This window comes from Lithobates pipiens, unplaced genomic scaffold (assembly GCF_037356315.1).
Source record: "Lithobates pipiens isolate NorthernLeopardFrog02 unplaced genomic scaffold, aLitPip1_a1.2 Scaffold_28, whole genome shotgun sequence".
NCBI lineage: Eukaryota > Metazoa > Chordata > Amphibia > Anura > Ranidae > Lithobates > Lithobates pipiens.
In genome coordinates, this window is record NW_027507789.1 from 192,355,668 (window position 1) to 192,415,428 (window position 59,761).

At 44.7% G+C, this 59,761-nt stretch overlaps 1 protein-coding gene across 1 annotated transcript; it reads left to right on the forward strand.

Moving 5' to 3' along the window:
- The first annotated feature begins 234 nt into the window (after positions 1 to 234).
- On the forward strand, positions 235 to 26,558 carry DDX42 (DEAD-box helicase 42). The gene is made up of 18 exons (XM_077460200.1): positions 235 to 368; positions 7,297 to 7,506; positions 9,085 to 9,235; positions 11,660 to 11,721; positions 13,332 to 13,368; positions 15,048 to 15,200; positions 15,289 to 15,393; positions 15,479 to 15,598; positions 17,071 to 17,247; positions 18,326 to 18,454; positions 19,417 to 19,516; positions 19,698 to 19,745; positions 21,385 to 21,482; positions 21,593 to 21,869; positions 24,468 to 24,694; positions 24,904 to 25,014; positions 25,210 to 25,311; positions 25,401 to 26,558. Exons 2-18 carry the CDS (start codon positions 7,298 to 7,300, stop codon positions 26,127 to 26,129), a joined length of 2,835 nt encoding a protein of 944 aa, XP_077316326.1. The 5' UTR covers positions 235 to 368; position 7,297; the 3' UTR covers positions 26,130 to 26,558.
- Positions 26,559 to 59,761: the final 33,203 nt, after the last annotated feature.

Genomic DNA, 59,761 nt, shown 5'->3' on the forward strand with positions numbered 1-59,761 from the left:
AAGCCTGACAGGGGTTCTAATCACTCTGCACTCTATTAAACACTAAAAACAAAGATTTCACTTTTAGTTATACTTTAACACTTAACCCGTTCTATATAAGAAGTCTTCTATATCCACATAGATGAATATCATTATGTAACAAAGGCATAGCTAGACGGGTGCAGTAAACACGCCTCGGCAGGCTCCATTTTGCCGGAGCCACGTCCCATTGAATCTGCACGGGGTCCACAACAACATGGCTCCTGCAGCGCGGACACATCTAGCGCCCAGATCCGCTGTTGAGCGGAAGTGACGTTTTAGGAGGCGGCTGTCGCGGCGTGGTGACGTCTGCAGGCGGCTGCGAGCTCCGGTGTGAGAACGGCGGAAAGGTGATGGTGGTAGACGGGGTGGAGGGGGGTTGTTGGGTTTTATATGACTGTGTAAGCGGACTGGGGTGATGTTTGTAGTCGGGGGAGAGCCCGGGGGGGCCTTCATGACAATGTATATAGAGGGGGAGGATAACACGGACATTGGTTGCTCTTCTCCTCCTGCAGTCTCCTCTCTGACCTGTAATAAGCATGCAGCCAGTGAAGTCAGTCTGGGGACTCCCCGATCATCACAACAAGCAGGCCTCTGGGGGGGGGGATTCTGGAAATGCTGGTTGCCTGGCTGTTATGGTGATCCTCTGGGATCACGGAGGACTGTGGGAGTGCAGCCAGGAACCTTTGTTGTTCCTGATTGGTGACCTGGAGAATGTATTGAAGCCAGGGGATGAGGATGACCACTTATGGTGGGCCCTGTACGGCTCTTACCGGTGTCCCTGCATTTTAGGAATGGCCAACCATATCTTTACACAGTGCCAGACACCCCTACAATGCCCCCGGATGTGTGCTTCCGATCACAGCCAAACGAGGGCCCGCTAGCTGTGGCAGGACTACAAGTCCCATGAGGCATTGCAGGACCCTTGACAGCCACAAGCATGACTTGCAGAGGCATGATGGGATTTGTAGTTCAGGGACAGCCGTGGGGCCACCCTGGAGGAACGCCTCATCAGGGATGAGCCTAGGCCTGAGTTCTCCCACTGCTCACAGCCAATCTTTATAAGCGGAATTTCTGCAGAGTGCACAGCCAGTGGATCCTGGAGGAAAAGCACATTGCTTAGTGCTGCCACGGCCGGCAGGTTCCACCTTTTTAACCACTTCAATACCAGAACTTTTTCTGACAATAGTTGCTAAGAAGATAAAAATCTGTATTTTTTGCTAGAAAATTACTTGGAACCCCCAAACATATATAATTATTATAAATATGTATTTGGGGGTTCCAAGTAATCTTCTAGCAAAAAATACAGATTTTTATCTTCTTAGCAACAAATGTCAGAAAAAGGCCTGGTCGTTGCAACATTTTGTGTTACACTGTATTTGCGCAGCGGTCTTTTTGAAACAGTTAAAAAAAACAACAAAAAACAACACTTTAACCACTTGAGGTTCGCGCTATAGGCGAATGCTGGCCACATAGCGGACCTGAATCTCTGGGAGGCCGTCATAGGACATCCTCCCCTTTGCACGTTCTCCCCGCTGTGATCACCAAGTCACCGTCAGGTGATCACCGATCCAAGTAAGGGGCCGATCCTGACCCCCTTACCACGCGATCAGCTGTCAGCCAATGACAGCTGATCACGTGTGTAAACAAAAGCTCGGTAATCGCCTTTTTTTTTTAAAAGCCGATCACCGGTTTATGCTCAAGGGACATCGGTCTCAAAGAGGAAGGAGGCATCTTCCGCCTCCTCTGTGCCTGCAAGTGCCACCTATCAATGCCCACCAGTGGTGTCAATCAGTGCCTCATCATTGCCACCTAGCAGTGCTGCCTTTCAGTTTAACCCATCAGTGCCCATCGCTGCCAGCTATCAGTGCCACTTCAAAGTGCCCTATTGTGCCCACCAGTGCAGCCCTATCGGTGCCCACCAGTGCAGTCTCATCAGCGTACATCAGTGAAGGAGAAAAATTACTGCAGAGGTGATCAAATGCCACCAAAAGAAAGCTCTATTTGTGGGAAAAAAAATGCTAAAAATGTCATTTGGGTACAGTGTTGTATGCCCGCGCAATTGTCATTCAAAGTGTATCAGTGCTGGAAGCTGAAAATTGGTCTGGACAGGAGGGGGGTTTAAGTTCCCAGTAAGCAAGTGGTTAATGAGTTAAAAAAACACAACGGTAAAGTTAGCCCAATTTTTTTGTGTAATGATGTTAGGCCGAGTAAATAGATACCCAACATGTCACACTTTTAAAATTGCGCACACTCATGGAATGCCGACAAACTACGATACTTAAAAATAGATGACACTTTTTAAAAACTTTTACAGGTTACCTGTTTAGAGTAATGCCCCGTCTGAAAAATCTTCAATGTTTTTTTCCAATGGAATTCCGCTCAAGCTTGGCTTGCATACACATGGTGACACAAAAGTTCTCTGAGCTTTCGACCGTCAAGAACACGGTGATGTACAACACTACGACGAGCCGAAAAAATTAAGTTCAATGCTTCCGAGCATGCGTAGGAATTTTGCGTGTCGGAATTTGTACAGACGATCGGAACTTTTTACAACCAAAAAATATAGAACCTGCTCTCAATCTTTTGCTGGCTGGAATTCTGCCCTCAAAAGTCCGATGGAGCGTACACATGGTCGGAATTTCTGACCAAAAGCTTACATCCGACTTTTGCTGGCAGAATTTCTGATCGCGTGTACGGGGCTTTACAGAGCAGGCCTTTGCACTTGAAAGCATTCTAAATGCCAAGATCTGTGTTTTTGAACACTTGATTTTTGAAGTGAAACCGAGTAAATCAGAAGTGATGTCATGACTTCACTTCCAGGATACCATAGCTGAGACTGGAATCGGCTTTGATCGGGTCTCTGGCCAGCCGGTGGATGTGCCGGTTGGTCGCTTGAGTCTTGGGTCAAGCCTGCTGCTTGTAATAATGAGCGGCTGCTTAGCCACATTGGTTGTCCTTACAAGAGAGCTGAACGTTGGCTCTAAAACATTGGTACTGGGTGATGCCTGCAACTGTAGGCATCATCCAGTATAACCACTTGAAGTCAATGACGTACAGGTAAGTTATTTGGCGGCAAGTGGTTAAATCAGATTCTGGAGTCTCCTTCTCATGCAGGAAGCAGAAGGGTCCCAGCGGAAGCCCTGACCCCTTTTTCCTGCACTCCAGGGCCCCTTGTATGTATACAGCTGCGGAACGGGGAATGCCTCCGACTAGAGGTGCACTGAATGGAAGTTTTGATGTGGAAAACCAAAAATTCAGGATACTTAGCCAAAACTGATTAAAGAGGAAAAACTTCCCTCCAACCACTTTGCATATTATTTTATATATACTGTGATTCTATACTTACCACTTATGCTGCAGAAATCTCCCTCCACTGAGTCTGGCTGCATTCATTTTAACTGTGGGCAGCTGAAGCTGCTGCCTGTTCACTTCCTGGATTTACACACCTCCAGCTCTGCAGCTCATTGGCCCTCTTATGACTCAACGGCCCCTCTTTTCCTGGCAAACTCTCTCACAAGAGTGAGAGCTGTGCATGTCGTCATAAGCCTAGGCTTTTTACCAGACAAAAAACAGGAAAAAATTGGAACTACCGCTATTTTATACTCTGGGGTAGTGGTTCTCAACCTTGTCCTCAGGGCCCACTAACAGGCCAGGTTTGCAGGATAACTGAAATATATCACAGGTTATATAATTTGCTGCTCAGTGATTGCAGTATTCTAGTCTGCATCTCCCCCAAGGTAATACATAAAACCTGGCCTGTTAGTGGGCCCTGAGGACAGGGTTGATGACCACTGGTATAAGGCATTTACTGGCAGTAAATGTTTTACTATCCAAAGTTAAAACAACAAGGGCAGATAATTTTATAGATCGAAAGATGAAAAAAATGACTGAAGGGCCGTTGTGAATGAATATGAATGTCAGCCATTATCGGCACGTTTAGTGTAAGAAAATCTCAAAAAATGCATCCCTTCAAATTCTATGTATGTCACACTGGTCTGTTGCGCTTTCATTGTGGTGTTGAAAATCTTACTTGCTGATTTTTTTTTTTTCTTTTTTTTGGTCTGTTCAAAAATTACAGCAAAAACGCACCTCCATGTCGAAATGCATTGAAATGCAGCAAGAATGCATCAATAACACACCAATGTTAAGTTTTTAATGCAGTTTTTAAGTCACATGACCCATGAAAATCACACCAGAAATGCAGTAAAATCACTGCAAAATAAAGTGTGTCTTTGACACCATTATCAGCACCCTTTCTCTATAAAATACCGAAAACAGTTTTCACCCGATATGTTTCAGCTGCTGAAATTTTGGTGCATCTCTACCTCTGCCATTTCTGGTTGGCTGTCCGCAGGGATGGTGCAGGCGGGCTTGGAGCTCCTCCCTAATTTCTATCAGAGACAGGTATCGGGTTTAAATGAAAAGAGGACCAGTCAAGGGAGCAATAGAAGCAAAATAAAGGACCCTCTAAGGGTGAGACTATGTAGGCACTAAACAGACGTCAAATACATAAAAAATGTCATTTATTGGGACAAAAGAATAAAATCTAGAAAGACATACAGAGCATCGTGCAAATATTTATGAAGAGGTAAAAAATTATATATATATTTGCATGATGCTCTGTATGTCTTGCTAGATTTTATGCTTTTGTACCAATTATTATTTTTTTTTTTTTATGTAATTTGACATCTGTTTAGTGCTTACATAGAACCCTTTAAGGGTGTAAGCACTAAACAGATGTCAAATACATAAAAAATATATATATTGGTATAAAATCTAGCAATGGATACAGAGCATCATGCAAATATATATAATCATGTGTCAAAACCTTTTTTATGATTATCTTGTACCTATTCATATATATTTGCATGATGCTCTGTATATCTTACTAGACTTTATTCTTTTGTACCAATAAATACATTTTTTTAATTGACATCTGTTTAGTGCCTTAGAGGGTTCTTTCGTTTTTTTTTTTTTTAAATACACACACAAGGAATGATGGCACCTCACCCACTATAACCAAAGCTACCCTTTAGGGAACAATAGAACAACTGAAGCTGCGGACTACGGGGTTATTCCCGGAACAGTCAACATTCCATAACCATTGTAAGGCAAAATGTTTTAACCCATCCTGCGCATGAGTGTGGTGGACTAGGGATGACTTTATAGTGAGGGGGTGATAACGGGCCAACGACTGGGGTAGTCTGAAAAGCAACTGCGAGAGAGGAAAAAAAACAGGACCGGTCAAGTGCATTGTCCCATAGATACCACAATATAAAATATACTCGCAGACTATGGAAGTTAACATCACGTCAAGGGACTAGCTCTTGGCACAGTGGTAGGATTGACCCAGAGCAATCCAGTGCCAAAGGGACGCGGTCTATGATCAAAAAATGTCTAACGCATTTCGAGGGTAAACACAACCTAAAATCGGAATGCTGTGAGACCACAGTTTAATAGAAAACCAGTCTCGCTGCATTGATATTTTTTTTTTTTTTTTGTGTGTGTTTTTTAGCAAGAGGACAGGGAGTTTGCTGCTCTACACTCTAGAAATGGGCGTCCGGGGGTCACTAAGACACGATCACATGATCTTGATCCTACTTCCCACCCCCCTCTGTGCAAGGAGGAGCCTGTAGTCTTCATGTCTTGGTCAGTAGAAGTATATTAAGTGTAATGGATGGATCCTACTCATAGGGCTGGGGAAAAAAATTTATTTGAATCTTGAATTGAGTTGAGCTTCAAATTTTCAGCAAATTTTTTTATTTTTTTTTCACCAGGACCGGCTGGCAGGGTTTTTTAGGTGAAGCCGCAGCCTCTCCTAAAAACTCCTGCCTGCAGCTCCTCAGGACCGGCGCGGTGACCATTAAAAAAAAAAAAAAAAAAAACACAGATTCGAATTGTGAATCGAGTTTGTTTTTGAGAAAATCGCCCAGCTTTACCTACTCATTTGGCTCTGATGAAGAGGGTTTACCCTCGAAACAGATTAGCCATCGATTGATCCTGGACGGCGTCTCTTTGGGGAACACTCTGGGTCAATCCTACCACTGTGCCACAAGCTATTGCCTTGATGTGATTTCTTCAAGTACATGAAATGATTGTTCTATATATGGCCATTCTATTGTCCATGTACCATGAGCCCTGCAGGAAATGTATGTTTGGGGGGGGATTTTACTATGCAGCTGTGCATAGTAACCAATCGGCTTTGAACTTCAGCTTGTTTAGTTAGGATGGGTTCCCCATATCCAATTTGCTTAACATGTGAAATGTGACCAGCTGTCAATGCAGCCAGTTCACATGCGGGACGGCCACGGTCCGCATTCAAAAAGAGTCCTGTGCGTGTTTGGGTCCGATTCAGGTGTGAATTCAGGCCTGATTCGCAATTGAACAAGTGAACAGACATACACCAGACCCCATACACAAACCCGTGGCCGCACATAGGTGAACCCACTCTTAATGCAGAACTAAAGTCTGCAGTACTGTGCTTCATTGGTCCGGCACCTTCTCTATGGCTTTTTCCCAATGCTGGTCTTCGGTCATCTTGGTTAGCTGGCGCAGGCATGATGTCACTTCCGTGCATGCCTAGGAACAGTCATCCCAACACACAGGCACTGATCCGGGAATGTAAACTGAGCTGTGCATGCATAAGTGTCAGTGTTCATGCTAGAACTTTTACAAGAAAGTTTTTTTTATTTTTTTTTTTATTGAAGGAGAACAGAGTGCAGCCTTCTATGTGCCACTGAATAAGGGTTAGGGATGTGCCAAGAAACCTGTGAAAATTCTCCCAAAAACGATACTTTCCGGTGCGATTTGCCCCCATATAAAATGAATGGGCTCAAACTGCACTGCTAAGAATTGCATGCAATTTGAACAGGAATGCGGTGCGATTCCTGCCCGAATCGAATGCCATTTCCGCACCACTCTTGTGTGAACCCAGGCTGAAGTCACAATGATAAAGGGGGGTTCACATAGGAGTGGTGGGGAAGCGGCATTGGATTAGGACCATATTCCTGTTCAAATAGCATGCGATTCTTTGCAGTGTGAGTCGCACTCATTTATTTTATATGGATGCAAAAGGGAGTTGACTGAAAGCATCGGTACTCAAACTTGCCGATAATGGTATCAGTGCATCCCTAATATAGATACATGATGGGGCTTGTGGTTACACAAGGCATTCTGGGTAATCTAGTTCCACGACACTTGGGAATGCGCTGTTCAGGACAGACAGAAGTACGTTTTTGGCACCAATAAATAATTGACATTGTTCCCTCTATGCAGGATGTCCATGAACTGGAACAAAGGGGGGCCGAGCGGGAAGCGTGGCTTTGGATTCGGAGGCTTCGCTATCTCTACGGGGAAGAAGGAGGAGCCGAAACTGCCGCAGACGGCTCACAGCGCTTTCCATGGACCACCTACCGGCAACAGTTCCCAGCTGCCCTCCTTCTACAAGATTGGATCCAAGAGGGCCAACTTTGACGAGGAGAATGCGTAAGTGACCGGACGGGTGATAACTAAAGTGCAGCTCCAGGCAAAACCTTTTTTATCCCCATTTAGTTTTCTGCCTGTATCTCTAACATTCAGATTCACAGCACTTCTTGTCCTAAAAAAGAGACAGCGGAGAGTGAAAAATCTCTTGACAATTCATGTAAATCCACTCTAGTTACATGGATAGTTCTAAAATGTTGGATTTCTGTCACTCTCTGTCCTGGGGACTATAGCCATCATCACCCCATCAGAGGAAATCTTACAACAATAAAATCTCTTAAAGAGCTTGCAAAGTCGCGTAACAATTATTTATATCATCTGTTTTTGCAAGATATAACGTGCAGAGTGTGTGTATTCTAAATTATTATCCTAAATACCTTTTTGCACAGCGTCTCTGTGCAGTAACATGATCCCCCCCCCCCCCCCTGCTCTCTATCCTTCACTCTAAGAACAGCGGGAGATTCCCCAGTGAGGGGGTACCATGTGACCACACAGAGGCGCTGTGCAGAGTTTTGGATTATCATAAAAACAAAAAAAGAATGTACTGAATATTTTGTTTAAACAGAGAGGATGCAAGTACTTGTGTTATGTAATACTTTTTAAAGAGAGGGGAGGGACAGGGAGGAGATCAACCCTGCAAGAAGGGTGGGGGAGTGGGAGAGACACTCTGAACACAGCGAGATGATGAAGGCATGTAAAATGTCCACGGTAATCATGGATCAGCAGCCATGGTCAGCACACATGGGGACACAGGAACAGGTAGGATCAGCCAGGTATTTTAGATAAAAAAAAAAAAAAAAAAAAAAAAAAAGGGCAAGTTGCACTGCAATAGCATTATGCTACTGAACAGGAACAGGAGCATTGTATTTATTAGAGTTACAACCACTTTAAGTTTAAACCCAACCCCCGTCACCCGTCAACTTGCCTGGAGTTCAACTTTAACTACTTGCGGACCACCCACACAGGCAAAGCCTGTACTTGTACATCGCTTTGTGTGTCTGGGCCACCAATTCACAGTACACAGCGGATGCCTGCCTGCAAGTCCCAACCAATGATGCATGGCCAGGACCTGCTGATCAACTGTGTGCATTCATGGCTCAGATCTCTGGGTTGATCATCAACACAGGGCTTTGTACAGAGGGAACAATCTCTGTTTCTCATCCCTGCTTTGCAGATCTATTACTAAAAGCGGCACACGTTACAAATAGTTAAGCACACATTTAACCCCTTGATCGCCCTAGATGTTAATTCCTTCCTCTTCCTTCCCAGTGTCATTAGTATTGTGACTGATGTCAGTGGCAGTTGGTCAGCCCCCAACCCCCCCCCCCCCCTCCCCCCAGCTTCAGTTAGTGTCAGACTGCTTGCCGCACTATCACAGTCCCATTATTAATCGCTGATCTCCACCATTAGTAGTAAAAAAATATAGATATAGATAGATAGATATATATTATGATATGAGAGAGAGAGAGTGATACTGCCTAGCCAGCCCACACTGTAGCAGTACATCTACACTGGGCAAGTGGCTAATAAAACATGATCTACAGTTGATCAGTGTGTGATCTGTTACATCTCATCCCACAGATACTTTGATGATGAGGAGGAAGATTCCTCTAATATGGACCTGCCATACATTCCAGCAGAGAACTCTCCAACCAGACAGCAGATGTTGGCGAAGAAGGAAGAATCTGACAGTGAGGAGGACCCTCTTGAGGCCTTTATGGCAGAAGTGGAGGTGAGCTCTCTTTCTATGAGCGGTGCTTATAGCTGTATTGGGCCCTGTTTACATTTGTGCCATTTCTAGCTGTACATCATACCTCTCTAGCATACATGGATTTCATTTCACTAAGTGCTATCCGTTCATAGAGCTGTCGTTCATGCTGCACCCTAGTGCCGCGTACACAGGATTGGACTTTCCGACAACAGAATCCTGGATTTATTTCCGACGGATGTTGTCTCAAACATTTCTTATATACACATGGTCGCACAAATGTTGTCGGAGATTCTGATCGGCAAGAACGTGCTGACGTAAAACGTGTATGACGACACTAGAAAAGGGAAGTTCAATAGCCAGTATTCCACCATTTGGGCTCCTTCTGCTAATCTCCTGTTAGTAGAAGTTTGGTGACAGACAACAAAGTGGTTCACAAAAAAATTTTTTTTTACCAGACCGAGCGCTTCCGTCTCATACTTGATTCGGAGCATGTGTGGAATTTTGGGCGTCGGAATTGTGTGCACACGCTCGGCGTTTACGACGACGGATTTTGTTGTCGGAAAATTTGAGATCCAGCTCTCAAATTTTTGTTGTCGGAAATTCCGCCAAAACGGCCGATGGAGCCTACACACGGTCGGAATTTCCGACAACAAGCTCACGTCAAGCATTTTGTTGTCGGAAATTCTATTCGTGTGTATGCAGCATTACAGAGGGGTGTTCAAAAAAGAATGCTTCATGTCTTTGGGTCAATGCAATGCAAAAAGAAATGTATCTACAGGGGTTTGCCTGTAGTTTGACAGCAAACTCTGTACAGCTTCTAATAAAAGCAGTAAACAGGTTACAATTTAAGGAGGCAAGCAGCATTCGTTCTTCAATGTGCATAATAAGATGTCCAGCTGACAACCAGTCGTGTGTAACAGACACCAAAAGGTAAACGTACAGTGGAATAGGTCAGAGCGCTTTACTGCATGTATATTGAAGAAGCAAGCTCAGTTCTGCCAGCCTGTGATGTGAAAAATAGTAATGTATATAACCACCGGCCACTTTATTAGGTACACCTGTTCAATTGCTTGGTAGCACAAATTGCTAATCAGCCAATCACACGGCAGGAGCTTAATGCATTTAGGCCTCTAGACGTGGTGAAGATGACTTGCTGAAGTTCAAACTGAGCATCAGAATGGGGGAATAAAGGGGATTTAGTTGGCTTTGAATGTGGCAGGGTTGTTGGTGCCAGATGGGCTGGTTTGAGGATTTCAAAAACTGCTGATCTACCGGGATTTTGGCACACAGTCATCTCTCGGGCTTACAGAGAATGGTGGGAAAAAAGAGACCATATCCAGCGAGCAGCAGTTGGAGGAAAATGCCTTGTTGATGTCAGAGGAGAACAGGCAGACTGGTTCCAGATGATAGAAAGGCAGCAGTAACTCAAATAGCCACTTGTTACAACCAAGGTATGCAGAATACCATCTCTGAACGCACAACAAAGCGAACCTTGAAGCAGATGGGCTACAACAGCAGAATACCACACCGAGTCCCACTCCTGTCAGCTAAGAACAGGAAACTTAGGCTACAATTTGCACAGGCTCACCAAAATTGGACAATAGAAGATTGGAAAAAAGTTGCCCGAGTCTCGATTTCAAGCGCTAGGGTCAGAATTTGGTGTGAACATGAAAGCATGGATCCATCCTGCCTTGTAATAACGGTTCAGGCTTGTGGTGTAATGGTGTGGGGGATATTTTCTTGGCACACTTTGGGCCCCTTAGTACCAATTGAGCATCGTTTAAACCCCACGGCCTACCGAGTATTGTTGCTGAACATGTCCATCCCTTTATGACTACAGTGTACCCATCTTCTGATGGATTCTTCCAGCAGTATAATGCACCATGTCACGAAGCTCCAATCATCTCACCACTGATTTCTTGAACATCACAATGAGGTCACTATATTCCAATAGCCTCCAGTTACCAGATCCCAATCCAATAGAGCAGTGGTCATCAACTCCTGTCCTCAGGACCCACTAACAGGCCAGGTTTGCAAAATAACTGAAATACATCACAGGTCATTTGCTGCTCAGTGATTGCAGTATTCTAGTCTGCATCTCCCCAAGGTAATACATAAAACCTGGCCTGTTAGCGAGTCTTGAGGACAGGGTTGATGACCACTGCGATAGAGTACCTTTTGGGATGTGGTGGAACAGGAGTTTTTCTTCATGGATGTGCAGCCCACAAATCTGCAGCAACTGTGTGATGATCATGTCACTATGGACCAGAATCTCAGAAGAATGTTTCCAACACCTTGCTGAATCTATGCTACGAAGAATGAAGCAGTTTTGAAGGCAAAAGAGGGTTCAACCCGGTACTCGCAAGGTGTACCTAATAAAGTGGCCGATAAGTGTATATTGTGGCTTTGTATATTGTATAAGCGTTTTTATTTATTTTATTTTAGGATCAGGCTGCCCGAGACTTGAGGAGGCTGGAGGAACGGGACAAGGAGAAGAAAAACGCCAGGTATGGAGGAGCGGTGGTATAACTGCCAATCCTGAATACACAAACAGGCCAGGCCATCATTATTGTAGACGTGTCACTCAAATGCAGCATGACTGGTGTGGTAGCCCTGATGCTGTTTTTATTCCACCAACCTTATGCTGATATTTTAGGGTTAGGCCCTGCGGCACTTTAATCATCTAAGGGCTTCAGGGATTCCTGTAGAAAAAGGTAGTGATATTTTACTACAGGAGCTCTTTAGTGATTAAAAGAAGCAAGCTTTACATGGGGACTGTGGACCTGATTGCATACAGTCTGCTTTTTTGGGGCTTTGAGCTCCATCATGGCATTCCTGTCTAATTCTTGCTGCTGTTTGAAATGTGAACTAAAACGTGTACCTGTGCTATTAAGTACCTTATCCTGCCTGTCATCGCAGTCGGCCACGTGCATCGGCACCCCCTCAGTGCAGCTCCTGTTATCCCGATTCCATGAGCTGACGTATAGCTACCATAGCTCGCGGGATCATGCCGACCTGCCGACGTAAAACGGCTGGTCGGTAAGGGGTTGAAGAGAACTGCACAAAGCATTGTTGGCTTCCATACCAGCACACAGATCCAGTGCAGTGTGAACAGAAAAGGCCAACTGGTGGACTGGGTCCACGCAAAGCATGGCTGGCCATCGCTCCTAGTGATGTTGTAGAAGGGGAAACCGCAGATAAACTGTTTGGATTATCTAAGGCAGGACATAGACGGTGCCAATTGCTTTCCTGCAACCATGGGTTGCAGGAAAGCAATTAGCACGATTCCCCCATCAACACAGACAGTGTTGACAGAGAAATCGCTTCTGCTGAAGAATTGGTTGGGGGGGGGGGGGGGGAGCTGTGATTATTGCTAGCAGCTATAGCAGCCGCTAGCAATAATCACAAGTGAAGCTGGTTATACCAAAGTTGTTTGATCAACTAAGTACATTCAGCCCACCCGCACACGAATCTTGGCGGGTTCAGCAGGATTTTAACTGTCAATGGGCGGCTTAAGTGTAGAAGCTTTGGGAAGTCATTTCTTTTTAGAGATCGAAGTAGCGCTGCCATTTTGAAAGATTTCTGTAAGTGATGGAGCAGTGGGGCGGAGCCAGGAACTAATAGAAACAAATTGCCTTTAACACGTATGTGGGCAACTGGATGGATGAATCAACTTATCAGCAGAAACATCAGTTTAGGTGAAAGTGGACAATCGGAGATTATACTCTGGTTGCTGGAAGGGGAAGCACACGTGTTTTACACACTAATTTATTTAGAACGCAATTTGTGTGTTTTCTTGTCACAGCAAAACCATGACTCTTCCTCCTATTCGGCTCAGGCTACCACCTCCAAGCATGCATGTGCATAACTGTTTTCAGTGCTTGGCATATGTACTATGAATGCAGACACTGGAGAGCCGCAGACAGCTGCATGCATGGTTCTGGCTCAGACTATTTGGGATTTACCCCCAGCCCCCCTTTCCTGGTGCACTCACTTCTGCCATACACATTACATTATATACTACTATACAGACACTGCATTAAACACTTAGGCTGTTACAAGACTGAGTATGTGGACTGAGTGCAGGGAAGTTTGTTTCTCCTCTTGTTTCTTGCAGGGGTATCAGGGACGACATTGAGGAAGAAGATGACCAGGTAAGTTTTTATAGTTTTTGTTTCATCCAAAGTAGATATTTGGCCTCTGATTGTAACAGAGAAAGATGCACAGCTTGTCTGTGTCAGCAATATACGTGTGAGCTCTTAGATCAACCTATAAATGTGATCAGCTTGATGTAAACAATGCTATAGATCTGTTAATATTTTTTCTTTGTATACATACAAGGCAGAAGCCATATTTGGTCACTATATGTACATGATGCACTACCTACCTGATTCTTTGCTCCTCCCTGCTGGTAGATGAGGCCTCCACAGTGTCTTCTCCCCCATGCTAGGGTGGTCTAGGATTCTGACGTCCTCAAGAACAAAGTCGGATCCTTAACCCTGCATTGGACTTGATTATGCTGTGGGAGGAGTCATCTGCTGGTGGAGCAAAGGATCAAATAAGTAAAATTGTTTCTCCTCTCCCTCAGACAAACTGAACACAGCCCCACAGCAAAGGTTCATTTTTAATTTTAGATTGGCTTTAAACCTTGCTGCCGGGTCTGTACTTTGTAAGGACCTGACAGCAGTGGGGGAGTTCACACACAATTGTGTTTTAAAAAACTGACAGGCGGACTCCTGCCTGTCAGTTGGATGCATTCGTACAGCTACACTGATGCCTGATTGCCTCCGCACGCCCCTTACATGGTGGGTGGAGGGGAGGGGGGAAGAGCAGACACGTGTCTACTCTCCTCCCCTTCTTGAGTAACTTGTATGACGTCACTTCCGGGTCAGCCTCTTAGTGACCTTGCATGTCTCATTAAAGAGTTAAAAAGTTAAGCAAAAAAAAAAAAAGTTACACACAAGCACATAATACCCCCCCCCCCCCCCCAATATATATAATTTTATTTTTTATGGCCCCTCACATATACAAATGTAATTGGGGGGCACCTACATGTGCAAACATTGATTGCTATACACATGTTACATATCGACACGTGTGCCGGAGTGAGAACAATAACTATAGAAAGAGACCTCCTCCGTAACACTAAACTGATGACCTATAGGGGGCTTTGGAAGCGTCGCCTATAGATAATATAGGGTACTGAAGTTTGTCGCCATTTTACAGGCATACACAAATTTTAAGGTTTGACGTGTTGGGTATCTATTTACTTGGTGCAAACTCCGCTTTTATATTTTACCAAAAATGTGGGTAGTTTGTGTTTGTTTGCCCTAAAATTCACTTTAGTGTGTATTTTGCATTTCCCAGACCCTTGTGGTAATATCAAGTGACAAAAAATTGAACTACCACTATTTTATACTCTGGGGCAATAGTTCTCAACTCCCGTCCTCAGGACCCGCTAACAGGCCAGGTTTGCAAGATAACTGAAATACATCACAGGTGATATCATTTGCTGCTCAGTGATTGCAGTATTCTAGTCTGCATCTCCCCCAAGGTAATACATAAAATCTGGCCTGTTAGTGGGTCCTGAGGACAGGAGTTGAGAACCACTGCTCTAGGGTGTCTCTAGGTTTTATGTAATCTTCATGGCTAAAATTATTTTTAAATGTGCACAAAATGGCTCTGGCAGCAAAAGGGTTATAGAACGTAGTATGGTTATGGTAGGTGTTTAGTATCCAGCAAGTATAATATTTAATATTTGTCTGCTCCCCTATTTTATTCATGCGTGTTTTTTCTTTTTCTTTTTTTTTTTATATTCTTTCTTAACTTTTAGGAAGCGTACTTCCGGTACATGGCTGAGAACCCAACCGCCGGGCTTATCCCCGAGGAAGAGGAGGACAACCTTGAGTATGATAGTGATGGAAACCCCATGGCTGGCACCACCAAGCGTGTCATTGATCCTCTTCCTCCTATGGATCATTCCGAGGTAAGACTACGATGCCCATGCTTGCCCTCCTGTCCAGTGTTCATATCTTCAATTATTTGACCTGTGAATGTTGGTCTTGTCTTTGCAGATAGAGTATTCACCTTTTGAGAAGAATTTCTATGAAGAACATGAGGAGATCACGGCTCTGACCCCCCAGCAGGTTGTAGAGCTGAGGCACAAGTTGAACTTGCGGGTGAGGATAAAAGATGTGGAGAATGTGTATTTTTCATAAAAACGGAAAACTCAGTATCGTAAACATTTCCTCTTGGTGAACGCAGGTCTCTGGAGCCGCTCCGCCACGTCCAGCCAGCAGCTTTGCTCACTTTGGATTTGATGAACAGCTCATGCACCAGATAAGGAAGTCTGAGTACACCCAACCCACTCCCATCCAGTGCCAGGTGAGTCTAGCAGAATATTTTGCCAATACAGACAGATGAGAACATTTGAAAACAAGCATGCAATACAAAATTCAACTTTTGTTTCTCATTTCAGATATTTTTAGCAGTTTATTGTTTGTTTATTATTATTATTCAGGATTTATATAATGAGCAGGGCTCAGATTCCCCTTGTACCCAGTTGTGTTAAAACGAGTGTCTTAATTTTGTACAGCGCTGCACAAACTGTTGGCGCTATATGAATCCTGTATATAAATAATAGAGTGCCAACAGTTTGTGCACCGTTTTACAACATGAGGGCAGACAGTACAGTTAGAATATTAGGAATTGGGGCGGGGGGGCAGTGCAGACACGTGGAGCATCTCCTTTTGGGTGGAGCTTTGCTTTAAGATAATTCAGCATGCTATCTAGTGAAGTTGAAATTGAAGTTGGAACTTAAGGGCCAGTTCACATTAGTGCAATGCCAGACATCGCATGCGATGTCTGCAATGCAAATTTGGCCATACACACTGTCTAAAATCACATTCAGACCAAACTCGTGCAGGACCCTTTTTTGTCCACACCGGAATCAGATTGCATGGTGTTCACCGATATTTTGCAAACTGATTGCGGGGTGTCTTTAACTTGGCATATACTCCAAAATCAGTTCGCATGAACAGGTTGTGATTTTGCGTGCCAATTTTCAGGAATTCACACTTAATCTAGTGTCAACCGGCTCTAAACATTGAATATAATAGTTGGGGGTGATCAGGATCATTTACAAGCCCCACACATTGTCAGATTTTGCCAATTGGATTTTCAGAGAGCTGTACATTCTGCCATTGTTTTAGAGCTGAGCTCCGAGCAGGCGCTTTTCCAGCTTTAAAGTAAACTTGTTCCAACTGATGCTCCATCCCTACAATAGTTCAGTATGGCACCATCATAGGCTGTAGAGGATTTTAACAAGGCCTCTTTGGCATACATTCCTTGAAATGAAAGGGAGTCATGACTGGATGGCAGGCTTAGTACACTATGCTGCTATACCCATATGGGACAGCATAGTGTGCTTTTTGGTAAAGATGAACTTGGCTGACGTCATGATCTCCACCTCAGCCAATTGGAGGAAGTCTTTTATTAATTGATTAAAGTACAGGGTTCCATTTTGTTCTTGGAATGGGAAGTCTCTACTGCTGCTGGGGCACAACACTGTATGCTGTATGTAGCTGATTCTACATACAGTTTGTACAGCATTCACAGCAGCCGCATTTCTTGGTAAAGGAATTTATTTTTGCCGGCGTATGCCAAACTATTTAAAGTGAAAGCACATCTGGAGCTACCCTTTAAGTCACTTAAAGGAGTATTCTTAGAAATTCAGCCTGTTCTGTAGAAACTGGTAACAAAGCTGCAGATGGCCACCTTTTCCATATGTCCAGTACTGTCATTTGGCACTAGAACTGCCGCCTTACATATTTAATTTTTCTTCTTTCCTTCTGTAGGGTATTCCAGTGGCACTTAGTGGACGTGACCTTATTGGCATTGCCAAAACAGGGAGTGGTAAGACGGCTGCGTTCATTTGGCCAGTGCTAGTACACATTATGGACCAGAAGGAGCTTCAGACAGGGGATGGCCCTATTGCAGTCATTGTGTGTCCCACACGCGAGTTGTGCCAGCAGGTATTGCAGATGCAGTAGGATTCATATTTGGTGGACCATTTGTCTAAAGTTAACAGTCTTCTCTTATTCCTTTGTGTATACAATATTACCTCTTGGATGGACATTTATTACAATTTCCCATCCCCAAGAAAAATTTCTGCCTCTTTAAAGGTTTAACCACTGAATCTTTTATATTTCACTTGACTCGTCATCTAGGTTTATTTATTTATTTATTTTTTTTCCCTGGAACTCCAGATCATTTAACAGGAAATTGCTTTGTACATTATACATTTTGCATAATATAAGATCAAATCCAGAAAGGCAAAAGAGATCCCCGTATAATGGCAGTGACGGGGGGATGGACTGAGCTGGGAGCTCTGAGCACCCACCACCACTTCTTCAAGAAGGTGGTGATTGATTTTTTTCAGGTAGCCAGCAGTGACCATTCTATAAAAAAAATAAAAAATTCTTGCATTTTGACAGAATTTGAGAATTTTATATGGCTTCTGTTTTTACAGTCTGTTTTTATAATGCATATATTGAATTTAATGTTCATTTGTTAGACTTTTCAAAGACGACTCCAGATCCCGATCACTTGGTCCTGTGAAAGCTATTTGGCAATCACTTGGTCCTGTGAAAGCCATTCGGCTCTCACAGGCCTGATGAAGCCCATGTAAAATCTTGCGCCAGCTAGATTTGTTCCTTCCTGATCCTACCATCTTCCCTCCCCTCCAAAACCCCCTCCACCCTCATCCCAATATGTGAAAATGACTGTCATATTTTTGTATTTTATTCTTCTTTACAAAATAAAATATATATTCACCCTAAAAAAGGGTAAAGGAGAACCTAAATTGGACTATACCTGCAGTGTTGAAGTGCCACCTGTGTTAGTCTTTATACTAATGTCTATGTTCCTGTACAGCCCCTTGGATCTTAGATCCACACTGTGCTTTGTCCTTTCATTCAGCTGTCAGTGGGCAAAAAAGGCTTTGACCTTGACAGTTGAATGTCAGGGGGGACTTGGCTCCAGAAGAACAGATTTGCAGATAGTTGGTGGCCCCCGATAATTATGCATCTTTTTTTATATTGTCTGTTTCAGATTCACAGCGAATGTAAACGATTTGGAAAGGCTTATAACCTGCGCTCTGTGGCTGTGTACGGAGGTGGCAGCATGTGGGAACAGGCCAAGGCTTTGCAGGAAGGAGCAGAGATTGTGGTCTGCACTCCGGTGAGTCCCAGCGAGGGTCTGTGAAGCTGTACAGTAATTGTAGAATGACATTACAGGCTTAAGCCCCCGTACATATGAGTTAAATATCGGGTGGTATTGGCATTTGGCCCATGTGTGCGAACAATCCGGCTTCTGTCGAAGGAGTGTGACCGAATAAGTTCTGCTGATCAGCATCCGATCCAATGACTGAGAGCACTGACCGGTGTGGGCTGTCCCCCTGTCAGAACACAATAGCTCAGCGGGGAGATCGCTTTTCTAATATCTGATTGTTATTACAAGATTTCCTCCAGAGCTCTTCAGTTTTCTTTTGTTCAGCCCGCTGGGTTGAACAAAAGAAAACTGTTATGCCGCATACACATCATTGCACATTCCGACAACAAAATCCATGGATTTTTTCCAACAGATGTTGGCTCAAACGTGTCTTGCATACACACGGTCACACAAATCTTGTCGGAAATTCCGAACGTCAAGAACACGGTGACATAAGACAATCCGAGAAAATTGAAGTTCAATAGCCAGTGCGGCTCTTCTGCTTGATTCCGAGCATGCGTGGAACTTGTTGTGTTTGGAATTGTATACACACAATCGGAATATCAGACAATGGATTTTGTTGTTGGAAAATGTGAAATCCAGATCTCAAATTTTGTTTGTCGGAAATTCCGACTCCCATCCCATCGAGGGGAAAAAAAAAAATGGAAAATCCGACCGTGTGTATGGGGCATTAGTGTTTACCAGGCTTTATTTTTGCCATAATAACCATCCTGTACAATCCAAGCCTTTATATACGCATTATACGTGAAAGCATCGGCTGGGTTAATCTTGAGTTTTTGTTTTGTTTTTTCAATAAAACTGAAAAAAGAAACTTTGATACAATGACCAAACAATATGACCTGCATCAGAAGAAAGACAGCTAAATTGTTACGGTCTTCCACATGAGTTAGTAGATACGTCTTCTGTTTTAGGGTCGTCTTATTGACCATGTGAAGAAAAAAGCCACCAACCTGCATCGTGTCACTTACCTTGTGTTTGATGAAGCGGATCGAATGTTTGACATGGGTTTTGGTAAGGTTACAAGTCTATAGTAACTGAATTATTATTATTTTTTTTTTTTTGCTGAATGAAGTATATCTAAAGACCATTTTATTTTTTTCATTTTGCATAGAGTAGATAAGGGTTAACCCCCTTAGAAGCTTCTTTATTTTTCCTTTAGTGTCTGTTGTAAAACATGCACCTTTCCTTTCAGAATACCAAGTCCGATCCATAGCCAACCATGTGAGACCAGACAGACAAAGTAAGTACCATGCGACCAGCTGTGATCAACCAGACCGCATATTAGACACCTTGGGCAACTTTCTCCGGTTTTTTATTTATTTATTTTTTGAAGATAGGTTCAATGTATATCAAATACAGTGCATCATAAATTTGAGACATCAGTTCAGAATCTTCCTGGTTGCAAGGCTGGGTAAACGGCAGATCTAGCAAGTCTGTGCTTGATAGGCGGGAGCAAAAAGTAAGGGGGGGGGGGATATTGGGGTTCTGATAAACCCCCTGTTGTCTCCCTAAAGTGTACCTGTCACCTGCCAAATGCTATCACATAGTGGGCTTGTTGGCCACCTTTGTGGTAGCAAAAAACTGGAAGTAAATAAACCCCCCCCCCACCCCAAATCGCCTCATGCACAAAAATGCATGCACACGTTTATGTAAAGGCATTTAAAGCATCAGCTTTGTGCTGTGGGGCAGAGCAGTGTCAATTTCAAAACTGGATGTACAGAAATAAAAATCAATCATTTGAATTAAACAGTGCTTTTACACCAATACCAAATCAATCATGTATCAATAATATGTACCCATACTCGTATCTTTAACAAACAAAGCAAAATGGTGTCCATGCAGTTTTCAAAAATGTTTACGATGTGTTCGTATTTCATCCACAAAGTGCTATGCTTTTAAAGTGCTATCCAATATATTAATCTTCAGTATACCACCACCAGCAATACAGAGAACTCCAAGTCCCAGGACCCTTCAATTAGAGTGAGTTACATTGCTATTTATCCCCTCCAGGGGTTCCTCCATACATGAATCAGACCAGGTATTCACCCTCCAGTTCATCAATCAACCGGAGGAAAAAAAAAAATCTCCAATGTAAAACCTTACTATTTTATTAAAAAAATAATCACAAAATGTCACTCTCCCCCACAAGAAATTGCTGTACACTCACAGAGGCTGCCCCCATAAGTATAATACAATTTGGGACAGGTGGTTGGAGGTCTAGCTGATTTCAGTCAGGTACACTTACGGATTTTTTGCGGGGACTGCATCCCCCTCCTCACCGTACATCCTTGTTAAAGCCTTCTTGTTGCTATGTGTCCCATATGTCTCCCTCGCAGTTGCCTGTATATTTCAAGCACTTGTATGTGAAATGCACCTGTTAGTGTTGGTAGTGCCTGTTGCACTACACAATGTTGTCACTATCCTGTTTACTATGCTCAATAAAGCTGCTTTTTGAATCAAAAAAATAAATAAATACATCACAATTAAAACTACAGGCTTAACTGCTTACATTATATAGTGCAATCATCCTTGCACTCTGCATTACACACAATGTGGAAGCATGATAAGCAAGTAATCATATCTATGCTCCTTGCTGGTCACACACGTTACATTCTAATTGTTGGATCTTCTGAGGGGTTTCCAACAACTATGTAGTGCAGAGGTCTGCCTTGTTGGATACATATTGGGTGGATTGTTTTGGAATATCCTCATCACACATAGTTCATCTAAAGCGGGTTATGCACTCATCTTGTAATGTGTGAACATAGGTAAGCATATTAGACTAAGGATGTTTTGTGAATATAGTGGTCAACCATTGATCACAGACTGGGGATCCAATGCAAAGCTGGCTGTTCCTAAACTCTTCATTTCCTTCACAGCTCTCCTGTTTAGTGCCACTTTCCGCAAAAAGATTGAAAGATTAGCCAGAGATATTCTGATTGATCCCATCCGTATTGTTCAGGGTGATATCGGAGAGGTGAGCTTGGTGTCTTCTCTTGTGTCAGTTCAATGTCGTAAATGAACATGAACAATCTTGGAAGCTTTCACAAGCGACGCACAATATAACCATTTATTTTCCTACATCAGGCCAATGAAGACATCACTCAGGTGGTTGAGATTCTCCCATCCGGCCCAGAAAAGTGGAGCTGGATGAGCCGCAGACTGGTAGAGTTCACATCTACAGGAAGTGTCCTTGTTTTTGTCACCAAGAAAGCCAACGCTGAAGAGCTGGCCACCAACCTACGCTTAGAGGACCATTCTTTGGGCCTTCTTCATGGAGATATGGACCAGAGTGAGAGGAACAAAGTCATCACAGACTTCAAAAAGAAGGCCATCCCCGTTCTGGTAGCTACAGATGTTGCTGGTGAGGACCTCAAAGATAGACTTTATGATAGACTAAGAGTAGACTAAAGAATGCTTGACTGCTGAACATACCAGCAATTTATACTTGACATACTTCATGGATAGCTTGGTTAAAAAGTGTGCATAGCCCAAGAGAAAACGTAATGGAATTTTTCAGTGGCTTTGACAGTTTTTGAAGAGCAAGGAAAATCCTATATTAGGCACTGCCAAGTGTAGAATACCCCCTATAACAGGGGTTGACAAATTTGCTTGGAATCTAGGAGCCAGCTAAAAAAGTTAGGAGCCGGGTCCGTGACGGCGATCTGGACCTGTCCCTGGCCTGACATGGAGACGAGTGAGGGGAAGATAGCCTCCAGCCCCTCACCTGTCTCCAAGTCATTGCCCATAGCTATTAGAGGGACATTTTATTTGTTTTATTTTTTTCAAATGACGATTTTTTTTTAAATTGCATTTTAGTGTAAATATGAGATTTGAGGTCTCTCTGACCCCAGATCTCATATATAAGGGGACCTGTCATGCTTTTTTCTATTACAAAGGATTTTTACATTCCTTGTAATAGGAATAAAAGTGACACACATTTTTTTTTTAAAAAGAACAGTGAAAAAATAAAAGTTAAAATAAGAAAAAAAAAAAAAAATGTTAAATGCGCCCTGTCCCGCCAAGCTTGCGTGCAGAAGCGAACGCATATATGAAAGCAATGTTCAAACCACACATGTGAGGTATCGCTGCGATCGGTAGAGTAAGAGCAATAATTCTAGCCCTAGACCTTCTCTGTAACTCAAAACGTGCAACCTGTAGAATTTTTTTAAACGTCGCCTATGGAGATTTTAAAGGGTAAAAGTTTGTCGCCATTCCATGAGCGGGCGCAATTTTGAAGCATGACATGTTGGGTATCAATTTACTCGGCGTAACATTATCTTTCACAATATAAAAAAAAAATTGGGCTGTTGTCTTATTTTTTTTTTTATTAAATAAATTATTTTTTCCCCAAAAAAATGCGCTTGTAAGTACGCTGTGCAAATATGGTGTGACAGACATTATTGCAACAACCACCATTTTACTCTCTAGGGTGTTAGAATAAAAAAGAAAAAAAAAAAAGTGTGTGTATATTACACACACACACACACACACACACACACACACACACACACACACACACACACACACACACACACACACACACACACACACACACACACACACACACACACACACACACATATGTGTAATGTTTAGGTGTTCTAAGTAAATGGAAGGAGATCTATTAGCATTAATGGTTGTAATTCCAAAGGCCACCACAAGAGGGTGCCAGATTCCAGAAGGAATAGCATCACAGAAGGCCTCAAAGCCGGGGGCTCAATTACCGGCCGGCGGCGGCGCGGCCCGACGCAATCACGCTGGGGGGGTCCACGGAGACAGGATACCCCCCAGCTGTGCTGCCCCAGGCGCCAGTCGCTAATTCTAGTCGCAAATGCGACCTGGCGCCCGGGTTTTGTCGAGCCCTGCCCTATAATGCACAAGCATGTATAATGCTGGTAATGGCTAAGATGAGCTTAACTCTTTGCTAAACCTAACCTGAGCTACTTTGTTTGACCTCAAAGCAAACCTGTCACTTTACAAAGCAAAGTAAGTGTTTAATGGCATGTCTCCCTCCTTATCCCACCGTTTTTGCCAGATCGCACGCTGTAAATGTTCTGATACCTCCAGGTATAGGGAAGCATGTGACCCTCTTCTTTCCTTCCCTAATTTCAGTGCTTAAAGAGGAGCTCCAAGCTCCCCCATAAAAATTAAGTCAGCAGCTAATGCTGTAGCTGCTAACTTTTAATGTAAGGACACTTGCCTGTCCTGGCATCCAGCGGTGTCCCCACCTGACCGATTCTTCAGTCTGCTTCGGGTGCAGGCGCTGACACCTCAAGTAAGGGAAACGGGCAGCAAAGTCTTGTGGCTTCACAGCTGTTTTCCTACTGCGCATGTGTGACCCACGCCTTTTAAATGGTTTTGTGGTCTTCTGGGGCCTGTGACGTGTCCCTGAATAGTTGCAGGGGAAGGAGGGGGGCTGAACTTCCATCTTTGTGTGGGAGGGGAGGATGCGGATAAGCGGAACATCCTCTTTTGGGTGACGTTCTGCTTCAATGGTTGTGCAGCCAATCACTGGGCCTGGGCACCATCACATGAGCATGGGGGAGCTTTTGCATTCTACTCCTCACTCTGACTAGTAAATGAAGAAGGACACAGCAAGTCAATATCTGCATTGGAGCTGGTGGACAACCAATGGGATCTTTACTACTAACTTCACTAAAGCTCATCTACCAAGCCTAATTCTAAGGTTCTTCTCCTGTGGAACGTAGCTTAACCCCTGCTACCCCTACCCCCAACATAACCTGCCCATTCTAATCCTAACCGTGGGATTAACCCTAACCTAGTCTATGAGGTGAAACAGCCATGGAACATGACAAAAACAGACACCCCCGGTATAGTGAATGCTTAGAAAAATAAAGGTATGGTGAAATTTGAGTAACAGTTTTCTATTCGGTTTCAGACTTCAATTTCATACATGTTGGTCATCAGATTGTCAAACGTCTTCTTTTCCTGTTTATAGCCCGAGGCTTGGACATTCCATCAATCAAGACCGTGATCAACTATGATGTGGCGCGAGATATTGACACACACACTCACCGTATTGGTCGTACGGGCAGAGCGGGAGAGAAGGGCGTGGCTTATACTCTGTTGACTCCAAAAGACAGCAATTTTGCTGGGGACTTAGTGAGGAATCTGGAAGGAGCAAACCAGTATGTGTCTAAGGAGCTTCTGGACCTGGCTATGCAGGTAATTCACACTAGCCACGTATGCGTAACTTCAGAATGATTATTCAGAACACCTGCTGAATCTGTTTCACGGTTATCCAAATATTACTTTCATAGCAATAACAGTGGGGTATACTATATGCTCAAAAAAATAGTGGATGCCATATCATATCAGATCATGCAACCTTTTCTCCGTATTTGATGGCTTGTCTGTTTTATTTTGCTACACAGAATGCTTGGTTTCGCAAGTCCCGCTTTAAGGCTGGAAAAGGCAAGAAGCTAAACGTAGGTGGAGGAGGCCTGGGCTATAGGGAGCGCCCAGGACTTGGAGCAGACACTTCGGTAAGTGACAACTGATCTTCACACTTCAGCTACCAGTAGACCTTCAATCTTCATAATTTAGCCACCAGTAGACCTCCTCCTGACCCAAAGTGGCTTCTAGAAGTCATATAACGCCCATCCTTTTCTGAGGCCCCATAGGTTCTGCTGCGGGCCATTGGCTATATCTGTGTAGTAAAATTCTCAAACCTTTTGTAGGAACGCAACATGTCTGGGAATGTGATGAGCAACTACGAAGCCTTCAAGCCCACAGGCGGGGCAATGGGAGACAGATTGTCTGCCATGAAGGCTGCTTTTCAGGTAAGCGATGGAAAGTTTATGCTGCAATGTACATTATCACAACTGTTTCTGACTTATTAATGACTGCTCTTCCCCCATCTTATTTCCAGTCTCAGTACAAAAATCACTTTGTTGCTGCTAGTCTGAACACTCAGAAAACGGGGACATCTACAGTCAACTCTGGTGCATGGACAAGTGCTGGTAGTTTAAGTTCCGTACCCAGTACCGCATCGCACAGTTTAGTACTCACAGATGAGTCAGCTCCACCCCCTCCTAGATCCATTCCTGGCTTTACCAGCAGTGGAACACTAAGCAGTATTGCCAGTACTTATGCTCCTGTGGGTGCTCCCAGTTACCCCGCCTCCAGCCAATACAGTGCCAAAGACAGCAGCAGTGGTGGCAGAGAGGGAAGCGGAAACCGAGAGAGAGATAGGTACAGCGATGGAAAAGGGAGACATGGGGAAGGACATCGCCATAGCGACAGAGAGAGCCACCGCCATGGAGACGGACACCGGCATTCAAGCGGCGGGAGACATGGGGAAGGTCGTAATGGAGATGGCAGAAGAGATAGCGACAGTCGGAGGGAGGGCTCACGAGAGGGCTCACGAGAGGGCGATGGACGGAGGGAAAGCTCCCGCGACAGGGATGACAGCCGAAGAGACAGCCATGGAGAAAGTCGAAAAGAAGGAAGCGTTTATGAAAGCAAGAGAGAGGGCTCCCGGGAAAGCGACAGTCGCAGGGAATCTAAGGATGAGGGTGAAAGTCGAAAAGAATCGAAAAGTGAAAGTTTTGCCGTTCCAGATCCTCCAAAGCGAAAAAAGAGCAGATGGGACAGTTAACTTCCCAGAAAATGTAGCAAAGGGGGTACAGCATTTGTCAGAAACGTAGTTTGCTTCTGCGGAGGCTGGGTGGAAGGTTGGTGAGATTTATATACTGTCCTGGATTTGCAACACGTTGGGAAAAGGCTTTGCCCTCACACAATCTCCAGAGTATTTTTGGTGTCCGTATGCTACTGTGTAGAGCAGCTACTACCATGTTGTACTCCTCACTCTGTGCGACATACACAAGACAAGAGTCCTTCCATCCAGAAACCCATCATCTCCGACCTGTGTGTGTTTAGGATACGTCTCTGTACGGAGCACCGTTTTCTGATTTTATTATTCCGTATGTTCGTTTTTTGTTTTTGTTTATTTTGTTTTTTTTCTCCTGTGCATCAAGTTGTTCTCATTTCACAAACCGTGAATAAAAGAACATGAGTTTTGTTTTCAGTGGTGTTTGTTTTCCCTTTATAAGTTGACTAAGACTGAGCAGATGGTAATAATGAAGGCAGATCCTGCCGTGCCCAGAGAAATATCTTGGTCTGGCAAAATAGCTTGGTTCATTTCTTCCCATGTATATGGTTCACGAGAATGGGGTGGTTGTAGGGGTTTGTTTTTGTTTTTTGTTTTTTTCTTTCAACAAAGCTGATATTTCACTGGAAAAGTATTTGATTACAGAGCTCACTAGCTAAAGCTCAAACTATGCACACAACTCAATGATTTTAGTTCCCATAATACCATATGACATCCTGTGATGTGTGGAATCCTTCTCCATGGCAGTGGACAGTCCTTCGATGATACATAGAAGGTACACAGTGGTATAACAGTTAGGATTTCTGGCCGGGGTATGGGTGTTGGACATGAGGAGACCTCTCTTTCACAGGCACCATTTAACACCTAGTAAATATTTCATCCCCAAACTATCAAATAAAAAATAAAAAAAATGCTTTTCCCTTTTAACCACTTCAGCTCCGGACCAATAAATACCTTAAGGACCAGAGGTCTTTTTGCAATTTCGCACTGCGCTGCTTTAACTGGTAATTGCGCGGTCATGCAATATTGCACCCAAACGAAATTTGCGTCCTTTTCTTCCCACAAATAGAGCTTTCTTTTGATGGTATTTGATTGCCTCTGCGATTTTTTTTTTTTTGCGATATATAAATGGAAAAAGAGCGAAAATTTTGAAAAAAAAAGATATTTTCTTCTTTTTGTTATAAGAAAAATCGAATAAACTAAATTTTAGTCATACATTGAGGGCAAAATTTATTCAGCCACATGTCTTTAGTAAAAAAAATGTCAATAAGCGTATATTTTTTGGTTTGCGCAAAAGTTATAGCGTCTACAAACTAGAGTACATTTTCTGGAATTTACACAGCTTTTAATTTATGACTGCCGATCTCATTTCTTGAGGTGCTAAAATGGCAGGGCAGTACAAATCCCCCCCAAATGACCCCATTTTGGAAAGTAGACACCCCAAGGAAATTGCTGATGGGTATGTTGAGCCCATTAAATATTTATTTTTTTTGTCCTAAGGGATTGAATAATGACAAAAAAAAATAAAAATTTTTTTTTTACAAAAAGTTGTCACTAAATGATATATTGCTCACACATGCTATGGGCATATGTGAAATGACACCCCAAAATACATTCTGCTGCTTCTCCTGAGTACGGGGATACCACATGTGTGGGACTTTTTGGGAGTCTAGTCGCGCACGGCACCCCGAAAACCAATCACCACCTTCAGGATTTCTAAGGGTGCAAATTTTTGATTTAACTCCTCACTACCTATCACAGTTTCGAAGTCCATAAAATGCCAAAATAGCACAAAACCCCCCCAAATGACCCCATTTTGGAGAGTAGACACCCCAAGCTATTTACTGAGAGGCATGTTGAGTCCATGGAATATTTTATATTTTGCCAAAAGTTGCGGGAATATTACAAACTTTTTTTTTTTTTTGCACAAAGTTGTCACTAAATGATATATTGCTCACACATGCTATGGGCATAAGTCAAATTACACCCCAAAATAAATTCTGCTGCTTCTTCCGAGTACGGGGATACCACATGTGGGGGACTTTTTGGGAGCCTAGCCACGTACGGGACCCCGAAAACCAAGCACTGCCTTCCGGATTTGAATATAAAATGCTACCAAAAAACCTGTTAGCGATGGCAGGGATCAGGCCTGACTCTGCGATCGCTGCAGTTATGCGTTTAGTGTTTTGTAAGTGACAGTGATCGATCGATACTGCACTTGGGTGGGCTGGGCAGAGGGGCAAAACGCAGGTGCCAGCAGGTATTTGGGCTGATCCCGCTAACAATGCGTTTTTTTGGAACCCTAAACTGCTGGGGACGCTAGTATAGATCTGATCAGATCAGATATTGATCTGTTCAGATTCTATACCACTACGGGAGGTGTATGCTTTGTGTGTGGGTGTTAGCGGTACTGGCACTAACCTAGCGCTGCCTGGGGCGACGCAGACCCTGACCCTAAAACCTAATTGATATCACCCGCCGGGTGATCAGGGGGTTAAACCTTTATTGGGTAATAAATGGTGGGTGCCCTGATGCTATAAAAAACAAACTAACCAGAGTCACCCGTAACACTTTTACGGTGATCAGTGGTGAAAGGGTTAACTAGGAGCAATCAGGGGGTTCAAATTTTTATTAGGTAGTATATGGGGGTCCCTGGCGCTATATAAAAACCTGACGGGGAACCTAAATAACTAACTGGCTAACCAGCGTCACCAGTGACACTTATACTGTGATCGCTGGTGAAAGGGTTAACTAGCAGCAATCAGGGGGTTAAAACCATTATTGGGTAGTATATCGGGGTACCTAGCGCTATAAAAACCTGGCGGTGAACCTAAAAAAATAACTAGCTACCTAGCGACACTAGCGACACTGATGCAGCGTTCAGAAAAATTATCGCTTAGTGACACTGGCAAAAGGGGGTGAAAGGGTTAACTAGCGGAAATCAGGGGGTTAAAACCATTATTGGGTAGTATATCGGGGTACCTAGCGCTATAAAAACCTGGCGGTGAACCTAAAAAAATAACTAGCTACCTAGCGACACATGCAGCGATCAGAAAAATGATCGCTTAGTGACACTGGCAAAAGGGGGTGAAAGGGTTAACTCTAGGGGCAATCAGGGGGTTAAATCTTTATTGGGGGGTGATAGGGGGCTACCCTGGACCTAACACTAACTGTCCTGACAGTTTTTACTGTCACAACTGACACTGAATGCATTGATCAGTAAAGAAATGATCAATGCAATCAGTGACACTGTGACTGGGGGGGAGGGGGGATCGGGGGGGGGTTTGTGTGCCTGTGTGTACCTACATGTCAGTGTAGTGTTGGTGCACACTTACTTTTACTCTTCTCCTCGTAGTCCGGTCAAAAAGACCGCCCCGAGGAGAATGACATCACTTCCTCCTTCCTGTGTAAACAATACACAGGGGAGGAAGCTTCTCATTGGCCAGGAGCGATCCAGAGGGGGTGGCTGAAAACCAACGGCCATCCCCTCATCACGGAGCGCTCCTGGACCGAATCGGACTGCCGTAACCAGCGGGAGGGGGTCCGATCGGACCCCCCACCCGCTGGAAGGCAATCACGTAGATGTACGTGATTGTGCCTGCCTGTGCCATTGTGCTGACGTACATTGGCAATACGGCGGTCCTGAAGTGGTTAAAAAGGAGCTCCAGTCATGTTTGTAAAAATGAACAGTTAATTAACAAAAACTGTAGCTGCTGACTTGTAATAAACTGACATTCGCCTGTCCCAGGATCCAGCACTGCTCACCCGAGCCATTTTCACCATCCCGCTTCACTCCCCAGCTCCACCATCTTAAAGTAGTATTATGGGCAAAACATATTTAATAGGGTTAGGAAGGGTTATAACTAAGGACGAGCTCGGGCGTGTTTGCACACTGCACGTGCAGAGCCCGCCACGAAGTCGGCACGGTGCTGCGCTAATTACAGGCAGTGAGACATTTTCCCGATGTGCGGCTGCAGAGATCGAGAAATGTCTCACTGCCTGTAATTAGCGCAGCGTCGTGCCGACTTTCTGGCGGGCTCTGCACATGGAGTGTGCAAACACGCCGGAGCTCATCCCTAGTTATAACCCTTGTCAGTTTTTTTATTTAATTTTTTATTTATTTTTTTGTTTTGTAAAGGTATTTCCCTTTACATCATGTCCCATAGCCAAACGGGAAGTGAGAGTAGATCCCTGCAAATTAAGAGAATTTCTTGGGGACCTCCAGCTCACCAGAACTAGTGTCTCCATTGGAAGATTTCCCTTCTATTACTTTTCTGGGGACAACCCAAAATATGGAGTTTTCTTTTACTTTCATGAGGATTTGCAAACGGGACAAGTGGAGAGGATGATTCTCCCTAATGGGGGCACAGACTGGAATAAAAACTGACAGGGGTTCTAATCTATCTCCATTCTATCCCAAACCAAACAAAAAAAAAAATTTTTGGCTTTAGTTCTACTTTAACCGTGGGCACCTGGCTGTGGCAGCTTGCGGATATGCATCCAGGTGCATGCGTGCGGCACATTGTGAATGGTCCCGCAATCCACTGGGACCTGTGACATGTCCCAGAAGAGTGAGGGGAGGGATACCCGCAGTCTACACCCCCACCCCCCAAAAAAAGTGCCCTTTCCTGAAGAGGAACGAGGGGGGAGCCAACACATGATTCTTTTACAAGTTTTTTTTTTTTTTTTTTTTGGTGTTTTTATTGTGGAGTTTTTTTTTTTTTTTATTATTTTTTACCTTTGTGTGCTAATTGAGTTATTTTCTAAAATATCTTTTGCCTCATTCCTGCGCTTTCTTGCTACCCTTGTGGGGTGTTTTTGCAGAAAATAAAAAAAAATCCCTTCTCTTATGTGAACTTTAAAAGAGAAGTATAGGGTATGCTTTTTTCAGAATCATACTTCACCTAGGTGGATGCAACAGGACCCCTGGAGCCTCTAGCACTGAGAACCGAGCGATCAAACGCCACCTGTTGCTCGGTTCTCACAGCTCCCTGAGCAGAGAGCTGGAGACTGTCAACAGGGTGAATTTGATTTAAATCATTATTTAAATCGCTAGTAAAAAGGCTTGATTTAAATCGACTCGCTTTTAATCATTTTTAAAGAGCAACTGTCATCTCTGTCCTGCAGAGGCTCATCTGACCTGCGGTTGATTCACCAAACGTCCCATCCACTTTAATGGGACGGCTGGTTATGTGGCAATGACACAACAAGGTGAGAGACGTGGCGGCAGCAGGTGAGTGGATGCCCGCCAACAGGCGCTGCAATGATGAATCTGAAATGACAGGTTCTCTTTAAATGTAAGGACTCATTCTGTCTGGTAGTTAGAATCTAATATTTGCAAACAAAATGAAGGTTTCCTATTTAGAATAAGCTGTCAGGTTAGTAAAACAGCGATATCAGAACCGATTCAATCATACAGTTTGTAGTGTACATAGATTTGCAAAACGATGGGATAAAGGAATATTCCTGAGTTTTGGTTTATCTCCTGGTTAATTTCTTATTGTGTGAATGCATCAATGCAGTGCATGTTATCTCAACTTGCAGAGCTTGGATTCTTTGAATGCGTTTAACAAAAATTTAAATATTGCAGAATATACAGCCTCATGCTACATAATTAAGGTTCAATTTATACTGAATTAATGAAATCTATTAATGTATCTTAAATGGACAACTATCTTTAGATAGACTTTTACTCCCAAAAGCATTTTATTAAAATTCATTTGATAAAAATCAAAAATCCGATTTAAATCAAAATAATTGGATTTTTTTTTTTTTTTTAATAAAATCATTGATTTATATCCCCCCTGATTGTCATTCACAGCTCTCTGCTCACTGAAGCACTAGGCGGTGGAGGGGTTTGAAGCGGCTGGCTCAGGATCTGAGTGGCTGAGCCGGGTGCTGGTCCAGGCATGTGGGCGATTCCCGACCCTAGTGTCGCAGTCTTGCCTGAGCCTGGACTGGCTCTGTGACGTCAGCAGACTTCAGCCTGGTGTCTTCTGAAAACGGGTCACAGGAATACAAAACGGACTGCATTCCTGTGATCCAAAGGAGAAATACAGCCGAACGAGCTTAGGTTGTACTTCTCCTTTTTAACAAGCTTCTTTTAGTCCTTCATTTCATACAGGAAATACTGACCAGTGATGCATATCCATGGATGGCTATGGTGGTATCTGTGGAAAGGAGCGAAAATTTTGATCTTTTGTGCTTTCACTGAGCACCATTTTGGTAACATGGACCACTCAGTGGTGAGGAGTTTGAATGCTCCTTTTGTAATTTGTAGACCAAATTAGCCATCTTGTTTCCTAGTCAAGAAGATTGGTGCTTAAAGTTTACAGCATACATCAGAAGACCTTCAGAAATGGCTGCATTGTCATGAGATCTGCTAGGAGACTGAATGTTTGGCATGACAAAACAATAGTAGAGGAGAATGCTCAGCCTAATACAGGCACCGCTTCAGGAGTGCTCATAGTCTCGTTTCTGTATTGGAAGACCTACAGCAAATGAGAAATGTCTAAGATGATCAATTGTTTTACATTTCAATATACAACTTGCTTATCTTAAAAAAATGTTTTTTTATTTGTTTTTTTTTTGTTTTTTTTTATAATGACATGGGGATTTATACCAAATATACTGCATTCCACATATTTTTCAATTATGGTTCTCAAATCTAAAAACAACATCTTCAATGGTCACTTCTGTAAGAAAGAGAACAAGTTGTATCGTATGAATGGAAACACCCACATTAATGAAAGTTGGGGTTGGGGCAAAGAAAAAACAGGGCTGTCACCCAGAGCAACCAGACTTTGGGGTTGATTTACTAAAACTGGAGAGTGCATAATCTGGTGCAGCTTTGCATGGTAGCCAATCGGTTTCTAACTTCAGCTTGTTCAGTTAAGCTTTGGTAAGATCACTTGGAAGCTGATTGATTTCTATGTAGAGCTGCACCAAATTTTGCACACTCCAGTTTTAGTAAATCAACCCCTTTGTGCTTTGATTTCTCTACACTTTCCTTTATAACTTTAGACATGACTAGTAAAGTATAAAAATTAATGTGCGTCTACCTCCTTCCACACCACCTACATAGACATCAGTATACCCTGGGCTGCAGTTATCAATCAATGTGTTAGTAAAGAGGAGCTTGTAGTATTTTGGGTAGTGGGAAGACTAAGGTGACTGTCGGTCAATGTGTAGAAAAATTGCCCAGCTAAAGTGGTTAGGGCAGCACTGGTGGTCATCTAGAGCAGTGGTTCTTAACCCTGTCCTCATGTACCTCCAACAGGCCATGTTTTGGGAATTTCTCTTGGATAAAATAGCTGTCCAAAGTACCAAGCCATTGACTCTGATTTAAAGCACATGTGCAAGATAAAGAAAAAACTGCAAACATGGCCTGTTGGGGGTACTTGCAGACAGGATTGAGAATCACTGATCTATAGGATGAATGTTTTGACTCCATTGTGTAGTTTTTTTACACCAGGACGTTGGAGCATTCATTCTCTCCATGACCACCAAAACTGGGCATTTTTTTTATTTTTTCTATACCAAGTGAAAAAAAAAAAAAGGTGAAAGGCGCTTGATCAAATGCTTGGATCAAGATAATACAATTCCTATACAAAACAAATAAATGCATGTAAAAAAGTTCCTACGTATTCATAAAAGGTGGAACCTACCTTTCAAGCACTTGCCCTCGTATGGGCATGTTTAATTTTTTAAACGTTTAATTTCTAATTTGTATATTTTGTAACCCCTGGCTTTTATGAATATGTAGGCACTTTTTTTTTTACATGCATTAATTTGTTTTGTATATAAATAAATTGTATTATCTTGATCCAAGCGTTTGATCACGTGACTTTCACCTCTTTTTTTTTTCCTCCCACTGGGCCTTCTTTGGCCCACCCCTGGTCAGTTTAGGCAGCAGGACACGCATGATCATCTTCTATTTTCTTCTTTTGTAAGTACTACCACTCTATATCAACAACGCCTTCATGAGTGCAAGGAGTAATTCTTTTTTTTGTTTTGTTTTTTTGTCTGCATTTTTCTATCCACTGCTGTCTGTGCCTCTGGGTTGGGGGTTGTGGAGAGGACAAATACGCCAATGTGTAGAAAAATGCCCAACATTGGTGGTCATAAGGAGGGTGAATGCAGTGATGTCTGTGTTTAGAAAAGAAAAATGCCCAGAATGGGGCCAGAGGAATGCCCAGTGTAGGTGGTCAAAGCAGGGATACTGTTCTGACATCAGTATGTAGAAAAAAAATAGCCCAGTATTGGTGGCCATAAAGATGAAGACTGCCCTGATGTCACTGGAAGGAAAAATGCTCTAGGGGTCAGTAGGAGGAGTAAAAGAATGGATGACTATGTCTGGGACAGAAGAGGTCAGTGGAAAGAAACCTGCTCCAGTGTCAGTGGTCGGTATAAGGCTAGCTTAAAAAAAAAAAAAAAAAAATATATGGAGGACCGCGTCCTCTTCTGTTTGGGGTGGAAGGAAACCTGCTCCAGTGTCAGTGGTCGGTAAGGGGCCTGCTAAACAAAAGAAAAGAAGAATGGAGGACTGCGTCCTCTTCTGTTTGGGGCAGAAGAGGTCAGTGGAAGGAAACCTGCTCCAGGGTCAGTGGTCGGTATTGGGTCAGGTAAAAAAAAAAAAACTAATTTCACTACGTCCCAATCTGTTTGGGGTGGAAAAGGTCAGTGGAAGGAAACATACTGCCATGTCAGTGGTCGGTAGGAGGCCAGCTAAAACAAATGGAGGACTTTGTCCTCTTCTGTTGGAGACGGAAGAGTCCAGTGGAAGGAAACATATTTGTGTTAGTTATATTCTTTGCACAGAACCATTTTGGAGACAGAACTCCATTTGTTGTTGCCACCATCCCTAATAAATATATATGGTAAGTACCCTGTGGTACAAAAGGGACTTTAAAGCGGAGGTCCACCCTAAAGTGGACCTTCCGCTCATTGGAATCCTCCCCCCCCCCCCCCCCCGGCGCCACAATTGTCACCTTTTTCAGGGGGGTGCAGGTACCTGTACAGTACAGGTATCTGCACCCACTTCCGGCGTAGATTCTGCAGAAAGGAACGCCCCTTTCTGAAAGTCCCCCGCTGCCTGCTGGGAAACACACGGATCCCAGAGACAGCAGGGAACAACCTGCATGCGCAGTAGGGAACCGGGAAATGAAGCCGAAAGGCTCCACTTCCTGATTCCCATACCCAAGATGGCGGCGGCAGCACCCGAGAGACGATCGAGAGATTGGCTTCGGGTGACAACATCGCGGGCGCGTGTCCTTATTTTAAAAGTCAGCAGCTGCAGTATTTGTAGCTGCTGGCTTTAAAAAAAAAAAAACGGCAGAACTCCCGGCAGACTCCCACTTTAAGGGTGATTTTTTTTTCCGAAAATACAAATATTTAGCAAAATAGAAAATGTATTAAGTAAAAACCCTGTCATAAGCAAACATGACCGTAATATACAGTATTCATAGTTAGTAAGGTTGAATAAAGACACCAGTCCAACCTGAGTGAGTGTCTACAATTGTCCCTATCCCTGTCTGTTGCACACTCACATCGGTCCCTATCCTCAAGGAGCCCACAATCCAAGGTCCCCATCCATATACTAGGGCCAATATTGGAGAGGAGCCAATTAACCTACCTGCATGTCTTTGGAATGTGGGAGGAAACCGGAGTACCCGGAGCAAACCTACGCAGGCACAGGGAGAACATGCAAACTCCAGGCAGGTAGTGTCATGGTTGGGATTCAAACCAGCGACCCTTTTTACTGCCAGGGGAGGGTGATACCAACTGCACCACTGTGCCACCTGAATTCATGTGTAGCATATGCAAAACAACACAACAATTCTACTGTAACCCAATGCGTTTCAGGATCTTCAAGATAAATCCCTTCTTCGGGGGCATGGAGGAGACAATAATTGAAGCTGCTCGATAATGTTTCATGAAATAAAATATTAAACTTTGTGGTTAAAGGTGGTAACAAAAGGGTGTAGAGATGCATATCCAGGCAGGGAAGGTGGTTGCCCAAGCAAAAAGCATAAATCCTCAAGACTTGAAAGATCCCACACAAGGGTCCCCAACAACCCGCATCCTCGTAACAGAGAAGTGTGGACTAGTTATATAGCTGCACTTGTTGGAAAAAAAATCAGCCCTTGGTGGAGACATGGCGGCGTTTGTTTTGCACAGAACCTCGGTAGGTAGCATGTGCCCGTGTCAGTGCTCGATATCATGCCAGTTCAAAATAAAAATGGAGGACTGCGTCCTCTTCCGTTTGATGCGGAGGAGGTCAGTGGAAGGAAACATGTTCCAGTGTTAGTGGTTGGTATAAGACCAGATAAAAGAAAATAAAAATATTGAGGACTGCGTCCTCTTTTGCTTGGGGTGGAAGGAAACCTGTTCCAGGGTCAGGCCAGCTAAAAAAAAAAAAAAAAAACATTTTGAGGACTATGTCCCCTTCCGCTTGGGGCGTAAGAGGTCAGTGGAAGGAAATCTAACATACTGCAGGGTCAATGGTTGGTATTGTGCCAGCTTAAAAAAAAACCCAGAGGACTATGTCTTCTTCTGGTTGGAGCGGACTAGATCGGAGTCAGCCGGGTGTAAATGGACAATGGAATCTACTCATGGCTGCCCACAAAGCAGAGTGGGGTCTGTCTGGGTCCGCGCTGCATAAGTGGACAGACCTGTCATCTGCTCCTATGAGCAGGGATCAGCTCACTGGGTTTGATTCACTAAAACTGGAGAGTGCAAAATCAGGTGCAGCTGTGCATAGAAACCAATCGGCTTCTAACTTCAGCTTGCTCAAGTAAACTTTGACAAAGCCTGTGTGAAAGGGCTTCAAGTCTCTAAAATTATGTAAAGTAGTAGTAGTCATTTTTTTTTTTTTTTTTTTTTTTTTTTTTTTTTTAAAGCTCTCATTTATTTACTGGTATTCTTTCAAACCTGGTTTTGCCTATGCTGAGATGATGTCCTCAGTCTGCTGCAGGAGGCGCCATTTCCTCAGTGTCCTCTCCTTCAATGATCAGAATGCAACATTGTAACTTTGTGGCCAAACCAAAGATGAAGCTGGAGCAAGGGCTGATCTGTGTCAGATATTTGTTAACATAACCAAGCACTACAGAGGCCCCAGGATTTCCATGAATAAAAATAGTGACTCTGGATGATGATTAAACAAAGACATCACTGTCCTGGAGAAAACAACTGACGACGTTATTGCCAGGGGTGATCTTTAGGAGCGGTAATAAATACAGGACATAAAAACATACACTAGATTACCAAAAGTATTGGGATGCTTGCCTTTACACACACATGAACCTTTAATGGCGCCCTAGTCTTAGTCTGTAGGGTTCAATAATGAGTTGGTCCACCCTTTGCAGCTATAACAGCTTCAACTCTTCTGGGAAGGCTGTCCACAAGGTTTAGGAGTGTGTGGAGATGTTTGCCCATCTTCCAGAAGCGCATTTGTGAGGTCAGGCACTGATGTTGGATGAAAAGGCCTGGCTTGCAGTGTTGTGTTCTAATTCATCTCAAAGGTGTTCTACCGGGTTGAGGTCAGGGCAGTCAAGTTCCTCCACCCCAAACTCACTCATCCATGTCTTTATAGACCTTGCTTTGTTCACTGGTGAGCAGTTATGTTGGAACATGAAGGGGTCATCCCCAAACTGTTCCCACAAAGTTGGGAGCATGAAATTGTCCAAAATGTCTTGGTATGCTGACGCCTTAAAGTGACACTAAAGGTTTGTTTATTTTTTTTAAATATCAAACATATCATACTTACCTCCACTGTGCAGTTTGTTTTGCACAGAGTGGCCCTGATCCTCGTCTTCTGGGGTCCCTCAAAGGCTCTTGTGGCTCCTCCCTGCATCAGATAACCCCCTAGGAGAAGCTTTCTCCCGTGGGTTTACTTTGCGGGCGCGCTCCCGAGTCCATCATTCGGTGTCCATAGAGACCGAATGCAGGACTCTGCCCCGCCCCCGTCGCTTAAGTCATTGGATTTGATTGACAACAGTGGGAGCCAATGGCTGCGCTGCTATAAATTTTTTCAATCAAGAGCTGAGAACCTCGGGCAGAGGGACTGCATCCCTGTGGGTCAAGTTTGAGGGTTCGGGTAAGTAAGACGGAGTGCTGGGGGGGGGGGGCGGTCACTGATAGGTGTTTTTTCACCTTAATGCATAAGGTGAAAAACATGAAGGTTTACAACCCCTTTAAGCCCTTGTACACACGGTCGGACATTCCGACAACCAAATCCGTCGGATTTTGTCCGAAACTGTTGCATACACACAGTCGGACAAAGTTGTCAGAAAATCCGATCGTACTTAATGTGATAACGTTATTTCATTAGGACAGGACTACGTTCAGGCTAGTAGCCAATAGCTTTGGTCTAGGAATTTGATCTGAGCATGCGTGGCACTTTGTCCGATCGGAATTCTCTACACATGATCGGACAAAGTCCGATCGGATCATGTTGTCGGAAAAATTTATAGCCCAGCTGGAAAACTTGGTCCGTCGGATACTCCGATGGAAACAGTCCGATGGAGCCCACACACTGTCAGATTATCCGACCACACGGTCCTATCCGACATTGTCCATCGGAATGTCCGACCGTGTGTACAAGGGCTAAGAGTTCCCTTCACTGGAACTAAGGAGCCAAGCCCAGCCCCTAAAGAACAACCCCACACCATAATCCCCCCTCCACCAAATGATTTGGACCAGTGCACAAAGCAAGGTCCATAAAGACATGGATGAGCAAGTTTGGGGTGGAGGAATTCGACTGGTCTGCACAGAGTCCTGACCTCAACCCGATTGAAGACCTTTGGGATAAATTAGAGTGGAGACTGAGAGCCCCCCGGCTTTTTCTGAACCAACATCAGTGCTTGACCTCCAATGGTCAAACATTCCCATAGACACACTCCTAAACCTTGTAGACAGCCTTCCCAGAAGAGTTGAAGCTGTTATAGCTGCAAAGGGTGGGCCAACTCAATATTGAACCCTACAGACTAAGACTGGGACGCCATTAAAAGTTAAGGTGCGTGTAAAGGCAGGTGTCCCAATACTTTTGGTAATCTAGTGTATGTTTTTATGTCCTGTATTTATTACCTCTCCTAAAGATCACCCCGGGCAATAATGTCATAAGTTGTTTTCTCGTAATATAGTGTATAACTGATTGATAAATTGACATTACTGGTAAATCCAGGCCTGATGGTGTACTCAGTGCTGTACCCCGTAGCACACAGATGTCAGATGTGTGATGAGCTGTAAATGTGCTCTGTGTAGGGTGTAGGGATCAGAGGTCGGTTGTGATGATATCTTTGTTTTGATCTCTTTCACAAGCATCTTTCTCCATCTGCCTGTATCTCTGTACCTTTCCCCACATCCGCCTGCACTTCACCCCCTCCAAGTCTCACTTCCTCTTTACACGCAGCCCCGCGCTGGGCACGCAGACACCATCTGAACCCTTCTCTTACCGTATACCCAGCGGAAGCGATACTCTTCTATTCTAGACCTCTCAGCGTTCTAATGGAGAAAACTGAACGCTGTGTTTCTCCACAATTGGGTCCCCAGTACTGTATAGGCAGAGGGGGGGGGGGGGGGGGGGGTTAAAAATCAATGAAGCTCGCCGCTCAATATTTGTTAGCAGACCCCCATCAAGCCTCATGATTAATATTGAAGCTACGGCATTGCGTCATCCTTAAAGGATAACTCCACTTTCTTGAAAAAAAATACAGCAGCAAAAAAATATTATAGCATAAACAATGGCTACATAAGCCATGTTGGGGTTTATTAACCACCTCAATACCGGGCACTTACACCCCCCTTCTGCCCAGGCCAATTTTCAGCTCTGTCGCTGTTTAAATGACAATTGCGCGGTCATGCTACGCTGTACCCAAACAGAAGTTTTAGCATTTTGTTCCCACAAATAGTTTCTTTTGGCGGTATTTGATCACCTCTGTGGTTTTTATTTTTTACTAAACAAATAAAAAAAGACCTAACATTTTGAAAAAAATACGTTTTTCTTTTGTTTCTGTTATAAAATGTTGTAAATAAGTAAGTTTTCTCCTTCACTGGTGGGCACTGATAAGGTGGCACTGACCAGCACTGATAAGGCGGCACCGATGAGGTGGCACTGACGATGGGCACTGATATGCAGCACTGATGGGTATTGATAGGTGACACTGGGCACTGAAAGGCTGCACTGATGGGTACTTATGGGTGGCACTGATAAATGGCATTGATAGGCATCACTGATGGCACTGAAAGACATTGGGGATGGGCACAGATTGGCAGCCCCCTGGGCACTAATTGGCACTTCCCTGGTAGTCTAGGGTGGTACCATTATCTGGTGGTCCTGGTGGTCCTGGGTGGGCATCTGAGGGGCGGCTGCGCTGATAAACAATCAGTAGCCCCCCCCCCCCCCCCCTTTCAGGAGAGCAGCTGATCGGCTCACCTCTACTCACATCTGTCAGACGCGAGTGAGGAAAAGCCAATCAACAGCTCTTCCTGTTTTCATTGTGATCGGCTGTGATTGGACACGGCTGTTTGCATGGTAAAAAGCCTCCGTCAGAGGTCGGTGTAGCGGTGTGTCTGACTGACACACCGCTCGCCGCGATTCTCCTCCACGAGCAAGTGAGAGCGGTCGTTCTGGGTGGAGGTCATATGACGACCTCCCAGAACGAGAGCCTAGCCGTCATTTGATGGCCAGCGGGCTTGAGGTGGTTAAAAAAAAATCTTTATTTTTCAAGCTGCAGCCACTGTAGTTTTCTGTAAAGTATAATACAATATGGCTACCTATGGATGCGCTTTGTACACCAACTCAGTAATGTGTTTTCCTGTTTGTGTGATTGGCTCACACTGATTTCCACAGAAGTCTGCACTAAGATACAAGTCAGATTTTAGGCATTCTCTCCAATAGGAATTTTAGCTTTGGTGATATATTCCCCAAGGGTTAAATACTCATAAATAGACACAGCTTTACTCATCAGAAAACTGAGAGTGCACCAGGTGATTATTATGAACCAGACTTTCCCATTCAAAATCAGTCTGTACAGGACATGGTGAAACAGATATTTCCTCAGACCAACAAAATTTAGGAATCTGATACAAAGATAAAATCCTCGCAATGTACGCTGGTCACGCAGACAGGATTGTTTTTTTTTTGTTTTGTTTTTCAACAAAAGTCAAGTTGTAAACCCTCAGTGCCCGTTCACACTACCGCGACTTGTCAGGCGACTTAGCCGCCTGACAAGTCGCGCTCCGTTCTGTACTATGGAACCGTTCTAATAGGAGCGACTCAAGTCGCTCCGACTTAGAAAAAGGTTCCTGTAGTATTTTCGGGGCGACTTCAGGCGACTTGCATTGACTTCTATACAGAAGTCATTTTGCAAGTCGCCGCTGAAGTCGTGTGCAGGTCGCGTCTGTGAGTCGCGCTGCAAGTCGCGTCGCCCCTGTGTGAACGGGCACTCAAGGTTTCTAACCTTAATGCACTCTATGCATTAAGGTTAAACACCTCCTGGGATGCAGCACCCCCCTCAGAGCCCACCTTTTATTTACCTGAACTCGGTCTTTCCAGAGACGGGGACATGCACACCAGCTCTAGCCACTGTCTCAGGTCCTGATTGGATAGATTGATGGCAGCGCAGCCATTGGCTCCCACTGCTGTCAATCAAATCCAATGACGCGGGGGCAAGTTCTGCTGTCTGTGTCAATAGACGCAGCAGCAGGACACGGAATCGCGCCCGCACGGGTGCCCCCAGGGAGAGCGGCTCTGCAACGGGGCACTCGAGAAGAGGAGGAAACAGGAGCACTGCTGAGGGAATATCCTTTAAAGGCCAAGTTCACCTTTTAGAAAAAAATAATACCTGCATTTATATTTGCAGGAAAGAAAAATCAACCTGCAAAGCATTACAACTGCTATCAATGGATGGCAAGTGCAATGCCAGACTCCTGCAGAACCTTGCTGCAGTTCTATGTCTGACAGTGTTCCTCAACTCCAGTCCTCGAGGTGCCTCCAACAGGTCATGTTTTCAGGATTTCCCTCAGATGAAACAGCTGTGGTAATTATTAAGGCAGTGAAACTGATCAAATCACCTGTGCAAAATAATGGAAAGCCTGAAAACATGACCTGTTGGGGTGCCTTGAGGAGGAGTTGAGAAACCCTGGTACAGAGGAATAGACTTTCTGGATATCTGGAGGAAGTGTGAATGGACTATGAGTGTGGTGACCACCAAACTTGTGTTCCATTGAGAACTACACGTCCGTCTGCTGTGGTGGACTTGTAGCTTATTTATTCAAGTAACTGCACAGTGTCCTGCACAGTGGTGCAAATTGTGAAAATGACAGCTACTGAGGAGGAGGAACACCCCCACACACTATCATGGGGGGGGGGAGCTCATTTGCACCATGTTACACCATAATTAGGCATGTAACATGTTGCAAAATGTGCAGTTGGCCATTAAATTTCATGCAGGTGTTTATTTCAGTCTGTGATCCCGTGGAGGAGATTTCCTCTTACTTCCTGTCCCTACGATTCCTGTACATTAACTGTGAAAGGTGCAGACAGTAATAAAAACATAATGCTCAGCTCTACTCTTCAAGACAGGACGTGATGGCAAAGCACTGTGTTGAGGAAGGTTTAGACCTTCAGATAATGTTTTTCATTATTCTTGCTGTAATAAAAGTTTGGATTATGGATTCATGCTTTGGCATGTTCTTACCTTCTTGGGGTGATTTCTTTTCAGGACAGGAAGAAATAAGAAATCTCTTCATTGAGGACATTGAAGTTGGGAAGGTTCCTTCAGATAATGTTTTTTTTTTATTATTCTGGCTGTAATAAATGTTGGGATCAGTGACTGGGGATCCAAGGTGTGCTAGTGAGATATGTTCCTATCCAGTCAACCTGTGCTAGCTGTGCCCAAGCATGTGTGTGATGGGAATGAATGGATCTCCCCAAAAAGGACCCAGAGGGCCAAATGGAGAAGGTGAATCTCCCTATCAGGGACACTGATGACAGAGGCTCCAACCCCTCCCTGCTCTATCCAAAGTCCAACATTTTGGTTGGAGTTGGGCTTAATGGTGGGATGTCTATGGATGTAATTTTAGTGAGTAAAGTGAATGCAGACAGTCCTGGTTAGGTATGCCTAACCTAATCATGGGTATGTGTACTGCTGTGGCCCTTTGGGGCCCTGGCAGCTTCATAGGGTAGTTGTAGTTCATCAACACTTGGATTTTACCAAATCACATTGCCAGTTCACTGTTAAGCAAGTCACCAAAACCAAGGCAGGTTACGTTCTGATGACCTATGTCTTGCTAGGGTCCAGTTAAATAATATAATGGATTTATTCAATTTATATCCAGTTAGGCAGGCCCTCCCATTAGGTTTTGGTAAATCTAGCAGATTGTATGATCATATGGTATGATGTACGACTTACCAGAGCTGTTAATCAAGGGGTGATATATGTCCACCACAGTGCAGAGCAAGGAGACAATTACTAGTAATATGTGGACTTCTGGATCAGGGTGACACCGTCTCTGAGGTCCTCCTCTACTCCAGGGACAGTCCAACAATCCACAGCCTTTCGCCTCCCATGTGCAGAGAAGTGACCTAGTAGCTCTTGTGCCTAGACGTATAATGCTTGCAATGTATAAACATGCCCCCACTGCTTGTCTGCATTGTCCATTGGGTAGCAGATCATCTTCACTTTCCACCTTTAGATAAGCTACTTTCATTGGTGTGCTTATTCTGGGTATACACAAACCGAAAATCGTATAGTTCAGCAGCTGTCCGACAGAAGGCGGTCTAACGACTGGCCTTTGCCATGATACCTTGTGCATTTCTTGTAAAACGCGCATGCTCTGTTCTTATTTTCTGTTGCTCCCTTCTCCCTCAGCCTCTTGCATTAAAGAACCAGCATTTCTAATTATTATTTTTTTTTTCAATAAATGTCATTCACTTGATGTAATCACGTACAGATGTAGACCTGTTGGGAATACTCACAGTTAGAGTGGCTACGCCGAGGCTCCAGGGAGCTCTAAAAAGGCAGCGTAGCCACCCCAAAGATCAGCTATTCTCAACCAATGTGTCAGGTCACCTTGAGGCGAGGTGACAGATGCACACCGTAGGGATCAGGAGTGCACCGCAAGGTTGTGGACCCTACGGCTGACTGCTGCTGATGGGAGACAGGTCCCACCAGGGTTAGAGCGTAAGATTCCCTGGTGCGCGGAGTCTAAGAGCCAGCAGGTGTTCACCAGTGCCTCGAGTGGTGAGGATGGACTTGGCTGCAACTGGCTCCAGGTCGCGATCCCCAGGGTCCCCCAGCTCACACCAACAGTAGGCAACAGGAGGATAGGGATGGTGAGGGACAAAGCCAAGTTCGGGCCACAAGCAGACTGGAATAGTCAGGGACACGCCAAAAGGTCAGGATCACAGGCAAACAGGGATAGTCAAAGACACGCCAAAGTCGGTAACGGAACAACAGAAGAGAACACGGCAGGTAACAGGAAGCTAAACACACAAAGGAATACACAATGGTTGATCAGCACTCTTGGCTTGCAGTGCACAGGTTAATATTAAGGTTCCCTGATAGGGCCTAGGGTGGAGCCATGCTTAGAGGAGAGGTTATAAAAACCACCAGGTGGAAGTGGCTGGCCTCTTAGTCTGAACACATGAGGGGAGGTAAGCAAACACAGGAAGATCACTGCATAACCTTGACACAATGTTTAATGGAACCCTATGGTTCCTCCAGATGTTGCTAGGAGTTCTTTGAGCTGTGGCCGAATTACCTCCTATTTGATGGTGCCTGCATAGTTCTGGGATCAGGGCCACTTGGCAAAGCCAGCAGCAAAAGACACCAATGAACGTTTTTTTAACTGTCTTTAAGGGTGGCAGTCTTACCATCACTGTAAGGCTTGCATTCTTGGTACTTACAGTATGACTAAAGTAATGGGCATTTTTCCCTTTGACCCTCAAAATATTGGTTTTGGTAAGAGTTGCCCAAGACCTGAAAATTATTTCAGGGGTTCCTCTGGGGTAAAAAAGATTGAGAAAGGCTGCTCTAGACTAGGGTTCCTACAAAAATTGCTAGACATTCCTTGAGCTGTATTCGGTGGTGGACCTTGATCTCCCATCTACACTGACCATCGATGGTAGGGCTCAATGTAGTTGATTGATGGTGCTGGAACCTTGAGGTATTGATCTGTAACAATATAATCCTCAAATACATATGTAAATATTAGCCTGGATGTCCCAGACTGGGGCACCTGGATGTCTGGTAGGCAGCTTCCAAGCGCCATGGGATTACCGCAGTCTCCTTAGGCAGTGAAGGCTATATATAAATCTGAGGAATTGAAGTTCCACACCAAAATGTATGAGTCCGAAGTTCCTTTTTGCATGCCAAACATAAATTGGATACAAAACTCAACACATTTTGGGGGCGAGACGTCCCTCTCTTTGTCAGGGTGTAATTCACAATCTGAAAACATGCGCTATATGAAATCTGGAGTCTGTATGAAATATGTACAGTAACAAATTGTTCTAATTACATGCAACAGTACATGAGGCTCTGCAACATGCATACAGTAGGTGCCAGATGTTCTCAATTTCCCCCGGATGGCCCCAGGATTTAAAACATTTGTTCTTGTACATTTAAGTCTTCCTGCTGTTTAACACTGTTGGCTGTGATTCTAATTACTGTATATCTGATGTCAGGTTCACTTTAAATCCCGACTTCAGTCAAAGTTATATTACAGTCTGTGTATCTTTTGGCAAAATTTTGACTTACCCTCTATGACTGACAATAGCATCTTGCGACCCATGGTGACACTGGTACCGGAAGTGGGGGAAAGGTCTCCAGTGGGGACACAGAGATAAAAAACCTGACAAAAGTCCTGACTTTTTTTTCACTCTAGCCAAAACGAAAAAAAGACAATAATGTTAGCGGGAATTGGAATTTAAAATGTTTCTCCAGTAAACATTTATTTGAGGAGACAAGAGAGTATTAAAGAATCATCTCCTGGTAAGTTGCCTTTTCTCCTGATGCTGACGGCTCTATGCTTACATTGCTAGGTCTGTATGTATGTCATTGCAAACACAGGCAGTTGAAATCTATATTCCAGGATGGGATTGTAGTGTGTGTGTGTGTGTGTGTGTGTGTGTGTGTGTGTGTGTATGACATCATTCTCCATATTACACAGCTGTCTTGTGTCTACACACAGTTTTGAGGCCCCTACATATCAGCCAGGGACGGTGAGGTCAGCGGATTCCCAGAAAACAGAAATTAGCAAGGAAAACATAAAAAAAACTGTCCAGCTCTGACCAAAGTTGAATTACTATAGGTGTAGGCCATTTACGTACGTCTTGAGGCCTGACTGGAAAACTCCCAGGACATTGCTAAGAGAGGCCCAGCTGTTACTGCTCACCTCCTCCATCAGTGGAGTGAGTTCTCAAACGCTGAGCTCAGAGCTACTGGATCAGGGTATAGAAAAACGCATGTGAGGGAGTCTGAATCAGAGAAAGAACTTGCTCCTTAGATGGGGAAGGTGAACAGTAACAGCTGGTCCTTTCTTAGCAACATCCCAGGAGTTTTCCAGTTGGACTTCATTAGTATAGCACCCTCTAGTGTGCTACTAGGGTTAGTGTTGATAAATGTATTTGTATGACTCATGGTAACAGTGTGAGTCTGTAATTAGGTTGGGTTACTGCAGGTCAGGCTGGGTGGCTTTACAGTACAGATCTCTGGTACCTCCCCCTGGATCTAGAAGTTTGGAGAAGCTTCTTGAAGTTAGTGAGCGAAGGCCAGAAGATCCTAATCTGCATACTTGAGGGAATATGGCCAATCCCAGAGCAGAGGCCTTGGCAGGGTGGCTGGGTCAGCCCTTAAATATCAAGTGTTAGGTGATCCACTAGGGTGACTCCCTGTGAAGAAAAAAAACGCTAACTAATCAAAACGAAGCAAATGAATTGATCATGAAGTAAACATATGCATCAGTTAAAAATATATTTAAATATAATGTGTGGATAATGTGAAGAAATTAAGTTCATTTCATATAAACTAGCAAAACAAATGCAAAAAAGTCCAAACAAAAAATGTTTCTCCGTGAACAAAAAATTGTGACATCCAATGTGTGAAAGTTCTTTCACGTGTATAAGATCAACCTAATATTCATGGAACGTATTGGTTGGTCGATATCATAAACAGCATAGGCGAAAACTTTCCAATCAGACAGCAGTACAGGGTATGGTAGAAATTCCTACTCACGGGACGTTGTTGACCCTATTTGCCGTATGGGAAGAGGAGTCAAATAAGGTTTAGTGGTCTCGGAGACCAGGAAAAAAGGGGGAGAAAAAACTGATCCTCACGTCCCACCTCGCGATGATACGTGGTTCCGAGATCTCTTGGTAAGCATGGTAAGTAAGGAAGGAAAAATGAAAATCGTCATAGCGTAAACCGTTCCAAACTCTTTATTGAATCAAATTGCAAGGTTACAGATGTTTAAAACTTAAAAAAATCCTCTCACTGACCCGCAAGGATGGTGAGAACGGCAAGACCCATAAGCCAGGGTTGGTGTGCGTTCCACCTGGGGATATATTTTTCTCATAGCCCTTAAATATGGTGGAGCCTGGACAGCAGGGAGTGGGGTGAAGGATGGAGTACTGAGGAGGCTGTCGTGGCCTAGGAGGGATCCCCTAGGTCTAGGGGGGGCTTTGCCTCCAGGCTGTGCTCAGGTTGGCTTGGAAGAATCCTATCAGCATCTGGTTTGAGAAGTAATCTTGCCTGAGAGCAGCAAGGAAGCAAGGAGGACAGAGTGAGTACATCAGCAGTACACCCCGGGATTTCCAAGGGGAGTGACCTCCACATGTAGCAAGCTTTCAAAGGACAGCGCTTATCCCTTGTCCTGGGAGATCTTCAGGGCAACCAGGTGGGCTGATAGACAAGCAGCCAGGAGGGCTGGTAGTTCCTACAGGTGGTGGAGCTAGGAGCAATTCTAAAAGAGAAGACATACCCCTGCATGCATTTTTGCAACTTTTTGTGCTATTTTCCAAAGGGCACTACCCTGTTTCCCCGAAAATAAGACCTAGCGTGATTGTTGGTGATGGCTGCAATATAAGCCCTACCCCACAAATAAGCCCTAGTTTAAGTCCTTTTAGGTCTTCCTTTTAGGGTAGGGCTTATTTTCGAGGAAAAAGGGAAGGGCTTATTTGGGGGGTAAGGCTTATATTGCAGCCATTACCAACAATCACGCTAGGTCTTATTTTCGGGGAAACAGGGTAAGAGCTCCTGGTTTGCAATGGACCTTGCCACTGATCCAAAGTGACTGGGGGGTTCTAGCAAGGAGAGCAGTCCACATTTGATGTTCTTCAAGTCAAGTTGGGCCTCCCATAATCCCAACACCCTTTCCAAGTTGTTTTCCCCCAATAAAACAACAAAAACAAGCCCATGGATGATTTCTTGTGTCTGGATGCAAGTTGGAAATGTGTGTTGCCTGGCTGTGTAGGAATAGGGGAGCTAGTTACCAGCTGTCCTTGTGTTGGTAGTGCTATATTAGGTACAAAAATGGCCTACATGCATATTCAACTTAAAGTGGAGGGCCACCATGAAAAAACAAAAGTACATTAAAAATTAGCAAAAAATCTGAAAAAAAAAAAAAGAAAAATTTTTTTTTTTTTAAACATACCAGAAATACTTGTTGCTAGGCATATCGTCCTAATCTGCCTCTTTTCCTCCGTGGTGATGTTCTGTCTTCTCTTCTCTGTGCGGCGTCTTCTGGGTAATGGGTCACGCTGTGTTCTGGGAACTGTGTGTCCCAGAACACAGGGCGCCCCATTCACAAAGCGCTGCGCGACTCGCGCATGCGCAGTAGGAAACGGGCAGTAAAGCCGCAAGGCTCCACTGCCTGTTTCCCTTAGTTGAAATGGCGGCCCCGAGAGCCGAGGGACGGGTCAGCCTCGGGCGGCCGACATCGCAGGCGCCCTGGACAGGTAAGTCTGCTTATTAAAAGTCAGCAGCTGCAGTGTTTGCAGGCGCAACTGCTGACTTTTATTTTTATTTTTTTTAAAGCTGGCCCTCCTCTTTAAGGCTGGGTTCACACTATTGTGAAACCCGTATCCAATTCACATGACCAGACCAACCCCATACTCCATCCCAACCTGTACCATTAAATCCCATTAATGGAGACCACACAATCAATGGAGTAAAACTGGCAGTAGCAGCATCTTTATTAACAAATAAACTTAAATTAACATAAACCGTAAAAAAAAAACATTTGTTAAACCAAAACCCACCAGTCACTAATCACGTTGGTCTTTGCAGGAACCCCAAACTATCATTTAAGAATGTACTGCAGTACCTTTATGTATACTAGGCCCCCAGCCGCAACATTATGGCTCGTAGATAACCCACTAACCGCAGTGCACCCATTAAACTATTCCAGCTAAACTAATGTTAACTAGAATACACCAGAGGGACCCATACCACCGATGGGTGCCGAACCCTTCCTTGTCCGAGGTTTCTTCATTCGCCAGCAAAGACCAACATCCTCCAGCTGCCGCGACATCCTGAAGCCACAGCTCCTGGTGTGAGAACAGACCTAAAGAAAAACAGGGAGGGTAGGTGGAAAGTTGCTACCTGCGCCGCAATATCCTCTGGACGCCAGGGCGGGATCATCTCACCTTAAATGCACATAGCCCATCCTCTCCTTTGGACTACCCCCCAATCAGGTAAGCCCTTTCATTTATTTACATTTCCTGTTCCCCTGTTCACCTTGTCATATCTGCCCTCCATTAACGAGTCCGTCGGACAATTCGATCGTGTGTGGGCTCCATTGGACCTTTGCTTGCCAAAAACCTGGCGGACTTTAGAAATAGAACATGTTTTAAATTTTTACACCGGAACTCCGCCAGACCGAGAAATCCATTCGTGTGTATGCTAGTCCGATGGACAAAAAACAACGCTAGGGCAGCTATTGGCTACTGGCTGTGAACTTCCTTATTCTAGTCCAGTCGTACGTCATCACGTTCAAATCCGTCGGACTTTGGTGTGATTGTGTGTGGCGGAATCCTTTCATTCGGAAAGTCCGTTGGAAAGACCGTCGGACCTAGTCCCTCGAAATGTCTGGTCGTGTGTACGCGGCATAAGGCTGCTTTCACACTGAGGCGCTTTGCAGCCGCTAAAGTGCTAAAAATAGCAGCTGCAAAGCGCCCTGAAACAGCTGCTGCTGTGTCGGCTTTCACACTGGAGCGGTGCACTTGCAGAGCAGTCAAAAAAGTCCTGCAAGCTGCATCTTTGGAGAGCTGTAGGAGCGGTGTATTTCCCGCTCCTAAAGCGCCCCTTCCCATTGAAAACAATGAGGCAGCGCTGCAAACCCGCCTGCAAACCCTTTTTTGGTCAGTAGCGAGGGTTAAAACTACCCCGCTAGCAGCCGCATAGCGCTGCTAAAACAACGGTAAAGCCCTGCTAAATATAGCGGCGCTTTACCGCCAGCGCACGCAATGCCCCAGTGTGAAAGTAGCCTTAAGGTTTGACCTCACGTTATATGGTTTTGCTAAATCTGAAGACAAAAATCTGCAGAAAATCTTGTGTACGGGGCTTAAAGCCTCGTACACACGGTACAATTGTTGGCCAACCGAACATCTTATTTTTGTCAAAGGGTTGTGTGCCTTTTTCTTGTCTTGCATACTAACTTTACACAATTGTCTTGCCACAAACACGAACGTAGTTACGTACTACGAGGAATTTCAGCTCTTGAGCGCCACCCTTTGGACCCCTTCTGCTAATTTCGTGTTTGGTGAGCATTGATTCCGAGCATGCGTGTTTGTACTTTTCAACCGGATTTGTGTACTGACCATACGAAAATCAGACGCCAAGCCGAAAATTTACTAGCATGTAATCCAATATTTGTTGGGCGGAAAATTGGACAACAAAGGAGCCTACTAACGGTAAGATTTTAGGACAACAGTGTCAACAGACAATCCCCTGTCAACAATCGTACCGTGTATACAAGGCTCAAGGCTTACTGCACTGCAGTAAGGATGAGCTCAGGCGTGTTCACATACCCCACGCGCGGAGCCCGCCAGGAAGTCGACGCTGCGCTAATCACAAGCAGTGAGACATTGCCCGATCTCTGCAGCCATGTATCAGGGCAATGTCTCTGCCTGTGATTAGCTTGGCTCTGCGCTGACTTCCTGGCGGGCTCAGCACGCGGCGTATGCTCCTGAGCTCATCCTTACACTGCAGCATTCAGGTGTGGCTATACTCTGTATCTGGATGCAGCAGAGTTCTGTGCTATGGCCTCATACAATCTGGATGATTAGCTGTGTCCAGAACACATAAGGTGTGTATGGGGCGAGCTTCTCCATCTCCAATCATTGCAGAGTCTTACTGGTGGCTGCTCCTATAAATGAGCCCTAACACTTGGTTCACACTGCTGCGAGTTGAGAGTTCAAAGTCGCGTGACAAGTCGCACCCCATTGACTGCAATGGAACCATTTTAATTGGTGTGACTGAAGTCAACTTAGAAAAAGGTTCCTGTGCCACTTTTGATGCAATTTCAATACAACTTGCATTGACTTCTGTTAAAGAAGTAGTATGCAAGCCTCGATGAAGTCATGCAGGGATGTCGGATTTAAAGTCGCAGTAGTCTGAACCCTGCCTAAAGGGGAGCAGAGAGTGCATCTCTCCCGATCAGTGATGATTGGATCCTAGCCTGATCTGGCCATGAAGCTGTCCCTGTACCGGGCCGAACATCCCCAACCCATACATGTGGGTGCATGGCAGGGAATGCCTCAGCCGCTTATGACTGGCGCTCTGCAGTGACAGCTTCCTGGCAGGATAGATAGATGGGTTTGGACTAGAACACATCTGAGCTCATCCCTAGTCTTGATTATAACTCAGGTGGGGATAATGAAGGCTGATCCTCACATTCAGAGATCAGTTTGAGGAAGGACAGGATACATCATACAGCTATTCCTTCACAATGGTAAGATTCTATAATTGTGTGATAAAATCCTCCCAATGTACGTACATCGCCTAGAGAGGAGGGTTATATTCTCTGCACAGGTGGAGGTACGTTTAGGGCGTATGCACACGGGTGCAGAGGGTGACACACCATCAGGAAGGAGCGGATTTCTGTGCCCAGGAGTCACAGATATTTGAGAGATCAAAGGCCAGGCTGCAGACAGACACACGTCTGGCAGTTCCATGTGTACGGAGACAGATGAATGGCCCTAGAAGTGAACTGCCAGCGTCCAGGACCACTCATTTGTCCCTGTACCATGTAATGCCCAGAAGTGTGTCTGTTTACAGCTGTACACATCAATGACAGGCTGACAAACGCCAGTGACTCCCAAGCACAGATAATCGCTCCATCCTGATACGTCCGGTCCTCGGCACCCATGGGTATGAGCTCTAAGCATAGCTGATGTTTATGCAGAGATTCTGGAGTGTTGTGGTCTCCTCCATGTTTCTCTGTTCCAGGTTATTGGTCTATATACTGGGGCTCCAAACTATGGCCCGCAGACCACATTTGGCCCCATGAAACTGATATGGGGCCCTCTGCAACTGTCCGCCTGGCTGGCAGTGGTCTGTGTATTGTAATATGGGGACTGGTAAATACACTGGCAGCCAGCCATGACCTTTCCCCAGTCCCCTTGATAGGCATTCCTGGATGTAAGGGGGGGACTCTGATGGCTACTTCTGGATATAAGGGGAGGGGGGACTGTTATGATCATTCCTGGGGATGGGGAGGGGGGTCTGTTGGCCACTCCTGGATATAACAGGGGGAGGAAGAGAGAACTTGGATGGCACTCCTGTATGTAAGGGGGAGGGTGCGCTGATGGGCACTCTCGGATGGAAGGGAGAGGGTGCGCTGATGGGCACTCTCGGATGGAAGGGGGAGGGCGCGCTGATGGGCACTCTTGGATGGAAGGGGGAGGGCGCGCTGATGGGCACTCTTGGATGGAAGGGGGAGGGCGCGCTGATGGGCACTCTTGGATGGAAGGGGGAGGGCGCGCTGATGGGCACTCTTGGATGGAAGGGGGAGGGCGCGCTGATGGGCACTCTTGGATGGAAGGGGGAGGGCGCGCTGATGGGCACTCCTGGTTATAACAGGGGGAGGAGGAGAGAACTTGGATGGCACTCTTGGATGTAAGGGGGGCACACTGATGGGCACTCTTGGATGTAAGGGGGAGGGCACGCTGATGGGCACTCCTGGTTATAACAGGGGGAGGAGGAGAGAACTTGGGTGGCACTCTTGGATGTAAGGGGGGGCACACTGATGGGCACTCTTGGATGTAAGGGGGGAGGCGCACTGATGGGCACTCTTGGATGTAAGGGGGGAGGCGTACTGATGGGCACTCTTGGATGTAAGGGGGGAGGCGCACTGATGGGCACTCTTGGATGTAAGGGGGAGGCGCACTGATGGGCACTCTTGGATGTAAGGGGGGAGGCGCACTGATGGGCACTCTTGGATGTAGGGGTGGGCGCACTGATGGGCACTCTTGGATGTAACGGGGGGAGCACTGATGGGCACTCTTGGATGTAATGGGGGGGCGCACTGATGGGCACTCTTGGATGTATGGGGGGGCGCACTGATGGGCACTCTTGGATGTAAGGGGGGGTGCACTGATGGACACTCTTGGATGTAAGGGGGGGCGCACTGATGGACACTCTTGGATGTACGGGGGGGTGCACTGATGGACACTCTTGGATGTACGGGGGGGCGCACTGATGGACACTCTTGGATGTACGGGGGGGCGCACTGATGGACACTCTTGGATGTACGGGGGGGCGCACTGATGGACACTCTTGGATGTACGGGGGGGGGCGCACTGATGGACACTCTTGGATGTACGGGGGGGGGCGCACTGATGGACACTCTTGGACGTACGGGGGGGGGCGCACTGATGGACACTCTTGGATGTACGGGGGGGGCGCACTGATGGACACTCTTGGACGTACGGGGGGGGGGCGCAGTGATGGACACTCTTGGACGTACGGGGGGGGGGCGCACTGATGGACACTCTTGGACGTACGGGGGGGGGGGGGGCGCACTGATGGACACTCTTGAAGTACGGGGGGGGGGGGCGCACTGAGGACACGCCGCGCACTGATGGACACTCTTGGATGTACGGGGGGGGGGCGCACTGATGGACACTCTTGGATGTACGGGGGGGGGGGCGCACTGATGGACACTCTTGGATGTACGGGGGGGGCGCACTGATGGACACTCTTGGATGTAAGGGGGGGGGGGCGCACTGATGGACACTCTTGGATGTAAGGGGGGAGGGTGCACTGATGGGCCTCCTTTGGATGTAAGAGGGGGAGGGCGCACTGATGGGCACTCTTGGGATGTAAGGGGGGAGGGTGCACTGATGGGCCTCCTTTGGATGTAAGGGGGGAGGGCGCACTGATGGGCCCCCTTCGGATGTAAGGGAGGGGAGACTTTGATGTGCACCTCCTAGATGTAGGAAGGGGACTCTTCATTTCAAAAAAAATTAAAGTAAAGAAAAAAAATTACTTGTCAGCCTGTTAATATTTGTAAAATCTACAATATGGCCCTTGTGTAAATAAAAAAAAATACTTTTTTACTGGACTACATACAAAAACGTGAATCAGATTCATCTATTCTCGCATATGTAAACACAATCACTAAAAACCTCATATCAGCTGTCATAGTTTTTCTTACATTTCTATCTGCCGCTTCCAATTAACTCCTACCAGGTGATCCTGTCTCTATTTCAAGCACTTCCTGTTAGAGTGACAACACATGAATAACAACGATCCGCTCACTCCATTGTTTATTACTTCAGACTCTCAATCAGAGTGCATGATCCATGTGGAGTGACAACACTCTGTCCCGAAGTTGTCAACATGTCACACAAACTTCTTGTGGAGCTACAAGCAGCTGGGGGGGGGGGGAGGCACATTATGCAGACATAGTCCACTGTTGTCACCATCAGGGAAACCCGTCCTAAGAAATGCCAATGGCTGGAGTGCATATAAACAAGAAGTGGCAACAAAGCAGTACAGTAGATCAGCAGCACCTATAAGAATGTGAGAATAGCATTTTAATTAAAAAAATGTGGTCCTTGTTTTATCACACAAGAATAAGACTCTTCATCTATAGCCATGTGACTGTGATTTTCAAATCTCATTGTCTGAAAATAACTGTCACTTTTTAAAAATGAAAATAAACTACATTATCCTTGTGTGTTAGCTTTGTGCTTTAGCTATTTTAAATGTTGTTCCGTTTACATCTGCTTCAAGCAACGCAAGGCGTACATCCACAGCGACCAATCACAATTCATTTCCCTGAAGCCACAGCAGGTGTCAAATGGATTCTGATTGGTGGTCATGCAGCACATAGTTAAAATTTTGCTCCGGTGTCCCAGTCCAGAAAATAAGCAAGCCAGATATCAGATGCAAATAACTGGGGGCCGGGACTGACTATTGATAGATTCATGTAATCTTGATTTCTCACCCCCCCCCCCTTTCCATATAATGCCACCCTGACCCCATTTCATCTCCTCCTCACCTTCAGCACCATACACCTGTCCAGGAACACCTCCCTCTGTCTCCATGGTAACTGGTCATGGAGAATGGGAGCATCCTCACCATCGTCATGGAAACCAATCTATTCTGTCTGGCCTGTCTGTTCATGAAGCAAGCCGCCCGGAATAAATCATCTATGTAGAATCATTTGTTCTATGAGGTGTACCTCCTGTGCCGGGCCTCCAGGCTGCCCCGCCACCACCGTCTGCTATCTACAGGTCCATCCAACCATGAGAGTTCAGTTTGTGCCGGACGATGGAGGGGCAACCCACCCACAGGGCAGAAAAGTCACAAGAGAGCCACATATACTACTGCCCGACTCTATTGATTTATATATACTGTGTGTGTGTGTATATATATATATTATATATATATATATATATATATATATATATATATATACAGTCATCGCCGAAACTGTTGGCACCCCAGACATTTTTTTCAGAAAATCCAATATTTCTCACAGAAAAGTATTGCAGTAACATATGTTTGCTATACGCATGTTTATTCCCTTTGTGTGTATTGGAACAAAACCAAAAAAGGGAGGAAAAAAAGCAAATTATACATAATGTCACACAAAACTCCAAAAAATGGGCTGGTCAAAATCATTGGCACCCTTAACCTCCCTGGCGGTATGATTATTTCAGATTTTAGGTGCTGAAAGCGGTACCATTATTTTACATGGAAATTTGGTGTTTTATATTGTAAGCCTGTAATTCTTAGAATAATTCACTTAAATCTGTCCAACGAGTCTAACAGACATCCTGGGTATTATAAAAATATACATTAATTAATAAAAAAAAAAAAATATATATATATATATATATATATATATATATATATATATATATATATATATATATATATATTAAACAAATAATAAAAATTGTTCAATAATGTAATCAAATCAAAAACACTGAAATGTGCTCAGTTGCAGAATTGTCACTGTCATTACTTTTAGTGTTTGATGACGAATTTCCCCACAAATCTGCGAGTGATTATAATTTATTATCGCTGTTTTCTAGCTGGTCTATAACCACTTTTGATGTAAATGGACATTTTTTGGTGCTATGGACAATCTCCAGTTTCCAGGCATAAAGAACAGTATTTATAATATAAAACTGTATGCAGGGCATTGGGCAGACCACTAGGGACAAAGGGGGTGTGTAATTATTTGATACAGTATACTGTAATCTTACAGATTACAGTACTGTATCTATACTGTGTATTTAACTTTTTGAATTTGGCGCCGAACCTCGTCCCCGTGCGTCGCAAAGCTTGCAGGGCACGAAGCCCAGCGATGTGACAGATCGAGCGGAGGACGGATCGCAGATCACAGCGGGGGGACATCGATGGATCCAGGGGACAAGGTAAGTAAACCCCTCCATGGATCCAGCGATGCGATCCCGAGTCTGGCTTGGGAATACCGCTTATGGTATTTAAATCTCACCCCGGGAATGCCGCTAGGGAGGCTACCTTAATATTTGGTTGCACACCCTTTGAAAAAAATAACTGAAATCCGTCGCTTCCTATAACCATCAATAAGCTTCTTACACCTCTCACCCGGAATTTTGGACCACTCTTCCTTTGCAAACTGCTCCAGGTCTCTCTTATTGGAAGGGCGCCTTTTCCCAACAGCAATTTTAAGATCTCTCCACAGGTGTTCAATAGGATCATTGCTGGCCACTTTAGAACTTTCCAGTGCTTTTTGACGTATGTTTGGGGTCATTGGTCCTGCTGGAAGACCCAAAATCTCGGACGCAAACCCAGCTTTCTGATACTGGGCTCTACAGTGTGACCCAAAATCCTTTGGTAGTCCTCAGATTTCATGATACCTTGCACACATTCAAGGCACTCAGTGCCAGAGGCAGCAAAGCAACCCCAAAACATTGAACCTCCACCATATTTCACTGTAGGTACTGTGTTCTTTTCTTTGTAGGCCTCATTCCGTTCTCGGTAAACAGTAGAATGATGTGCTTTACCAAAAAGCTCTATCTTGGTCTCATATGTCCACAAGACGTTTTCCCAGAAGGATTTTGGCTTACTCAAGTACATTTTGGCAAACTGTAGTCTTGCTTTCTTATGTCTCTGTGTCAGCAGTGGGGTCCTCCTGGGTCTCCTGCCATAGCGTTTCATTTGATTTAAATGTCGACGGCAGGGGCGGACTGACAACTCATGGGGCCCCCGGGCAATAGGAGATTATGGGGCCCCCAGGCAATCTGAGATTATGGGGCCACACACACAGTATACACAGACATGTTTCTATTGGCTGAGAAGCTACTGGAGAGGTGGGGTAGTTATAATCTCTGGATTTTTACATACTGTCCCTGGTTTTACTGAAGCTGGCAACCCTGAAGGGGCCCCCTAGTGGCCCGGCCCCTCGGCAGTGCCCGAATGGTCAGTCCGCCCCTGGTCGACGGATAGTTTGCTCTGACACTGATGCTCCCCGAGCCTGCAGGACAGCTTGAATTTCTTTGGAACTTGTTTGGGGCTGCTTATCCACCATCCGGACTATCCTGCGTTGCCACCTTTCATAAATTTTTCACTTCCGTCCACGCCCAGAGAGATTAGCTACAGTGCCATGGGTTGCAAACTTCTTGATGATGTTGCGCACTGTGGACAGAGGCAAATCTAGATCTCTGGAGATGGATTTGTAACCTTGAGATTGTTGATATTTTCCCACAATTTTGGTTCTCAAGTCCTCAGTTCTCTTCTCCTCTTTCTGTTGTCCATGCTTAGTGTGGGAAACACAGAAACGCAATGCAAAGACCAAGACCCCTTTCACATCAAGGGCGTTTTGCAGGCGCTATAGCGTTAGAAATAGCGCCTGCAATCTGCCCTAAAACTGCTGCACCATTGTCTGTAGTGTGAAAGCCCCGAGGGCTTTCACACTGCAATGGTGCGCTGGCAGGATGTCAGGGAAAAGTCCTGCCAGCAGCTTCCTAGGAGCGGTGTGTTTACCGCTGCTCCCCATTGAAATCAATGGAGCAGCGCTGTAATACCGCCGGCAAAACGCTGCTATTGCGGCGTATTGCCGGCGGTTTTAACCCTTTCTCGGCTGCTAGCGGGGGGTAAAAATGCCCCGCTAGTGGCCGAAACGCGCCTCAAATCCGGCGGTAAAACGCCGCTAAAAATAGCGGCGTTTTACCGATGAGGCTATTTGCGTTGTGGTGTGAAAGGGGTCTTGGTGAACTTCTCTCCTTTTTATCTGCTTTCAGGTGTGATACTTATTTATCCACAATTTTTGAAAGGGTGTCAAGAATTTTGACCAGCCCATTTTGGAGTTTTGTGTGACATTATGTCCAATTTGCTTTTTTTCCTCCCTTATTTTTTTGTTTTGTTCCAATACACACAAAGGGAATAAACATGTGTATAGCAAAATGTGTTACTGCAATACTTTTTCTGTGAGAAATGCTTGATTTTCTGGGAAAAAATTCTGGGGTGCCAACAATTCGGCCACTACTGTATATGACATTTTCCACATTTTGTCATGTTGCAACCAAAAACACAAATGTAATTTATTGGGATTTTATGTGATAGACCAACACAAAGTTTCACAGAATTGTGAAGTGAAAGGAAAATGATAAATGGTTTTTAACATTTTTTTTTTTTTTTTTTTTTTTACAAATATGTGAAAAGTGTGGTGGCATTTGTATTCAGCCCCCCTAGTCAATACTTTGTAGAACCCCCTTTCACTGCAATTACAGCTGCAAGTCTTTTTTGGGGATATCTTTACCAGCTTTGCACATCTCTGAAATGTTTGCCTCAGCTGTTGATGATCCTGCTCGTCAGTCCTGCCTACTTAAGCCGTCCAGTCCAGAGGTTCTCTGCCTTCGCCTTAGTCAACATCACAGAAACTATCTCCTGCGATCCTGTTCAAGACTGGCTTTGCTGACATCCCTTCTGGCTCCAGATCCTGCTTGCTGTTCCACTACATTGATCCCTGACTTCTGGCTTGGCTGACTATCCGTTCCGCTTACTGAACTTTGGCTATGTTTTCACTACGTTTGTTCTTTTTTACTTTTATTATTAAACAAGTGTGGTTTAACTGTACTTCTGTCTTGGCCTGATTTCATGGTTTCTGACAGACTA

Coding starts and splice junctions, on each gene's coding strand:
- DDX42 (XM_077460200.1), top strand. CDS start 7,298: ATGTCCATGAACTGGAACAAAGGGGGGCCGAGCGGGAAGCGTGGCTTT. Junction 7,507..9,084: donor AACTTTGACGAGGAGAATGC/GTAAGTGACCGG, acceptor CTCATCCCACAG/ATACTTTGATGATGAGGAGG. Junction 9,236..11,659: donor CCTTTATGGCAGAAGTGGAG/GTGAGCTCTCTT, acceptor ATTTTATTTTAG/GATCAGGCTGCCCGAGACTT.